Genomic DNA, 62084 nt, shown 5'->3' with positions numbered 1-62084 from the left:
TTGTTTTTAGTTTTTTGGTTTTTTTTTAGAAGGAGACTTGCTCTGTCATCCAGACCTGAGTGTTACCAGTGGTAACTGACAGTCTAGCACCTTTTAAAGTTCTGACAGAAAACATTTGTCATCTTTTGTCTCTAAGGGCAGCCACTATGAGACTTCAAAACAACCTTGGTCTCCACAATATTTATTTTATTTTATTTATTTTATTTTATTTTGAGACGGAGCCTCGTTTTGTCACCCAGGCTCCAGTACAGTGGACCTCCGCTCACTGCAACCTCTGCCTCCTGGGTTTGAAAGATTCTCCTGCCTCAGCCTCCCGAGTAGCTGGGATTACAGGCGCGTCACAGCGCCTGGCTGATTTTTATATTTTTAGTAGAGACGGGGTTTCACCATGTTGGTCAGGCTGGTCTCGAACTCCTGACTTCAGGTGATCCACCCGCCTCGGCCTCCCAAAGTGCTGGGATTACAGGCGTGAGCCACTACGCCCGGCCACAATCTTTTATCTTAACCTCAACATTTTCCTTCTATTGATCCCAGGCCTTTAGACAAACTAAACCAACTATCAAGCAGAAAATGTTTAAATTTACCTAGAGCCTGGAAGCCCCCTGACGTCGAATTGTCCTGCCTTTCTGGATCAAACCAATGTATTTCTCAAATGTATTTGATTGATGTCTCATGCCTCTTAAATTTATGTAAAACCAAGCTGCACCCCAACCACCTTGGGTACATGTTCTCAGGGCCTCCTGAAGGCTGTCATGGGCCTTGCTTACTCATATTTGACTCAGAATAAATCTATTCAAATATTTTACAGAGTTTGACTCTTTTCGTTGACAGATAGACAGACAGACAGATATTGGCATAGGAATAGACAAGCAAATCTAAGACTTTTAATCTTTCTCTCTCCCTTTTTTTTTTTTTTTGAGATAGAATCTCACTGTGTCACCCAGGCTGGAGTTCAGTGGCGCGACCTCGGCTCACTGCAACCTCTGCCTACCGGGTTCAAGTGATTCTCCTGTCTCAGCCTCCCGAGTAGCTGGGATTACATGCACTCGCCACCATGCCCAGCTAATTTTTGTATTTTTAGTAGAAACGGGGTTTCACCATGTTGGTCAGGCTGGTCTCGAACTCCTGACTTCAGGTGATCCACCTACCTCGGCCTCCCACAGTGCTGGGATTACAGACGTGAGCCATTATGCTTGGCCTTGATCTCTTAATTAAAAAATAAATTTACGGCCGGGCGTGGTGGCTCAAGCCTGTAATCCCAGCACTTTGGGAGGCCGAGGCGGGTGGATCACGAGGTCAGGAGATCGAGACTATCCTGGCTAACATGGTGAAACCCCGTCTCTACTAAAAATACAAAAAAACTAGCCGGGCGTGGTGGCGGGCGCCTGTAGTCTCAGCTACTTGGGAGGCTGAGGCGGGAGAATGGCGTGAACCTGGGTGGCGGAGCTTGCAGTGAGCCGAGATCACGCCACTGCACTCCAGCCTGGGAGACACAGCGAGACTCCGTCTCAAAAAAATAAAAATAAAAAAAAAATAAATTTACTGGAATAACAGACTTTTATTTTTCTTTTATCATGCAGGACGGAGATGAGTAAAGTCTCAATGATCCTCTTCAGGGTTGACACAGCCCCCTTTTTAAGTATTTAAGTGCTTAAGGAATATACAAAGATGTTGGTTACAACATTATTACCAGGAAATATAACTATCAATTAGAACTGTAGGCTTCTTCTCAAAGGTTAAGATTATTTTCATACTGAGGTAGTTCAGCAGGGCTGGTTTCACAGGATACAGATCACAAGGACCGCCTGATAAAACAGGATGCGGTAAAGAGGCCGGGGCCAAACTTGTCAAATCCTCTGATCATCCTCACCGCTCATTATGTGCTAATTATAATTAATTCTCGTGCAAAAAGGCTACCGCTACCACCAGTGCCTTGACAGTTTTACAAATGCCATGGCAACATCTGTACCTTACCCTATATGGTCTGAAATGGGAAAGAGTCCTCAGTTCGGGGAATCCCCCCCCCACTACCCAGAAAATTCATTAGTAATTGAATGAATAACTGTTGATAACCTCCGATTCACATTTAACTGTAAGCAGGCTTCCAAAGTAATCCGCCTTGGGAGCGGTAACCCAGCCTATGCTACAACAATCATAAGATGTTTGTTACTTATTTTCCTCTCTGTTCTTTTCTTCCTCTACGTGCGGTCATTTAAGTAGAGGTTGTTCACCAATTCACTAATTGATTAACTTCACATTCTGCCCCCTGGAGGCTGCCCGCAAGATTAATGAACTTGTTTTACTTCTAAAGAACGAAGATCCTGAGGTCATGCGACCTCCTTGGCGATGTCCAGAAGTTTGACTGGCAAAGGGATGCAAGCAGCTTTGATCATGGGGGACTCTCACCTCCCACCCTACCCACCTTACAAAGGCAGGTCAGATTCCAGAGTTTGGCTCTCCCATCCTCAGGCTGTGGCCAAACTGAATAAACCTTTCTCTGCTCCTAAGCTCCCATGTGTCAGTGTTTGACTTACAGCGTGTCAGGCACTCAAACCTACCCTTTGGGGTTCTGCAACAGTCTTTTGACGCGATGGTGACATTCCGTCTCCAACTAAAGAATCTTATAAATTTCTCAAATGACTGATGTACTGATTAGTGTGTAACCTGCAGACACTAAATAGAACACTAATTTCTTTTAAGGTGAGCTGAAGTCTGAAGTTCGACTGACTGTCTTGTGTGTAGACATTCTTAGCCTGTATGATGTCATCTGTACCCCATGAGGGTAACCTCTGTATTGTACCCTCTAAGGAAAGGACTCCCCCGTGTTGTTTTTTGTTGCAGTTGTTTTGTTTTTTTGAGATGTATTTTTGTTCGTGACACACCCAGGCTGTGGTACAGTGGCACAATCTCTGCTCACTGCAACCTCCACCTCCTGGGTTCAAGCGATTCTCCTGCCTCAGCCTCCCAAGTAGCTGGGATTACAAGCAGGCACCACCGTGCCTGGCTAATTTTTTTTGTATTTTTAGTATGGACGGGGTTTCATCATGTCGGTCAGGCTGGTCTTGAATTCCTGACCTCAGGTGATCCACCCACCTCGGCCTCCCAAATTGTTGGGATTACAGGCGTGAGCCATTGCGCCCAGCTCCTCCTCCCTTCTTTTAAACTTTCCTTAAAAAACCTTGTGACAGACTCTGAAATACCCCCAACCCTACTGATGTGTCTTCCTGGGTCGATCCTCACATTTGGCTTCCAACAAACCTTTATCAAATTATTTCTGCCTCAACAGCCTTAATTTTGGTGGACACGCTGGACTGCTTAATAAATGGTGCTGACACAACTGGCTATCCATTTGGAAGAAAATTGAGTCCTTTTTCATACCATATGCAAAAATAAATTCCAGATGGCTCAAAGCTTCAATGTAAAAAATTAAAATCTTAGAAGAAAATCCAGAAGACATGTACAAAACAGAAATTAGGAAAATCCTTGTAATTAAAAGAGAGAATCCAGAGACATTCAACAAAAATATAGATCTATTTGATTACATAAAATCTAAAATGTTTGTATGGGAAAAGATATAAATAGACCAACTAGGCCAGGCATGGTGGCTCACACCTGTAATCTCAACACTTTAGGAAGCCAAAGCAGCTGGATCACTTGAGGTCAGGAGTTCGAGACCAGCCTAGCCAACATGGCGATACCCCATCTCTACTAAAAATACAAAAATGAGCTGGGTGTGGTGGCGTGTGCCTGTAATCGCAGCTACTCAGGAGGCTGACGCAGGAGAATCGCTTGAACCCAGGAGGCCGAGGTTGCAATGAGCCGAGATTACCCCACTGCACTCCAGCTTGGGTAACTCTGTCTCAAAAAAAAAAAAAAAATCTGCATGTGACTTTTTTTTTTTTTAAATAGAGTCTCACTATGTTGTCCAGGCTGGTCTTGAACTCCTGGGCTCAAGCAATCCTCCTGCCTCGGCCTCCCAGAGATGTGGGATTACATGCATAAGCCACCATGCCTGGCCTTTTTTCTTTTCTTTCTTTCTTTTTTTGAGAAGGAATTTTGCTCTTGTTGCCCAGGCTGAAGTGCAATGGTGTGATCTCTGCTCACCACAACCTCTGCCTCCTGGGTTCAAGCGATTCTCCTGCCTCAGCCTCCTGAGTATCTGGGATTACAGGCATGGGCCACCAAGCCCGGCTAATTTTTGTATTTTTAGTAGAGATGGGATTTCTCCATGTTGGTCAGGCTGGTCTCAAACTCCTCACCTCAGGTGGTCCACCCGCCTCAACCTCCCAAAGTGCTGGGATTACAGGCGTAAACCACTGCACCTGGCTCTTTCTTTCTTTCTTTCTTTTTTTTAATGGGAGAAGGAGCCAATGCAATGGCTAGTCTTTATTGGAAAGAAGAAACTTTGCAGCACATTTTGAGTAACTTGGTGCAGGCACACGTGTCGGTGGGGCACCAGCTTGTCACGGATTCCATAGCTGGGGCATCGCTAGGTCTTGCCTTTGTGCAACCCAAAGCAGGTGATGGTACTGTTGTCCTCTACACAGATGCAGCCCACTATTCTCTTGTTGGTGATGGAGAGGACTAAATTAGGGTCTTCTCTGGTGTCTGAAGCTGCCTTTGGGAGTAGTATATTGTATGAGTTCAGTCCCTTCTTTGCAGCCATGATGACCTCCCTCTCCAACGCAGTTGCCTGCTTGTCATCAGTAGGAACACCACCTTCAGATGCCATGGAGCACACCGTAACCGTGCCACTGGGACTGGGAGCCCTCAGGACCTGCACCGCCAGCGCTCCAGCTCTGCGGAGTAACCTTGAAGCCATCACATCCATAGGCCTTTTTCTTTCTTTTTTTTTTTTTGCAACAGAATCTCGCTCTGTTTCCTAGGCTGGAGTGCAGTGGGGTAATCTCAGCTCCCACCTTGGCCTCCCGGAGTTCAAGCGATTCTCCTACCTCAGCCTCCTGAGTAGCTGGGACTGTAGGCATACGTCAGCATGCCCAGCTAATTTTTGTATTTTTAGTAGAGACAGGGTTTCACTATGTTAGCCAGGCTGGTCTTGAACTCCTGACCTCGTGATCTGCCCGCCTCAGCCTCCCAAAGTGCTGGGATTACAGGCGTGAGCCACCGCACCTGGCCTCCTTTTTACTTTGTTTTGTTTTGAAATGGAGTCTCCCTCTGCCACCCAGGCTGGAGTGCAGTGGTGAGATCTTGGCTCACTGCAACCTCTTCCTCCCAGGTTCAAACTATTCTCCTGCCTCAGCCTCCTGAGTAGCTGGGATTACAGGCACCCACCACCACACCCGGGTAATTTCTGTATTTTTAGTAGAGATGTGGGTTCACCATGTTGGTCAGGCTGATCTCGAACTCCTGACCTCAGGTGATCTGCCCTCCTCAGCCTCTCCAAGTGCTGGGATTACAGGTTTGAGCCACCGCACGCGGCCTCCTTTTTACTTTCTATAGAGATGTGTATATAACTTTTGACTCTCCCCAAACTCAACTACTAATAGTCTACTGTTGACCGGAAGCTTTCCTGATACCATAAACAGTGGATGAACATATATTTCGTATGCTATATGTATTATATCGTGTATTCTTACAATAAAGTAAGCTAGAGGAAAGAAAATGTTATTAAGAAAATCATAAGGAAGAGAAAACACATTTACTATTCATTAAGTGGAAGCGGATCATCATAAAGGTCTTCAGCTTCATCATCTTCAGGTTGAGTAGGATGAGGAGGAGGAGGGAGAGGAGGGGTGGGTTTTGGCTGTCTCAGGGGTGGCGGAGGCAGGAGGGGAAGCAGGAGAACCTGGCACACTTGGTGTAACTTTTATGCAAAAGAATAGCTGGGCACGGTGGCTCACGCCTGTAATCCCAACACTTTGGGAGGCTGAAGTGGACAGATCACTTGAGGTCAGGATTTTGAGACCAGGCTGGCCAACATGGTGAAACCCTGTCTCCATTAAAAATACAACAATTAGTTGGGTGTGGTGGCAGGCAACTGTAATCCCAGCTACTCAGGAGGCTGGGGCAGGAGACTCACTTGAACCCTGGAGGCGGAGGTTGCAGTGAGCTGAGATCGCGCCACTGCACTCTAGTGTGGGTGAAAGGGCGAAATTCAATCTCAAAAAAAGGAAATCTGTGTAAGCAGACCCGCTCAGTTCAAACCCAAGTTATGGAACTGGTAACTATAATGATAATGCATTGCTGGCAAGCGTGCAGGGAAAAGGAAACTTCCAGAATTCTGCTGATGTACATTGTTATGAACTTTTTTGGAAAGGAATTAGAAATATCTATTAAAGTCAAAATTATAGATGTCCTTTGACCCAGCAATCCCACTACTGAAGGAATCTGGTTCACAGGCGTAAGCACTAGTACTAAGGATATATCTACAAAGAGGCTGTTGAAATGCTGTTTGCAGGGTAAATAAATTGGAAATAAAGTGAATTCCCACTGGTGGATGAATGTGTAATTTATGGTACATTCACACCATTGACTAGTATACAGCCAAAATTTCTACAAGAAATTATTGAGAAAAGAGACAGAATGATGTGTATAATCATGTGTGATGGTTAATACCAAGTGTCAACTTGATTGGATTGAAGGATGTAAAGTACCGATCCTGGGCATGTCTGAGAGGGTGCTGCCAAAGGAAATTAACATTTAAGTCAAGGGCTGGGAAAGGCAGACCCACCTTTAATCTGGGTGGGCACCATCTAATCAGCTGCCAGCGCGGCCAGAATATAAAACAGGCGGAAAAAGTGAAAAGGCCAGACTGGCTCAGCCTCCCAGCCTACATCTTTCTCCCGTGCTGGATGCTGCCTGCCTTCCAACGTCGGACTCCAAGTCCTTCAGCTTTGGGACTTGGACTGGCTTCCTTGCTCTTCAGCTTGCAGGTGGCCTATTGTAGGACCTTGTGATCGTGTGAGTTAATGTTCCTTAATAAACCCCCCTTTAGATAGATAGATAGATAGGTAAGTAGATAGATAGATAGATAGATAGATAGATAGATAGATAGATAGATAGATAGATAGATAGATCCTATTAGTTCTGGCCCTCTAGAGAATCCTAATGCATCATGTGATCTTGTTTTTATAACACAGTGAAAAAACCTACTTATGCTCATGCATAAGTACCTATGTTCCTTTGTAATTCTATGAGCATGGAGAATATTTCTGAAGGTTGTACTCCAAATCATTTACATGAGTTACCTGAAGAGCAGTGTGAAGTGAGAGAGAAGAAACAAGGGATGGGGGAAGCAGGGAGCAGTAAACCAAAAAGAAGGCTGGGCAAGGTGGCTCACGCCTGTAATCCCAGCACTTTGGGAGGCTGAGGCGGGTGGATCACAAAGTCAGGAGTTTGAGACTAGCCTGACCAACATGGTGAAACCCCAGCTCTACTAAAATACAAAAATTAGCCGGGTGTGGTGATGCATGCCTGTAATCCCAGCTACTTAGGAGGCTGAGGCAGGAGAATCGCTTGAACCCAGGAGGTGGAGGTTGCAGTGAGCCGAGATGGTGCCGCTGCACTCCAGCCTGGGCGACAGAGCGAGACTCCGTCTGAAAACACAAAAAGAAAGAAAGAAAGAAAAGAAAAGCCAAAAGGAAATAAACTGCATTCAAAAAAAGAAATTATACACAATATATTTTCATTTGTTCATTTAAGTGAGAGAGAGAGAGAGAATGGTCAGTAAAACAACAACATATTTAGGTAGGACGATGTAAAAAGTCAAGTCAGAGGTATATTTATATACTTAGAAATGCTTTTCTGCTCTGCCACCAAAAATAATAATAACTAAGAAGAAGAATCAATTTTAGGCTGGGCACAGTGGCTCGCGCCTGTAATCCCAGCACTTTGGGAGGTAGACGTTGGAGGATCACTTGAGGCCAGGAGTGTGAGACCAGCCTGGGCAACATGGAGAGACCGTAGCTCTATTTTGTAAAAATTAAAAATAAATAAATAAATATACAGAATAAATTTTAGGGGCCCTCTAGTGGCTGCACATCATTTTCCTCCACTCTGACAGGTACCCCAATAGCACTTCTATAACAAAGAGAAACTTAGTCCCGGATGCCACAAATAAACATTGTTATCATGATTTAAAGAGACTCAGCCTAATGACGAAAGGTCTCCATTTAAGTCTCCTTGGTTTGTGCATCTCTGTAAAGAATCAATCGTTAGATTGCTCAGATCCCGCCAGCCATCTCGATCAGTCTGAAATACTGTATTTGTGTGTGTCTGGCCTGCTAGTTAAGACGTCTGGTGTGTTCAAAAGAATCAGTCTAGATTTACAATACTAGATTTATAATTAATCAAATTAATAATGTTTACATGCTTAAGGAAAATTGATTTTCAGAGTTATATTACTTGAATAAATTGGGTAATAAAGTACCAATGTTAATGAGTGTTACTCTCCATACACAAAAATATCTTGAATAAAGCAACTATTTAACAATCTATTTTATTACTTAAAATTAAGATTGCCTGCAAGTAACTAAAGCCTCAAAGCCAGAGGCCGAAACCAGACAGAAGCAGGCCCTCCGAGGATGGCCAGGCATTTGTTCACCTTATAACCCCAGGTGAACCGGACATGCACAGTGTCGGCTGGATGATCAGGCAGACAGGGAAAAAGCGAGCCCCCAAATGGGCAGATGAGAGGCATAGGCTCTTCCTCTCCCGCAAGGTGCTCTCCCTCCAGCAACGCAGGGACAATGGCCTGCACTCCTGCTGGCCTGACTACCCTGGCCTGGCCATGAACCTGGAACCTGGCCCTCCTTCTCCAGAGGAGACTTCCCGCATCCCCCCAGCCACGTGGCTTCCTTGAAAGATTCCTGCCTCCTGTCTGTGGTGGGCAGGGGCCCAAATCCCACCACACCCTCCCAAAGTCAGAATGGACCCAGTGAGGCCAGGCGAGGTGGCTCATACCTGTAATCCCAGCACTTTGGGAGGCTGAAGCGAGCAGATCGCTTGAGCTCAGGAGTTCGAGACCAGACTGGGCAACATGGTGAAACCGCATCTCTACCAAAAATACAAAAAAATAGCCAGCGTGGTGGTGCAGCCTGTAGTCCTAGCTACTTGGGAGACTGAGGTGGGAAGATCACCTGAGCCCAGGAGGTCAAGGCCGTAGTGAGCAAAAAAGGTGCCAACCAGAGTAATATTCTGCCTCAATAAATAAATAAATAAATAAATAAATAAATAAATAAATAAAATAATAAGAACGGACCCAGTGAGGTGAGAAAGCACCGAACAAGCTGAGGAGCACCGGGAGGAAGGAGGCAGGGGGTGCAGGGACAGGCGGGGCAGGGACAGGCGGGGCTCAGACCCCCATCGGATTCCATCCAAAAGGCAGGGCCCAAAGGTGCAGTCAAGAGGAGGACTGGGAGGTCCTGGGGGTCCCGGGGTCGGGCAGCTTCTTCCCCACTTTCCCATGGGATTTATTTTCAGAACAGTTGGGCTCTGTGGAGAGCAGGGAAGGCGGCACCTGCCCCATCCTAGGCCAGCCAGGCTGCCTCACTCCCCAGCTCCACCTTCCTGGGGTGCTGCTCTTCCTTTCCCTCTCGCTCTCAGGGCACCCGGCCCTTTGGGCCTGCATCCTCTGTGCTTCCTCCCTCTAAGGACAGTGGAAGAGGCGTCCGCCTTCCCCTGCCCCCAGCGCCGCCGTCCCCTCCTCCCCTCCCCTCCCGCACCCCGTGCCTTCATTCCTTCCTCTTTCCTTCTGCAGCTTTTCCCTCTCGCCCCCTCCCCTCCCCTCCAGCTTCACAGGAACTTTCCCGGGCCTGCTTTCCTTCATATGCTGTATGGCTTTTCCTTCCAGGAGGCATCCAGAACCGAACGGTGAAGCGGCAGGGGGTGGGGAAGTGGGGGGAGGGGCGGGAGAGGGGGCGGTGAAGCGAGGGGGCGCGGTGGGGCGTGAAGCGGGGCGCTGACAGGCAATCTCCAGGCAAGGAGCCCTCCCAGGGCACCGGCCAGAAGCCACGCCTTCCAGGAATGGACCACCGACGGCCTCAGGTGGCTGGCTGTGGCCACCTGCCCAGGCAGAGCTACAGGGAAGAAGGCTGTGGCTCCCAAATGTGTCCCCAGCCTTTTCAGGGCCTGCAAGGTCCAAGGTTCTCATCATTATGTTTAAGATGTTGTTTGTCTTCCCACTCTCATGTTCTCACAATGAAGAGCGGAATTTTCCAGAGGCTGCATGCCATGCAATATTGCAACAGGTTTAACGCAGGAGATATGAGAATCCACCTTCCTATTAAGCCAAACAAAAAAGAGGCAACAGGGGGTTGGCGGGGGGACACGGCGGGGGAGTAAAGCAACACCAACTCTCCTCACTGAATCTTTTTGTTTTGGAAAATATATTTGTCATAAAATACGTTACTTATGTTAATAGGTAATGGCTTCAGGCCCAGTGCGGTGGCTCACCATCTGTAATCCCAGCACTTTGGGAGGCTCAGGTGGATCACCTGAGGTCGGGAGTTTGAGACCAGCCTGGCCAACATGGTGAAACACCATCTCTACTAAAAACACAAAAATTAGCTGGGTGTGGTGGCATACACCTGTATTCCCAGCTATTCGGGAGGCTGAGGCAGGAGAATGGCTTGAACCCAGGAGGCAGAGGTTGCAGTAAGCCGAGATCATGCCACTGCACTCCAGCCTGGGCAACAGAGCAAGGCTGTCTCCAAAAAAAAAAAAAAAAAAAAAAAAAAAAAAAAAAAAAATTCATATATATATATATATGAAATAAAAACTGAGAAATTTAAAAATATCTAATTCATTAAAAAATAATGAAGCCATTACCTTTTTTTTTTTTTTTTTTTCTGAGAGAGAATCTCGATCTTGTTGCCCAGGCTGGAGTACAGTGGCGCCATCTCAGCTCACTGCAACCTCCACCTCCTCGGTTCAAGTGAATCTCCTGGCTCAGCCTCCCAAGTAGCTGGGATTACAGGTGCCTGCCACCATGCCCGGCTAATTTTTGTATTTAAAAATTGGTCAGGCTGGTCTCGAACTCTTGACCTCAGGTGATCCACCTGCCTCAGCCTCCCAAAGTGATGGGATTACAGGCATGAGCCACCGCACCTGGCCTCTAATATGATAAATATTGATAGCTATAACCCACATACACAAAAGCTCTCTGGGGTTCTTAATAGTTTTTAAGAATGTAAATGGACTCAGCAACCAAAAAGTTTGAGAACTGCTGTAGAAAGATTAGTCGTGAGGTGTCTGGTGCCAGATACAGGTTCAAATCCCTGCTCTGCTACATCCTAGCCATGTAGCCTTGAAAAACTAACCACAGCCTCTCTAACCACTTGTCTCCAGTGACAGAAACAGATGCAACAATAGTACCTACCTCAGAGTCATCGTCAGCATGCAGGTAACATACACGAGAGCTATACTGAGCACTCGGACCAGGGCAATTCTGGGACTTTTCTTGTTTTTCTTTTTTTCCTTTGAGACATGATCTCACTCTGTTGCTCAGGCTGGAGTCCAATGGCATGATCATAGCTCACTACAGTCTTGACCTCCTGGACTCAAGCAAACCTCCTGTTTCAGCCTCCAGTGTAGCTGGGACTACAGGTGCCACCACACCCAGCTAATTTTTTCTATTTTTCATAGATACGGGGTCTCGCTATGTTGCCCAGGCTGCTTTCCAACTCCAGGCCTTAAGTGATCCACCCGCCTTGGCCTCCCAAAACACTGGGATTACAGGCTTGAGCCACCACACCCAGCCATGACATGTTCTTGGGGATTCAGAATTTGGGTTATTTGGGTTAAGGCTTAAAGCTAAAGACAAAGCATGCTGAGTGTCCCACTATTTTATTTTATTTTTTATTTTATTTTATAGACGGAGTCTCGTTCTGTCACCCAGGTTGGGGTACAGTGTCAAAATCTCGGCTCACTGCAGGATCCACCTCACAGGCTCAAGTGATTCTCCTGTCTCAGCCTCCTGAGAAGCTGGGACTACAGGCGCATGCCACCACGCCCAGATAATTTTTATGCTTTTAGTAAAGATGGGGTTTCCCCAAGTTGGCCAGGCTGGTCTCAAACTCCTGACCACAGGTGATCCACCCGCCTCAGCCTCCCAAAGTGCTGGGATTACATTACAGGCATGAGTCACTGCGCCCAGCCCTGAGTGCTCCACTTCCTAAAGGAAATCACCAAGGAGTTGCCAGCAAGCGACTAGAGCCAGACTCTACCCTCAGTGCAGGAAACTAGGAGGAGGCAGAATCAGCCCTAGTGTTACTACCTGTGAGCATACACACGCGCGTGCGCACGAGTGTGCTATAGGAAAACAGCAAGAGTGACACCACCTTGAAGTGTAACCGCCGTGAGGACCGGTGTCTAACCCTGCATACCAATGTGTCCTGCAGCAAGGTCTTTAAACAATACCCATCACGTAGATGACCCCTCGTAAAGATGCTTACCCAATCTCCCCAGTGCTCATGAGTCTTGAAAACAAAGTCTGAAGACATGACCAGCTGCACGTTTCACCCTAAAAGCTTGCTATATAAAGAATACTTTCTGGAGGGCGGCTACAGGGATCTGCCATCTCTCAGCTGCCAGCGACACGGCCTCTGTTCCTAAGTCCCCACTAAATGTTTCTTTCTCAGAAATTGGATTTGTCAACCTCTGTCTTTGGTCTCTTGGCTCCCTTGGTCTTGGGGGCAGGCATGCATAGATCTGCCCACCACCAAACATGGACACATCACCTTCTTCCTCCTCTGACCCTTCCCCCACCCCTGCGGCTTTATCTACCACTATGTGCCCAGGCCCCAGCCTCTGCATCCCAGCAAGTGTGGGGTAGCACTGAGGATGGTGGAGTCTGGGTGAGTGGTGCATAAGGGTCTTTATATTGCTGTCTCTACATTTGCATGTTTGGATTTTTTCATAATAACAAGTTTAGGCCAGGCGCGGTGGCTCACGCCTATAACCCTAGCACTTTGGGAGGCCGAGGCAGGTGGATCACGAGGTCAGGAGTTCAAGACCAGTCTGGCCAAGATGGTGAAACCCTCTCTCTACTAAAAATACGAATATTAGCTGGGCTTGGTGGCATGCGCCTGTAATCTCAGCTACTTGGGAGGCTCAGGCAGAGAACTGCTTGAACCTGGGAGGCAGAGGTTGCAGTGAGCCAAGATCATGTCACCGTACTCCAGCCTGGGCAACAGAGCAAGACTCTGTCTCAAAAAAAAAAAAAAAAAAAAAAAAAGGGGCATGCGCAGTGGCTCATGCCTATTAGCACTTTGGGAGGCCGAGGCAGGTGGATCACAAGGTCAGGAGATTGAGACCATGTTGACTAACATGGTGAAACCCCGTCTCTACTAAAAAAAATATAAAAAATTAGCCAGGCATGGTGGCAGGCACCTGTAGTCCCAGCTACTCGGGAGGCTGAGGCAGAATGGCATGAACCCAGGAGACAGAGTTGCAGTGAGCCAAGATTGCACCACTGCACTCCAGTCTGGGCGACAGAGCGAGACTTCGTCTCAAAAAGAAAAAAAAAAAAAGTTTAAAAAATAAGAATTCTACCAAATGTGTTTTTCTCCTCTAAGCTTCAGAACTGTTTGTGAACTGCTTGTGGGACCACTCTACCTGAACACCTGTATCATGGACTGAATGTTTGTGTGTGTGTCCACCGTCCCACTCCCCACTGCAAATTCTCCGTTGAAGCCTTAGGCCCCAGTGTGATGGTATTTGGAGGTGGGGCCTTTGAGAGGTCTTTAGATTTATTTGAGGCCATGAGGGTGGAGCCCCCATGATGGGATTAGCATCTTTAGAAAAAAAGAAAGAGACACCAAAGCATCCTCTCTCTGCCAGGTAAAGACACAGTGAGAAGGTGGCCCTCGCCAAACACTGTATCTGCCGGCATCCTGGTCTTGGACTTCCCGGCCCCCAGAACTGTGAGAAATGAATGTCTGTGTTCTGGTGTATGGCACTGTGTTACAGCCGCCTGTACTGCCAACCTACACACACTCTGAACTCGGTGAAACCAGCCTGGCCACTCCTTCCTCTGCCAGGTGTTTCCACTTGCTCAGCTCTTGCCCTGCCATTCTCATCTCTGCCTTTAGCCATGGCCAGGGTCCTGTCTTCACTTTCTGCCTGGTGGGGTAATCTGGATGCCGGGTGGGAGCGCCTTGGCCTCTGCATGGACACAGCTGAGAAGTGTAGGAAGTCAACACCCCAGAGCAGCTTCAGCAATGGGATGGGGAGGATGGGAGGGGGCTATATGTTTCTATCCCCAGCTGGACAGATGATTTCGGGAGGTGTTTCAAACTCTTCCCCGAAAGTCCAGGTGGAATCGAGCTCCCGTTCCCATAGCACCTACCTCAATAATGTGCCCTTACCCAGGTTTTCCCTCCTCCCTGGCCCTGTCTCAACTCTTGCTTCCTAGAACCACCCCCAAATAAACTACCTGCACCCAAGTCCCGGCCTTAGACTCTGTTCTCATGGACGCTGCGTCAGCTTGCTGTGGCTGCTGTAATAAGCTCCCACAGACTAGGAGGCTTAAACAACAGAAATGTATCCTCTCACAGTTAGGAGGCTGAAGTCCAGGATCAAGGGTCAGCAGGATTGGTTCCTTCTGAGCTTGGAAAGAAGGCTCTGATTAGGCCTCTCTTCCTGGCTTATGGATGGCGTCTTCTCTGTCTTCACACAGTCATCTCACAGCATGCGTCCGTGTCCAAATCACCCCCCTACCTTTTTTTTTTTTTTTTTCCAAGATGTAGTCTCCAGGCTGGAGTGCAGTGGCGATCTTGGCTCAGCTGCAACCTCCACCTCCCGGGTTCAAGAGATTCTCCTGCCTCAGCCTCCGGAGTAGCTGGGATTATAGGTGCCCACCACCACGCCCAGCTAATTTTTGTATTTTTAGTAGAGATGGGGTTTCACCATATAGGTCAGGCTGGTCTCCAACTCCTGACCTCAGGTGATCCGCTCACCTCAGCCTCCCAAAGTGCTGGGATTACAGGTGTGAGCCACTGCCCCAGGCCTCTGGCATATTCTTGATTCCTCCCTTGCATCAAATCAGTGGCCATATCTTGACACTTCCACCACCTAAATCTATCCCCAGTCTATCTGTTTCTCTCTTTCACTGACACGTCCACAGTTGCGGCCACCATCCCCCTCCACCTGCACGGCTGCAACAGTCTCTTAACTCTTCTCCCCACAATCAGCCCTGCCTGCTCCGGCCCAGCCTCCGTCCTGCAGCCCGTGATGCACTGAAATGCGGACGTGCTCCCAGGACTTGCCCTTGGCTCTGACCACCTGTCTCAACGTTCAGACGTGTGTGCTAAGCCTGGCCGAACACATAGTAGGTGAGCGTTAGCCTCACGACAGTTGTGCGATCCAGAACCTGCAGTTGCAGAGACCTGGGATGCTCACCACTCCAAGGTTCTGGAACAGAGGACTCGGGGGGAAGCAGATAAAAGGTGCCAGAAGCACTTCCAGGCCTCTGATGACACACTACGGGCCACGGCGATGGCCTTGCCCAGAGACACTCCACAGTTTCCTCTTCCCGTCACCTCAGTGAATTCTCTGTCCATCTGGGGGGCTCAGCGAAGGGAAAGACTTGTCCGAGATCATGGTCAGTGACCAGCAGACCTGGGACCTAAACCCCAGGCGTCGCCAGGGACTGGAGCTCTTTCCTCAGCACAGTGGGGACACCACTGTCAGGCCTCTGAGCTGAAGCTCAGCCCTTGTAACCCCTGTGACCTGCACGTATACGTCCAGATGGCCTGCAGGAGCCAAGAAGTCTGGGGCAGCCCAAAAGCACAAAAGAAGTGAAACAGCCAGCTCCTGTCTTAACTGATTGACCAACCTTACGACATTCCATTATTGCTTGCTCCTGCCCTGCCCCAACTGATGGATCAATCAATCGACCTGGTGACATTCTTCTTCTGGACAATGAATATTATGATCTCCCCACCAGGCATCTTGTGACCCCCTCCACTGCTGACAATAGATAACCACCTTTCACTGTAACTTTCCACTGCTTACCCCAGTCCTACAATACTGCCCACCCCGTCTCCCTTGGCTGACTCTCTTTTCAGACTCAGCCCACTTGCACCCAAGTGAAATAAACAGCCTTGTTGCTCACACAAAGCCTGTTGGTGGACAGATGCGCTTGACAACCACCAGAAGGAATGACCAGATGCCCAGGAACTTTCTTTTTTTTAATCATCTTTAATGTATTTTTAATAATTTTTTTTGCCTCATTTACCAGATAAATCATCTAAATAAATAGATGCTATACAGTCTCTTACCAATGTCAGTACAAAAATAAAACCGCGCTCTACATCCACTCTGATCTCCCAGCGCACACACACTCAGCAAAGGCATGTGTTTGGAGCCAGCTCGTGCCCCCGACCCCTCCCAGATACATTCATTTAGTCTGAACAAAGCTCGAAGCTCATTCTGTGCAAAGGAAGCGCTCTTGTGCTGAGACCTGGTGGCCGCGGCTGGCCACTTATGAAGCAAAAGCTAAACCACCTCACAGAAGCACAGCGCCTGCCCCCAGAACAAGGGGAGAGGAGGAGCTTGGCAACGAGGTCATCACCCTAACAGCAGTGATAGTCCTGCATTCCAGGCGGCCGTGCCAGGGGTAGGGGTACATCCTCCACACCCCCCACCACAAAAGGAAAAGTGCCCGCAGGTCTCTACATTCAAAGCGGGTGCGGGCTGGGGGAAAGAAAGGCAGGTGAGCAAATGCTTTCTAAACCCTCCCCCCACCCCCAAGAGTACTGGCCTTTTAAGGGGGCTGCGGGGGTGGAGGTCACTGTCTGCCTTACTCTACTGGGCCACTCTGGGCTGGAAGGAGGCCTGCCCGGCCACAGCCATAGGGTGACCTCATAGAGGTCACCTGTCCTGGAGGATGGTCCTAATGGTCCACAGCCTTTTCCCCAGGGAGCTGGCTCACTGCAGCCCCTGAGCCATGTGGCTGCCCTGAGCTGGGCACCTCAGGCACCACCTGTCCCAGGTCACGCCCCTGGAGTTCAGCTCTCCCTGAGCCACAGAGTTCCCCATGGGCCATAAAGGGCTGAGTAAGAGGAAAGACGTGTCTTGCTGCTGCAGACAAAAGCAACTGCAGCGCCCACACAGAAAGCCCCGTGAATCCACAGACCCAAAGATTGCGCAAATAGTTCTTTGAAAGTGACCAGGAAGCAGGAAAAAGGCCCCATGTCCCCTGGGGGATGGGGAGCGTGACTTCTGCTGGAAGCTGCCAGCCATGTTCCAAAGCCATGGGCCAAAACATTCAACCAGAGACCCCCCCACACCCCTCTATCACCTTCACCTCCGCTGGGCACCCCTCTCCTGGAAGAGTTCCCTCTGAACCCCAAGCTTCCCCTTCCCCTCCACAGGGCCCACAGCTGGAGATGGGTGGTGATTCCTGCCACCCCTTGTCCAGACCCACCCCACGTATTCCTCTAGATTCCATTCCCTGGGCTGGAGGTGAATCAGGTCACCCCGGAGGGGACTGTCCCCCAATGGAAGCACTGAATTGACCGTGGACAACTAAAGATCGAGAAGGAAGGAAAGAGAGACTCAGGGATCTGGGAAGCCTGTCAACAGAGCACCCCAAGCAGAAAGGGCTGCAGGCTGTCTTTGGTTTGGGAACTAGGGAAGAAGGGATCTGGGGAAAGAATCACCCTCTCCTCGCCTCCGTAGACTCTGTGACTTCCTGAGGACCCAGAGCAGAGCTGCGGGGAGGGCAGGCGGGTTTCAAACTCGCCGACCACACTCCACTCTTGGTGTGTGTCACCCTGACTCTGACAGCCAAGGAAAACCAGGGAAGCCAGCCTTTTCCACGCCTCCCTCGGGCCCCCCAATCTGGCTTTTTCTCCCCTACAGAACTGGAAGAGAGGGAGAAGTCACTCCTCACTGGCAGGGAAGCCACTGGCCCCCAGGACACCTTGTACAAGCCACAAAACAAGTGCACCTTGCCAGGGGGTGGGCTGGGGCAAAGCCTGCCCATCACACAGCGCAGCCTGACCTCAGAGAGGCGGGGCAGAGGTCCCTCCACAGAAACACAGCTCAGCCCCAGCTGTGGCATTTAGGTTGGATGGGGAGGGGATGCAGAATGGAAGGAGGAAGGGGCTTAGGAGCCAAGGGCTGCCCTGAGAACGTGGTGGGACACCCCCTCCCTCCCTGACTGCCCACACCTGGACTGGCTGAGTTGGAGGGGAGGGCAGAGAAAGAGGGGAATTGGAAGGGCTGAAAAGTCACCTGAGTCAGAAAGAACAAGAACCCTTCGGGGGAGGAAGGACAGGGTCCAGATGTCTCAAAGCCTGTGCTGATACATCATACAACTTAGCAGACGCCTGCACACCCGCAGCCTGAGAAACCACATCTGCATGCCTGGAGCATGGGGTGCCATCGCACCTGTGCCAGACCCCTGCCCTCCGCTGAAAGCTGCAAGCACGTAGCAAGGTGCATGCAAGGTGGGGTAAGTGCAGGCATGGTGGTGAGTTCTTTTGTGCTGTGAACCACCCCACGTTCGCCTGGCCAGGGTTTCTAAACCAGGTTCGCAAGGCCCATGTGGACACATCTGTAGACACACATGCGTTCACGGGGCACATGGGAACGTACACGCGAAGGGTAACGCGTGCACACCTGTGCAGCCGGGTGTACGTGAGCGTTTCTGCACAGGCCAGGTGATGGGGGGAGGGCAGAGCTCTCAGCAGAAGGGTCTCAGCGGCGCCTCCTCCCTGGGAAGGGTAGAAGCCTCTCTGAAGGGGAAGGGACTCGCCCCAGCAACCTCAACCCTTCCTCCTGCCCCTTGCTCCCGCCTCACTCACTTTTGGTCAAAACCAGCCTCCACAGCCCACTGCAAAGCCAGAGAGGAAAGTTCAAGGTAAAGACCCAATCGAAATAAAAAGAAAAGAGGAAAACCAGCCAACCAGGCTGCGGTGGGCCGCTCAAGGGAGAGGGTTTGGGGCTTCCAATGCTCCGTTAACCCCCAGAACCAGCTGCTGCGTCACTAGAGGAGAATGATAACGGTGGTGTCCTGGGCAGGTGACCCTGTCTCCCTCCTGCCCTGGGGGTGGTGCCCCAACTCCCAGAGCAACTCTCTCCATCCCCAGCCTGAGGCCTCGTGGTAAACGTCCCTCAGAGAAAGGGCAGGTGGTGGGAGAGTAGTGGGATCTTCTCCCCTTTTGCTGCTCGGTATTTTTTTAAATAAAATAATTACCCCGCCCCCAACCCATCCTTATCTCTGGAAGTCCCACCCCAAGCCCAAAAGAAAACAGTTTAAGAAGAGTAAAAATGGTGACTCAGAACTTCCCGCTGCGGTCTCGGAAGAAGCCCTCAGCCGCCTGGGCCTCACGGAAGGTGACGGTGATGGAGTTGGCGGTGATGTCGGTCACGGTCACCTCACTTGAGGGGAGCGCAGGTGTCCAGGGAGGGGGCCCCTCAGCCAGGTCGGCATCTGCTGCAGCGTGAGACACACAGACAGACGGGGGCAGCGTTGACAAGGTTGGAAGCTACGCAGACCACCCAACCCCATCCCAATTGCAGCTCTTCCTTTCTGCGTCTTCAGTCAGCTCAGGGCCTCACACAGGGCTGGACACCTGGGAGGAGGCAACGAGGTGCATCTTCCCCACCTGGACAAGAGCTCGGCCAGAGCGGGACGACAGGAGGAGCCCTGGGCTAGTGCTGGACCCTGAGCCCAGACCCGACTATCCCCACAAAGCACTACGGGCCCTCTTTCGACATTGAATCAGTTGGACCTGATGACCCACAGGGCCCTTTCCAGCTCTGAGGGTCTCTGGGCCGGGGCCGCCTTACCCTCTTCTTCGGGGGGCTGCGCAGCAGGCTCCCACTCGCCGGCCGCCTGCAGGACGTCTGGGGCCGGTGGCTCCTGCAGGAAGAGCTCCCGTCGATGGCTGTGGCTCTCCAGGTTGGGCCCGCGGGGCGGGAACTTCTTGCGTGAGAGCCGCAGGTACTTGTGGGCCTTTCGGGGCTTGCGGAGCGGGAAGGGCAGGGTGGGCACCAAGGGGCCCTTGTCCACCAGCTCAGGTGCCCCCGCCTTGACCACCCCCTCGGGGCTCCCGCTGCCGAGTGGGCACGTCAGGGAGAAGCAGAGCTTCTCCTTGCCCTTGGCCTTGTGGGAGCTCCGCAGGTCCATGCTGTACAGCCGCTGCGGGGGCAAGCCAGGGCAGCGCGGGTCAGCCCCACCCTCCCGCCCGCCATACCTCTGCTCATGCTGCTCCTCCCACCCAGAGTGCCCTTCCCACATCTGCCCACCCAACTCCTCCCCATGCCATGGCCGGCCATCACCCCACCGCACCCCACCCCAGCCCAGAGAGTGGGCCCCAACAAGCCCCAGGCTCTGCCAGCTCGGCCTCGCCTCTGGGCCCCACAGAGCACTCTCACCTCCCCAGGGTTTACTTCTTTGATACCCAGCAGAGAAGCATACAAGAAGGACACATTGAAAACTGACCAAGAGAAACAAATCTGGATGCATTCAAGAGTTAGCCTTCGTTTTAGGAAAGGTATCTTTGCGTGCCAGAGCACCTCCAAAACCGACACTGCCAGCTCGCCCAGGAGACCGTGGAGGCAGAGGGCAAAGGTGTGCTCTTGGAGTTGCTTGGGGCAAAGCCAGGCAAGCAGCACACACAGCACCGGATGCCCATGCCACCTAGCCTAAGGGACAGGGCTCCACCCGGCCTGCAGATGCACCCCGACCCCTCCAGGGAGCTCCTGGGCTCTGCGAGCTGCCTCCTGCAGCTCCCCCTGCTGACTGCCTGCGACACCTCTGGAGCTGGAGGGCAAGTTCCTCCACCCCTGGAGTTTATAATTTCGGGATTTTTCTTATTTATTTGGGGAGAATTTACATGCATCTACAAAAGATCCATGGTGCCAAGATGTTGGGAGACTCCGGATCACTGGGACAGTACCTTCTCCTGCCACCTGCCACCAGAGGCCAAGAGCTCCCAGGAGAATGCAGCCATCAGATGGGACCTGTGAGGTCAAACACCTCCAAGCTGAGGGAAGAGATGACACACGCAGGCCCTGCTCACAGTCATGCCTGCCAACGGCATCACATGTCCTGAGGTGCGGGCTGCCGCAGTGATGGGAGGAGGGCTGAACTGGGAGGGGACTGGGAAAATACTGCCGTGGCTGGGAGGCACGTCCTATAGGCAGCTGACTCAAAACCCACTCCTCCCAGTGGCCTCACAGGCCATCAGAAGCCCAGTACGGGCCGGGCGCGGTGGCTCACACCTGTAATCCCAACACTTTGGGAGGCCGAGGCGGCTGGATCACCTGAGATCAGGAGCTCAAGACCAGCCTGGCCAACATGGTGAAATCCCGTCTCTACTAAAAATACAAAAATTAGCTGGGTGTGGTGGTGGGCACCTGTAATCGCAGCTACTTGGGAGGCTAAGGCAGGAGAATCATTTGAACCCAGGAGGCGGAGGTTGCAGTGAGCCGAGATCACATCACTGCACTCCAGCCTGGGAGACAGAGCGAGACTCTGAAAAAAAAAAAAAAAAGAAAAAAGAATCCCAGCCGGGCGCGGTGGCTCAAGCCTGTAATCCCAGCACTTTGGGAGGCTGAGACGGGCGGATCACAAGGTCAGGAGATCGAGACCATCCTGGCTAACACGGTGAAACCCCGTCTCTACTAAAAAATACAAAAAGCTAGCCGAGCGAGGTGGCGGGCGCCTGTAGTCCCAGCTACTCGGGAGGCTGAGGCAGGAGAATGGCGTGAACCCGGGAGGCGGAGCTTGCAGTGAGCTGAGATCCGGCCACTGCACTCCAGCCCGGGTGACAGAGCGAGACTCCGTCTCAAAAAAAAAAAAAAAGAAAAAGAATCCCAGTACATTCCACCATTCTGCGAGGCAGGTTTTTCTTCGTCCTTGGCAACCTCATCACGAAAGAACTACAGCGACTAGGGTCCCAACAGTCAGTCCTGGGGAAGCTACCAGCCTCCCTGGGCCTCAGTTTCTTTCTCAGCAAAACAGTGAAGAGACTGTAGGAGCCAGCCTCCGAGGAAGGCCCCAACCACACCCGCCTCCTGGCATTCACACCTACGCGCAGTCCATTCCCACCCCCAGTGCTGTGGTGTGTGACTTCCCAGGCCAGAACATAAGACACTGTGGCTTCTTCCCTGCTTTCTCTCTCGGGCCACCCACTCTGGGAAGCTGGTGGCTGCACTGTAAGGGCACTCAAGCAGCCCTCTGGAGATGTCCACACGGTGAGAAACAGTCCCTGTCAACGCCCAGCCCTGACTCCCCGACACGCGAGCTGCCCCCTCGGAGGCAGATCCCGCAGCCCTGGTCAAGCTTGCAGATGACTGCAGCCCAGACTAGAACCACTGAAGAACCAGCTAGCACATTCCCAAATTCCTGACCCCCAGAAGCCATGAGAAATAATCAGTGTGTATTGCTTTGAGTTGCCACGTTAGAGGGGAAGAGATAACGAACACACCTGCCCTGTAGGCTTAGTATGTGGATGGAGTGTGTTCATCTGTGAGGCACGCCAGGCACAGAGCCTGGCACACGGACGTCCGGGAGATGTTACTTTCCTTCCTAGGCTCAATTCATGCCAAACCCAATGGAACATGCCCACTGCATGAAGGGAGGCCCACCCGCTCTGGGGAAAGCCTCCGTGGGCTATAATCAGGAGTGGCCAGGACGCTTGATGTAGACCCCATGCAAATGAACCAAGAATCCTGACTTTCTGGCTTCCAATATCCTGCCTGGTGGCTCTTATTACATTAAGGAGGGTGGGTATTCTCTTCATCCACAACCACATACAGGCAGAGTATTCCTTGTCCAAAATGCTTGGAACCAGAAGTGTTTCAGACTTCAAACTTTTTTAGGATTTTGGAATATTTGCATTACATTTACTGGCTGGGCATCCCTAATCCAAAAATCTGAAATTTAGAATGCTCCAATGAGCACTTCTTTTGAACATCATGTTGGTGCTCAAAACGTTTTGGATTCTGGAGCATTTCAGATTTTGTGGGTTTTTTTTGGTGGGGAGGGACAGAGTTTCACTCTTGTTACCCAGGCTGGAGTGCAATGGTATGATCTTGGCTCCCTGCAACCTCTACCTCCTGGGTTCAAGTGACTCTCCTGTCTCAGCCCCCTGAGTAGCTGGGATTACAAGCATCCGCCACCATCCCCAGCTAATTTTTGTATTTTTAGTAGAGATGGGGTTTCACCATGTTGGCCAGGCTGGTTTTGAACTCCTGACCTCAGGTGATCTACCCGCCTCAGCCTCCCAAAGTGTTGGGATAACAGGCATGAGACACCGCACCTGGCTGCATTTTGGATTTTGGATCAGGGAGACTCAACCTGTGACTGCACTGCTCCAAGATCCACTCGCCTGTCACTGCAAAGCACTGAGGTCAGCAAAGGCCCCCAAGACCTATGAAGCAGGTACTCCGGCATGCTGCAGAGACTTGGGTCCCCACCTGACTGAAGGCTGGAAGAGGAGACCCTGTAAGTTTCTTCCCACTCAAAAATGACACACTTTTAAGAGTCTGACATTCCAAGGCTGTAGTTCTACAATTCTAAGATTCTGTTTCTGGGCGGGCACGGTGGCTCCCGCCAGTAATCCCAGTACTTTGGGAGGCCGAGGTGGGCGGACCATGAGGTCAGGAGATCAAGACCATCCTGGCTAACATGGTGAAACCCCGTCTCTACTAAAAATACAAAATTAGCCACGCGTGGTGGTGGGCACCTGTAGTCCCAGCTACTGGGGAGGCTGAGGAAAGAGAATGGCGTGAACCTGGGAGGTGGAGTTTGCAGTGAGCCAAGACTGCACCACTGCACTCCAGCCTGGGCAACACAGCGAGACTCTGTCTCACAAAAAAAAAAGATTCTGTTTCTTGGATTCTGAAATTCCAGCCTCTCATGTTTCCTCAATTCTAACATTTATGTTTCTGAGGTTCTCAATGATAATTTTGTTCAGGGATTCTGAGCATCGAAAGGCTCAAAGCTTTCAAGCCTTCCTTACAGCAAGATTCTAAGCTTTGAGAATTCTAGGAGTCCACTGGCCATATGCCTACCCTCCCTCCCATGTGGCACCTCTCACCCAGGCTGTCTTCCCTGGGCACCAGCCCCACAGGCAGGCTTTTCCCAACTCCTCCCATCAAAACTTACCCAAGTGCCCCACCCCACAGTGCCCTGGGTGGTACAGAGGAGGGGACGCAGATCAGTTCAACCAGCCAGTGCAAATGCACCAAGGGGCAGAGGGGACTTGCAGTTGGGCAGGGGAGAAAGGAGGCACAAAGGCAGGCTGGTTACCTGCAGCAGAAGCCGCTTGGGTTTCGGACCTCTCTTCCTATACCCCGATGCTCGGTCTCTCTCCTCCCTGGGGCGTGAAGCAGGTGGCAAAAGAAAAGGAAATACTGGTGACATCTAAGGGAAGGTAAGGCGTCGCTTCGCCCACCCTCTGCTGCCTGTCAGGGAGGGGACACTCCCCACAGGCCTGCCCACCAATCCTCCCCATTGCCTGGCTGGGGCCATAACAATGGGGTCAGATGTTCAACTCCCAGGGCCAAGGTCTTCCCATCTGACAAATGGGGAGGGTAACTGCTGAGGGAGGACTCGCAGCATCTCCAAAAACAGTGGGTCCTTATGGGGCTCCAGGGCCATGTGAGGGCTCTGCTCTACATGCTCCTAAGGAGCCCCTAAACACGTGGCTCAGTTTTTCCTGCTAGGGGAATGATACAGAAGCCTGTCAATCCAATCTGCCTTGAATGTCCCAGGAGAGCTGAAGGGAATGGCGAGTCCCTCCGTAAGTAAAGCTCCGCACAGACTGCCCCGCACTTGGGATCTCTGTGAACCCAGGAGAGCGGACCAGCTCCTACCCTGTCTGTCCCATCTTGTCCAGGGACAGGATGAAAACCAGTCTGTTCTGAGTGCCCAGCGGATGCCTTCCCATGTATCAAACACACACACAAAGCACAACTTAGGCCGGGTGCGGTGGCTCACGCCTGTAATCCCAGCACTTTGGGAGGCTGAGGTGGGCGGATCACTTGAGCTCAAGAGTTTGAGACCAGCCTGGGCAACACGGCAAAACCCCGTCTACCAAAAATACAAAAATTAGCCGGGCGCAGTGGCACACACCTGTGGCCCCAACTATTCAGGAGGCTGAGGAGAACTGCTTGACCTGGGAGGCAGAGGTTGCAGTGAGCCAAGATTGCGCCACGGCCTGGGTGACAGAGTGAGACCCCGTCTCGAAAAAAAAAGCACGACTTCACAGTGCCACGAAGCTACACATGACACACAAGACAACACAATCAGAGACTCCACACAACTGCCGAAAGTAGTGGGGAGATTCAAAGTCATTTCATCCTGCCTCCCACTTCAGTTCTCTCCATCCACACTCTCTGCGGCCCCCAGTACAGAGGCCACGTGGACAGCAGAAAGAACGTGGAGGCCAGGAGCTCATCCCTTCTCCCCTTCCTGGTCGTGTGACCTTGGGCCAGGCTCTTACTCTGAGCTCAGCACACACCAGGAACCCCACGGCATCTATTGCAAATGTCTGACCATCCACTGAGCATCCATCCCCAGCAGGACACCCATGGGCCAAAGGGAAAGGGCCTCTGGCGGACGACTGGAATCCAGGCCTTTGATACCTGCCCACTGCTCTCCTTACCACGCTCCACAGGATTCCCAAGTGTTGCACCCTGTTGGACCAAGGCCCCACCACACACCTGGGAGACAGAAAGAAACCCTGCGACAGGAACACCCTGATTTTAAAAGGAAAGAACAATAAAATGTGTCCTTTGAATCCCTGGCAGGAAACCTCCTGGAGGAGGAACCACGAGAATCCAGCAACGAGGGGCAACAGAAAAGCCCCCACCCGGAGGCAGCAGCCCTGGCCAGGTCCTTGCTCTGAGGCTCTAGGTAGCAGCCTTGGTTTCCTTCTCTGACAAACAAAACCCTCACTCCTGCCTCAGCAGGTTGCCATAGGGACCAAATACAAATGATTTTGTGAAATGGCGCCACGCCGCACAAGGCAGGCGGGCTGGGAGTGGCAGGGGACCTGGGCTGCCTGCTGGTGGGGAGGGTGGCCAGAGAGGGCACACAGAACAGTCGGGTGTGCTCAGAATCCCTGAGAGGCACTGGCAGAGGTGGCAGACTGACTTTGCCCGGGCCACTTGGACAGGAGGTGGCAGGGGAACAGGCCACAACTCAGAAATCCCAGTCCCAAAGCCCATGCTCCTGCCCCGACTTCCATGAGCTTCATCAGACGCTCCTTGTAGCCCTAAGAGGTCCTCTAGAGACACTGTCTCTGATCTGTCACCCCCGCACAAGTGGCAGTGCCGCCCCCTGGCACACAGGGCATCTTTGTGAAGCATTTTAACATTCTTCACTGGAACAGAAACCTCTTACAGCCCCTCTGAGGTTTCACCCTGGGAAATCGGGGTGTTCTTCAGGATGGCCCATTTTACAGCAGAGAGACTGAGGCCCGGGTGGGTAAGGGATTTTGGTCACCAAAATCGCCCAACAACAGGAAAGGGACCCAGGGTCCTCAGCTGCCCTGGGACTCAGTGCCCACCACTTCCACCCAGCTGTAGGCTGGGCTGCCCTGTCCCATCAGACACCCCCGCCCTGCCCCAAAAACCCCTGCCAAGCCAGCAGCAGGCTCCTGAGGAGCCTCTGAGCTGGCCCTAAGCCCCACCCGGCGGCGCCAAGGACACCGTACTTCTCCTCGTAGGCCATGACGAGGCGGGGGTCCAAAATGTGCTCTTCGGGCTCCCACGTGCTGTACCTGGGGAGAGGAACAAAAGGTCAGAGTCAGCACTGGGCGCGGTGGCTCACGCCTGTAATCTCAGCACTTTGGGAGGCCGAGGTGGGCGGATCACCTGAGGTCAGGAGTTCAAGACCAGGCTGGCCAACATGGCAAAACCCCGTCTCCACTAAAAATACAAAAATTAGCCATGCGTGATGGTGCATACCTGTAATCCCAGCTACTCAGGAGGCTGAGACAGGAGAGTCACTCGAACCCAAGAGGCGGAGGTTGCAGTGAGCCAAGATCGCGCCACTGCACTCCAGCCTGGGTAACAAAGGGAGACTCTGTCTCAAAAAAAAAAAAAAAAAAAGAAAGGTCAGAGCCATCGCTTCTACTGGGCAGGTACACCAGCAGAGGCCACCACTGCTGACCCAGGGCCCACTGCAAGTGTGCCTTCACCCTGTCCTGGTGTCATTGTCACCTACTTCAAGGACAGACCCAGTCTGGGCCTCCTGAGGGTTCCAGCGACACCAGAGCTGCCCTCGTTCACATCACACTACAATGTGACTGGGTCCAACTCCTTGTTAGACTCCACAATCACCGGAGACCCTCAGCTGCCAGGAGGAGAGAGGGCCCCTGTAAGCCCCAGGACACCCTTCCCACACCAGGCAAGAGAGGGTGAAAAGGAGCCAGAGCTCCAGGGACATGCTCGCAGCCTGGGTTCAAGTCCAGCTCTGCCCTTAGCTAGCTGTGTGACCTTGAGCAACTTCCTGAACAGCTCTGTACCTCAATGTCCCCATCTGTAAAGGACTCTTGTGCTGATGAGATGCGTCATCCAAGTGTTTAGAGGGTGTTACAAGACTAACAGCAGGCCTGATGTGTTGTCCGTGCACTGTGTTTGCTGCTGTGGCTGTTTCTCCCCGCCCTCCAAGCCCAGAATGGTCTCCCTCCTCAGTGCACTCCACCCAGAACACAGCCAGGTCTGAAGTTCCTTTGTTTCTGGGCCTGGCACACAGCAGGTGTTTGGTAAATGTCTACTGGCTGAATGGTTCAGCAGGCCTAGCACAGGCCCCCTTGGTAATGCTACAGGGGATCTTCTACCCTCGCCACCCAGCCAGGGAGCACCCTCCTGCTGGTTCAGACCCTGTGATGTCAGCACAGCGGCTCCAGAGCTCACCTATCTGTAGAACCACCGTGGTGACACCCGCCACGCCCTCGTTCCACTAGCACTCCTGTTTACTTTGTATCTGCCTTTAGAGCAGCTTTTTTGGTTTAAATTATTTTAAAAGCAAACTATGCCTTCCATAAATGGAAAAACCAGTATCACTCACCATCGATGCAAACATAAAAACTTTTCCATTAAAAACAATATATGTACAGTCATGTGCCAAATAACAACGTTTCTGTCCATGACGGCCTGCACATGTGATGGTGGACCCGTAAAATTACAAAGGAGCTGAAAAATTCCTATCATCTAGTGACGTCTTGATGATCCTGACCCTGCGCAGGCCTAGGCCAACGTGTGTGTTTGTGTCTTAGGTTTTAAAAACAGAGCTTTAAGGACAGTGTCTTAGGTTTTAAAAATAAAGTTTTAAGGCTGGGCACAGTGGCTCACGCCTGTAATTCCAGCACTTTGGGTGGCCAGATCACTTGAGGTCAGGAGTTTGAGACCAGCCTGGCCAACATGGAGAAATCCCATCTCTACTAAAAATACAAAAATTAGCCAGACATGCGGGCACCTGCAATCCCAGCTACTCGGGAGGCTGAGGCAGGAGAATCACTTGAACCCAGGAGGCAGAGGTTGCAGTGAGCCGAGATTGTGCCATTGCACTCCAGCCTGGGTGGCAGAGCAAGACTCTATCTCAAAAACAATGAAAATAGAAATAAAAATATTTTTAAAAAAATTTTTAAAAACTGTAAAAGTAAAAGAAATTGAATTTTTGTTTAAATAGAAGACAGCTTTTAAATACAAAGCAAGGCTGGGCGCAGTGGCTCACGCCTGTAATGCCAGCATTTTGGGAGGCCGAGGCGGGCGGATCATGAGGTCAGGATCAAGACTATCCTGGCTAACACGGTGAAACCCCTCGCTACTAAAAATACAAAAAATTAGCCGGGTGTGGTGGCGGGTGCCTGTAGTCCCAGCTACTAGGGAGGCTGAGGCAGGAGAATGGTGTGAACCTGGGAGGTGGAGCTTGCAGTGAGCTGAGACTGCACCACTGCACTCCAGCCTGGGCAACAGAGCGAGACTCTGTCTCAAAAAAAAAAAAAAAAAAGAAAAGAATATAAAGCAAGTATTTTGTACAGCCATACATGTTTATGTTTTAAGCTAAGTGTTACTACGAAATGAGACAAAAAGTTTTAAAAAATTAAGCTTATAAAGAAAGTTACTATAAGCTCAGGTTAACTTATTATCGAAAAAACCATTTCTGTATAAATTAGTGTAGCGTAAGTGTACAATGTGAAAAATATTTCCTCACAAGTTAGTATGGCCTAAGTGTACAATGTGAAAATATTTCTGCATAAGTTAGTGTAGCATAAGTGTACAATGTTTACAATAGACCAGGTCTTCACATTCCACTAGCTGACACTGAGTGACATGTGTCCGGGTGACAGAGTAACTTCCAGCCCCGTAAGCTCTGTGCCTGGGAAGTGCTCTAGAAGGTGTCCCAAGTTTTATCTTTTACACTGTATTCTTACTGCACCTTTTCTGCCTTTGGATGTATTCAATACAGTCACATGCTGTGCATGCTTGAAGCCTAGGAGCACAGTCCAAGTGTGCAGTGGGTTATACCATCTAGGCGTGGCTAAGCTCACTCTGATGTTCGTACAATGAAATCACCTAACAACGCATTTCTCAAAACGTATCCCTGTCATTAACCGACGTGTGACTGTGTATAAAATACATACAGACAAAAGCAAAGCAATGCCCTATGGTCCTGGCCAGAGGCTCTGCTAGGTAAGACGGAAAGCAATGGGCGATAGCGAGGGGTTAAAAGGCAGAAAGCGCCTGGGAGACCCCCCGCCCTGCCGCCTCCCTAGAGCTGTGGCCTCTACCTTACGCTATCCTGGGAACTACCTAACGCTAGTTCACAGTCCCAAAATGCTCCCCAAGGACAGAATGCTTGCCTCCTTGCTTCCTCTAACACTCTGGCACACCCACTTAGTGTCAGGCCTCTGTGGGCTCGCTGTGAAGCCCTGAGCCTGGGCTGCCCCTTCCCATGTGCCCCCTGCCAGCCGGCCCTCCCTCCCCTTTGGGTGCCCCATCCCTACAGTCAACTCCTAGCTGACCCTTAAGAGTCAGGTATTTGTAGCCTTCCCTGACATCCCTCCCAGGCTGCCCCACTGCCAGCAGGACGAGCCTGCCCCTCCTCCACCCTCCTTACAGCTATACCTGGCCCTGGCCATAATCACTAATGGACCAGGAAACACCCTGGCCGGCAGAGCCCCGCAGAGTGGCCCGCTCAGGGCTCTGGGAAGGGCTGGGGAGCCCCTGCAGAACGCCGAAAGCGAAACTACAGCAGAAACCACCACAGGCTGGCAGACACTCTAACCCTTCCTCCCCCCGGAAAAGGCTGAATCTCCTCAGCTCTAACTGGTAGGAAGGGGAATTTTGTGCTCCTCTCTCTACAGCGTGCTCCTCCGCACCGCCCTGCCCATTGCTTGCTGATGTCCCTGCTGTGTAGATCCTGGCAAGTCCCTACCCTTCTCTGAACTTCAGTTTCCTCATCTCAAGAATAATGACCACTACGGTAACAGCAGGTGTGCCACCAGGACCACCAGGACCGCACCCATCCTCAAAAGAAGCTGGTGAGGTAGGTGCTTAGTTCTTACCCCCATTTTACAGGTGGAGAAACTGAGACACGGAGGTTGGGCAGCCAGCCCAGCGTCACTGAGCCAGTCAGTGGCTGGCCCGTGTTGGCCCTCAGCCACACTCCACCTTCAGGCTCCTCACAGGCCACCGCGTCTGGGACCCCCGACTGTGCTGACCGCGGGAGGGGGCGTCGCCCGCCCCCGGTCCTCAGCGTCCGACCGCTGGGCGCGGCGCACAGCGGGCGCCCCGAAAGGCTCCGCTGGATGAAGAAGGGGTGGTTGCCGGCCCGGGCAGCCGGGTCTGAGATAACAGGGTCACGCTTGGCGGCCAAATGCAGCCTCAAGCTGGGGGCAGGGGCGGCACCAGCGTCTTAACCGCTTGGACCCAGCCGTTAAGGGGGACGCCGCGCCGCACCGCGCCCTCCGCAGTGCAGGAGCCCAGAGGCGCCTAGGGGAATGCGCTTCCGAAGAGCTGGGCGCTGGCAACCCAGGAGCGCGCCACCAGCGTGGGCGCCGCGGATCAATGGGCTTAGATCCCATGATCACCGGAGACCCTCGAGTGCCTGGAGGAAAGCGGGCTCCCGTAAGCCCCAGGACACCCTTCCCACACCAGGGGAGGAACGGTGGAAAGGAGCCAGGGCTCTGGGGACACGCTCGTTGCCTGCGCTGCGCGGACCGCGGCGTGTACGCTGGGGAACTGCAGGGGTCTGCATTAGGCTTGCGGCGCCCGCTGGGCGGGAACCCATCACCCCGTGGGAGGGGGCGGAGCGCTTAGGCCCCGCCCCCGCAGCCGGCGGTCACGCGCACGCACGGGGAGGGGCGCGCGCCGGGATTACCGGCAAACCGAGGGGGCGGGGGCGGGGACAGAGACGGCGCGCGCCGGCTCCGAGATAAACACGGCCACGTGACCTCCCCGCCCCGCCCCACGGCCCGGTAAACAAGCCCTGGCGGCCCAGCCTGAGCTCCGCCGCGCAGGGCTCGCCCTACTGCGGTGAGGGCACGGAGTGGGAAGGGGCGCAGCGGATGCAGGACCCCCGCCCCCCGCCGACCTTTCCCGGGGGATAGGGGGAAGCGGGGTTTGGGGGCGCTGCTGAGCTGTGACGCAGGCAGCCTTGGGGCAGGTGGAACCACCCGGATCCCCGCAGAGCCAGGCCAACCCCCAAGTCCCAGTCCCCACTCCGATTTAAAGCTGCTCCACAGGAGAAATAGCATGGGCTCTGGTCCAGACTGCGGGGTGCGGCCTCGTTCAGGAGACGCCACCGCTCTGGGGCCTCATCCTAAAGTGGGCCCACCAGTAACCCCAGTCGTATAGGGCTGTTGTGAAGATTAGATGTGTTAAGCCACGGAAAGCATTTCGATCAGTGTGGTACACAGCGAAGGCAAATCAGCCTGGTTAAATCAATGAAAAGCCCAGGGAGCGTAAAAGTCTGCGGCTCCTAACTCCAGTCTCCTCAGCCTGGATGGAGACATTAGCTCCCACTCTGCCCCTGGCAGGGTGTTAATGAATCTTATCTTGTCTCAGGCAATCTTCAGCAGGGCCCAGGGAGGTTAGGCACAGAGAGGTTGAGGGCTTTGCCCTGGGTCACGCAGCTGTAAATCTCCACAACTAGAGTTCAGAGGCGCAAAGCCTCAGCACTTCCCACTGAACTGGCCCAAAGGCCAGCAGCCAAGAGTCCTAGTCACCTCTAGTGAAGCTGCCTGTGTTATCAGGCAGCCTGTAGTTCACATCTTCCCAGCTCTATGACCCTCGGCAAGGCCTCTTTGCTGTAGGCTTCTGTCTCTCCATCTGTAAAATGGGTTGCTATGAGTGGTTCAACGAGTCAATGCCTGATTCATAATAGGGGCTTATTAATTGACAGCCTGGCCATGGCTGTGACCACTGATATCATTCCTAAAACTCCATAGAGCCACTCCCTCCAAAACGATGCAGAACCATTCACAAGTTGGGAAGAAAGGAAGGCATTCTGGAAGGGGGAACAGCAGGGCCCCGGACAGGCTGAAATGTTATCTGGAGGCCTCAGGCACAGCTGGTATCTGTACCTAACAATGTCACATTCCCTGCCCGGGGCCCCGAGCCCCTCCCTGTGCCATTTGCTGTGCTTTCCAGAAGCAAGAGAGCCCCTCTACCACACTTGTTTGCTGGGGAGATAAATCAGGCAAGGCATGTAGTGGCTTAGCATGGGCCTGGCACAGAGCGTCCACTTTTTTGGGGGGCGGGGTGGAGGGACGGAGTCTCACTGTGTTGCCCAGGCTGGAGTGCAGTGACACGATCTCGGCCCACTGCAAACTCCACCTCCCAGGTTCAAGTGATTCTCCTGTCTGAGCCTCCCAAGTAGTTGGGATTACAGGCGCAAACCACCATGCCTGGCTAATTTATTATGCTTTGGTAGAGACGGGGTTTTTGCCATGTTGGCCAGGCTGGTCTCAAACTCCTGACCTCAAGTGATCTGCCCACCTCAATCTCCCAAAGTGCTGGAATTGTAGGCTTGAGCCACCATGCCCATCCCAGAGTGTCCACTTAAATGATGGTTCCTGTTACTGCGAATGTAAGTCTCCCCACCCAGAGGGCAGATGCTGAGCAGGAGATTGACTACCCCCACCCAGGCTGGCACTGCCCTGCCAAGGCTCCCAGGCCTCGGGGACACAGCCTGCCTAACTCCCCACCCCCCACCCTCTTTCTCAGCTTTTTCTCCAAGCAAGGCCCCCTGAGGAGGGGAAGACAGAGCTGGCTCCCCTGCTTCTCCCCAGAGTGAACCTGTTTCCCCCAAGTGAGGTGGGGATGGTTAACAGCCATACCTGCCTCACACCCAGACCGCGGTGGCACTGTGGATGGCATGAAGTGGGCACCACAGTGCATGGGGTTGGCAGTTATATTTTGTAAGGACCAACCCTCTCTGGGCCTCAGTTTCCCCATCTGAAAAATGACGGGACTGGCCTAAAAGATTTCTAAGGATACTTTGAGCTCCTGAGAAGAATGGAATCCCCTAGGTCCCTTTCCTGCCTGGGGAAAACAAAAAGAACAGCTAGGCTATCTGTCTATCTAATTTAGTCTTAAAACCAAATGTTTACTAAAGCACTTGGACTGGGCTGAACACACATTCACTAACTTACATCCACCCTCTCACCCTCACAGCAGCCTGCAAAGGAGGCTTCACTATCTCAACTGAAAGATAAGGAAGCAGAGACCCAGCCATGGTGGACCCCTGCCCCAGGGCTCATGGCTGTCAGGTGGGCAGCCAGGCCTAGAACCCAGGACCAAAGTGGAGGGGGGTGAGAAGAGGCAGCCACGAGGGCCCATCTGGTGGCCTTGGCATGTTAAGAAACAAATGGGTGCCCGGGCCAGGGGCACAGCACAACAGAGGCATTGAGGGCCTCTGCTCTGGGAGCCTCGTTCCTTCCCTCCTGACGAGCTGCAGTGGGCAGATGGATTCACATCCAGGATCAAAGTGGGAGAAGGAACTTTTCCTTCATAACGGCCTCTGTTTACAGAAGAGAATCTTCCAAATAGTGGAGTCTCCAGAGGAGGAAAAATAGCCAATAGTGTCCTGAAGGCTAACAGCTGGTGGCCACAGCTTCCCAGTGCGAAGCGAGAGAGGCAGGGGTGTGCGCACCCAGGAAGGCGATGCTCCTGCTGCCCACTCTGGGCATTGTCACTCCCTTTACTGCCCCCTTCACTCAGGCCGGAAGCCCACCTTCTAGCAGCCCAATGCAGGGGCAGGGGGTAGGGATTCTCTTTCAGCCCTCAGAATATCTGGGAAGGGAGAACAGGACTGGGGGTTGGAGTGAGGGGTGGAGTGTATTCTCTGCCTGCCAGTTCCCAACCCCTATCATCAGGATAGCCGCAGGTCACCCAGAACATGCGCCCAGGCCTTTCATCCTACAGGGCCACCAAGCCTGTGAGATGAGTGCATGGCCTGGGTTTCTGAACCCATTTTGCAGAGAGGGAAGCTGAGGCACTGTGGGCTGTCTTCCTCTCCGCTGTCTCTCCCCACCATCACCCCAGAATGCCCACAGGACCCAATACCAGGTCAGCCCCCACCAGTACAGCAGAAAGTCCCTGCCCAACAGCAGCAGCTCTGGGCAGAGGGGGTTTCCAGGAGTCAGTCTCTGCCAGGCGGAGCAGGGGGTGGGGCACCCACAGACCAATGGGGAGGCTCCACGACTAGCTCATTCGCTCCCCCTCCCAACAACTCCCTGCTGGAGGGCATTGGTGGGTCCTGATAGGGCCTCAGCAGGAGAGGTGGAGCTGCTGGGAGGTCTTAGATGCAGCTCCCTGCCTCCCAACTCTGAGATGGGAGGCTGGGAAGGCACAGAGGCGGCTCCTGAAAAGGAGAAGGCCTAGTTCAAGTCCCAACTCTGCCTCCACTTGCTGTGTGACCTAAGGCAAGCTGCTTACCCTCTCTGAGCCTGTTTCATCACCTTGAGAGAACCTGATCACACCTACCTTCCAAATCTGTATGGGAACCTGCTCTGTAGACTGGAAAGTGCCGTCCAGAGGCGAAGGAGATTCAGGCTCTGCCCCTGGCCACACAGCACTGAGGATTCATGCAGCACTGTGCTTAAAGCGGCTGGGGGCCCCTCCTCCTGTCCAGCAGCCATCTCCAGTAGCTCAGATGCTGGGCCTTCACCTCCCAGTTGCCAAGAAAAGCCAGAGGGAGGGGAGGAGGGAGAGGAAAAGCTCCAACCAGCAGAGGAGCTCAACACTTAGGAGGGCAGGGTGAGAAGAGAAGCTGGAGACACACCTTGACCCTCCTGTGGTCCAAGGGGAAACTGAGGCCCAGAGAAGATGATGATTAAATCAAGGTCAGCTGTCCAGTTACAAGAGTAGCTGGAGCTAAAAGCTAGGCAGGGGAGGGGGCAAAAGGCAGGTGGAGGAATGCACCGGTCGGTAGGCAGACAGACAGACACACACACACGAAGGAGCTTACTTTGGGGGCCATCCTTTCCACTTCACCAGATACTCGACTTTACCCTGAGAAGAGAGAGAAGCAGACACAGTGAGTCTCATGGTTGCCCCTCCAGCCACTCGGAAGGACAGTTAAGGCCCAAAGGATCCCAGCTCCAAATCCCCTCTGCAGACACGTGTCTCCCCAACACACAAACACAATCCAGGAACTGTCCACCAGATCCTCACCAACCTGTATAACCCTGGCTGCTACATGATCACCCCATACTGCCCTCCCTAGGACAGCACATGAGTGCCTCTGGCTCCAGACACCTCTGAGGCTCCTGAGGCTCCTGAGGCCCAAGCCTCAGGGGAACTGAGACTGCATGGAGAACTGAGACTGCATGGAGGTGTGCATGCGTGGCCAAAGACCCACAGTGTCTAGAGCCCCAGTGCACAGGTCGGAATGCTTACTTTCTTTTTTAGATTGGAAGTCTCCAAATTCAAGAACATTCCTCTCTGGGGTAGTGCTCACGCTCCTCCCCCATCTGCCGAGTCTCCTCTCAGTCTCTGAGGAGCTGCCACTGGCTCCCAGGTAATGGGCCAGTGACTTGAGGACTCTCAACTCAAAAGACCCTGGCAGGACCCCATGGAAGACTGGCAAACTCTCCACCTTCAGAAGGGGTGGTCAGCCCTGCAGTTGTTAGAGCCAGGCCCCTCCCTTCCTCACAGGCTTTAAAAGTTTACAGTTACGGTGGCTCATGCCTGTCATCCCAACACTTTGGAAGGCTGACGCTGGAAGATGGCTTGAGCCCAGGAAGGAGTTTGAGACCAGCCTGGGCAACACGGTGAGACTCCCGTCTCTGAAGAAAGGAAATTAGTCGGGCATGGTGGCAGTTGTCTGTGGTCCCAGCTACACAGGAGGCTGAGGCAGGAGGATCGTTTGAGCCGGGGAGGTTGAGGCTGCAGTGAGCCATGTTCATGCCACTGCACTGCAGCCTGGGTGACAAGAGTGAGGTCTTGGTGCCAAAAACAAAAAAGTTTACAGTCCAACCCCATTCAGTGAGTGAAGCCCCTCCACTCCAGAACTTTACAACCAAAATATGATACCTCCTCATAGAGGCTTTCCCTGATGACCCTCTCCCATGCTGTCTCCACTGGCACCTTGCAGTTCCATTTCTGCAGAGCAAACAGCTCCATCTGAGGGCATCTGTCTGTATCTCCTCACTCACTGTGTGCCACCTCTGCAGAATGCCAGCTCCCTGAGGGAAGGGATGGATCCCTGGGGCTTAGACTGGTGCCTGGTACCTGACAGATCCTCAATAAATATTTTGAGTGACTGGCTGAAGGAATGATGGTCTCGCGCTCTTGTGCTACTCTGCGAGCTCCATCGTAGAGGGGGTTAGTGCTGTGCCTGCTTCAGGCTACACAGCACGAAAAGCACTGAGCTTTGTGGAATAAATTATCTTTTAAGTGGAGGAAACCCTAGGAAAAAGGAGAAGAAGGTGGAACAGCTGCCTCAATCAGAAGAGTAAAACCCCAAGTACAGCTAGAGGAAGAAAAGATGCTCTGACCACCTTGACCTTCACCCTTGGCCCAAGATGACAGGACTGAGTTTCCTCTATGGAGAAAGAAGATGGGCTGGCAATCAGCCCAGGTGAGCTCCTGCTCTACCTCTCTCTCTAACTCACTGGGTGACCTTGAGCAGGTCACTTCCTCTGCCTGGGCCTCAGTTTTTGTCTCTGTTAAATGGGAGTAGGTGACCCCCCTAAGGCCCCTCCCAGTCGGCCTGGAGCCTCCCAAAGGGCTGCAGGGAGGAGGAGACAAAGGGAGGACAGTAGTGAATACCAGGAGAGGAACTTCTCCCCAAGGATTTCCCCAGCCTTAGGCGGGGAAACAAGTGCACGGGAGGTGTAGACACCAGGCCGGGACAAAGTCCAGCCCCAAAGTGTGGGGTTCTGAAACCAGCAGAACAGACACCTCCTTAAATTGCAGGGTGTATGTTTTGAAGGAGAAGGCAGATGGGGTAGGAGACTAGGGGATGCCCTAGCGCAGGGGGCGGGCTTCAGAGCCCTGGACTGGGCTAGGAGTTGAGGTGGGGGTGGGGGCGGGAAAGAGGGATGTGCTTGGGTAGGGGTAGAGGGGGCGGGATCGGAAAAGGCCAAAGTCCAGCAGGAAAACTTCACAGGCTGGAGACTTTTCCAAAGCTGCACTTACAACTTGAAAGGACTTGGTGCCAAGCGTCCAGAGTCCCGAGTTCAAGACCCAGCTCTGACGCTAACGCGCTAGGCAAGTCCTTTCAACTTGGACCTCAGTCTCCCCATATTTATAATAAAAGGGGAGTGAGGCGGGATGGAGCTCAGGATCCCTATGTCCGATCCTAATCTCCAGCTCAGGCAGGCTCGGCCGGCACTAGCATCCCAGAGCGACAACTTTGATTCTACTCGCCCTACACGGTGGCAGGGAAACTGAGGCACGGGCTGGGGAGACGGGCCCAGCAGCGCAGGGCTGCCGGGGCCCCCGCGCCCCGCTTTCCCCTTCAGCCCCAGCGTGGAGGGAGCGGTGCTGGGAACGGGAGGGACCCCACCGGGGTCCTGGGAGCCGCCCCCGGGCAGCCTCACCTTCCGCACGCGCTTCTTCCGGATGCTCTCCACGGCGAACACCTGCTCGCCGATGGCTGACAGCTCCATGCGGGGCGGCGGGCGAGCGGGCCCGGGGCCGGGCCGGGCCGGGGGCGGAGCTGCGGGGCCGCGGCTGCGGCGCGCGATGCTAGGGCTGGCGGGGTCCCCGTCACCCTCGTCCGGGCGCGCACGCGCACGCGCACGCGCGCACACCCCCTCGCGCTCCCTCACGCCGCCGACGTTCCATTTTTGAACCTGCGCAACGTTTTCCTCGGCGCCAGCGAGCGAGCGCGCGCAAGGAGGGGGCGGGGCGGGAGCGCGCGGCCCGGCCGCGGGGCTCAGCTCGCGCCCTGCGGGTCAGCCCCGCCCCCAAGCCCCGCCCCCGCCTGAGCCCCACCCCCGAGATCCGCCCCCTCCGGGTTGCGATTGGGCCGCGAGCCGCGAGCGCGGCCGCGGGACTTATTTGGCTGGGGTCCCGGCTGGGGCGGGGCGGAGGCTCGCGAGCACCCTCTCGCTGTGGCGCCGCGGCGGACGTGATCCTTAATACCCAGGCGGGCGCCTCACAGCCTCCCGGCGACTGCCAGGGGCCAAAGTGGCAGGGCCCAGTGGAGCCGACGACAAAGTCGAGGCTCAGAGCGGGGAGGCCATTTGCCCATCTCTCGCAGCGGAGGAGACCGGGCCGAGGCGCAGCCCCTCGAGTTGCAGGAGACGCAGGACCCAAAAGGCTTCCCACCGTGTCCGGACGTCGCGGGGCCGAAGTCTCCCTCATCCGGCCTTGGCCGCGGCGCAGTTTGCCTGGTGTCCCCACGTCCGTCCACCGAGCCCTCCATCCGCCTTCCATTTGTCCATCCCCCCGACCCTCGATGGTCGGTACCGAGACGCGCGGGTCAGACGCGGGCGCTGCCTCGGGAGCTCCCGGGCCGGGCCCTCGTTCGCGGCAGGAGCGGCCGCCGTGGAGCTGAGGTCCCCAGGGGACGGATTTTGCCGCCGCGCTGCCCCAGCCTTCCCCAGCCCCGCGTGCACTGGGCGATCGGTGCGTAGTGGGGGCTCAGCCATTTGTGGCATGAGGTCCGAGACGAACTCTTGATTCCTCACCCCCCTTCCTTTTTCGCTAACGCGTCTCCATTCCTCGCTGGGAGCCCGGAGTCGTCCCTGCTCCTTCCTGCACTGACCCCAACTCCTGTCGCTCCAGCCTCCCCTCGGGGACTCGGGTCTGCCTGCCCTCACTGCACCCACCGCCCGAGTTCGCCCCGTCTTTTCTCTGGACCACAGCAGAGACCTCGCGGAGCTGCCGTCTCTCCGATCTTAGTGCCAGAGTGTGCTTCTCCAATGCAGATCTGACGGGGTCACCCTGTGCTTAAAAATTTTCCTCCTATTCCCCTCAGAATAAAATCCAACACCTCTTTCTGGCACACAGAAAAAGAGAGTAATAGATTCACACCTGACTTCATCAAGAGCAACGGAAGCCAGAGATATGCCATCATCTTAGAATTACATTTTCAGTGAAATTATCTTTCAAGAATTATGTAGCCAGTATGAGGTACATGTATCCAGAACGTAGATGAAATCATAACACGAATACAAAAACTTAAGAGTTTGCCACTGGCACACCCTCCGGAGGGAGATTCCAAAGCGGGAACTTCAGGCAGGAGAACGATGATCCCAGACAGAGTTCTGATGCAACAGGGAATAAAGAAAAATGAATGACATTGATAGTGTGAAACAATAACAATGTCTTCTGGATAAAAACAGATGTAAAATACGTAACAGTGATGGCATATACTTGGGTGAGTGGAGTTAAAGTGTTCTAAGATCCTTATATTCTTCAGGAGGAGGGTGAAGATAGATACCAAATACACTTTGACGAATTTAAGAATCCAGATTGTCATTACTGGAATAAACACTGTAGGACTGGAAATGCAGTGTATAGTTATCCAAATTATTGGAGGAGGAAAAAGAATGATCAAATCAACCCGAACAACCGTAAAGCAGGCAAGAATGGAGAGAGAAATAAATACAAGACGGGGCAGGGAGGGGACAAATAGACGATAGCTATAAATTCTAATATTCTGTGATTCAGTAAATGTAACTAAATATTGCAGTTAAGATACAAAGATTATCAGAATGCATAAATTGCTAGATGCAGTTTACAAGAGAAACCCACAAGAGACACTTCCAAAACATAAAGCTAGTGAAGGTCAAAAGTAAACACATGGGGTAAAAATACCATGCAAATGCTAACAAAAAGAAGGCTGGTGCAGTTATTCTAACATCTAGGGAAAAACATCACTAGAGATAAGGTCATTTCACAATGAAAAGTGTCCAATTCACCAGAAAAATAGAACAATTTCACATTTGTATGCAAATACCAGTCTTAAAATATAAGAAACATGAAGAAGAGAACTAGATGGAGAGACAGACAAATCCGCAATTATAGTGGGAGATTTTAACACTCATCCCTCCATAATTGGTAGGAGAAGAAAAATATTCAATAGTATATAGGAGATAGGCAACTCGAACATGATTAATAAACTTAACTAATAGACTTATAGCACACTGTTATCTACAATGGTAAAATACTCCCCTTTTCAAGACATATGGAATACTTACAAAAACAGTTAATTTCAATAAATTTCAAAAGTCAGAAATAACAATACATTCTCTGACCACAACACATATAAGCTAGAGATGAATAACAAAAAGTTCGCTTCAAAAGCCCCATGTTTGGAAAGTAAGAAGTATGGGTTTGTTGTTGTTGTTGTTTTCGTTGTATTTATTTATTTATTTTGAGACGGAGTTTTGCTCTTTCACCTAGGCTGGAGTGAAGCGGCGTGATCTCAGCTCACTACAACCTCTGCCTCCGGGGTTCAAGCGATTCTCCTGCCTCAGCCTCCCAAGTAGCTGGGATTACAGATACCCGCCACCACCCCCGGCTAATTTTTGTCTTTTTAGTAGAGATGGGGAAGGGGAAGGGGAAGGGGAAGGGGGAAAATAATGAAATGGGATCAGCAAAGCCAAACATTATTTCTGTGAAAAGACTAATGGTATGGACAACCCCTGTTGAAATTGATCAAGAAGAGAGCAGACACAATTAACTAATATCAGTAATTAAAAGTTAAAGAACCTGTAGACATTTTAAAAAGGAAAGTAAAAGAGGATATTATGAATAATCTCATTACAATAGCTTAAAAATTTAAATGAAAGGGGCAAGTTCCTAGGAAAATATACCTTACCAAAATGGACGCAAGATAAAGAGAAAGCCCGAATGAGTAGCATCCCTAGTCATAGTACCAAATTATGAAATACTTTCATAGCCAGTTACTGACCATTTAAAACACTTTCCAGCCTGCACACGAAGCAGGATCCAGAAGGCTATCCACGCACTAATTCCATGATTTATGTATCATCAAAAGGTCTGGGGGATCTGGGGCATCCCTGGAAGAGTCATTGTACTTAGGAGGTTGATCGTAGCAGCTACATGCCAATTGGTATGAAATTATTTTGGAACTTGAGCAGTCTGAAATCCTATAGCACCAGCTGGACATCAGACCTCCCCATAATGATTAAAGGAACTGAATCAGTAATGCTTCCACAAAGAAAGCTCAGACTCAGAAGACGTCACCTATAAGCTATTGAAATAAACTCATTTCAGTGCTACCCCCAACTTTTCACATAATAGAAAGAGAGAGACTGCTTCCCAATCCTTCATGTGACAGGTACAGCACAAGAGAAAATTACAGGACAATGTCGCTTATGAATATAGATAACAACATCCTAAACACAACATCAGCAAATCAAATTGGGCAGTATGTAAAAATGATACTACATCATGGTAAAATTGAGTCTAATCCAGAAATGCAAGGTTGGTTTAACATTTGAAAACCAATCAATATAATTTGCCTCATTAAAAAAATTAAAGGAGAATGAGCTAGGCATGGTGGTGGGTACCTGTAATCCCAGCTACTCCAGAGGCTGAGGCAGGAGAATCACTTGAACCTGGGAGGCAGATGTTGCAGTGAACTGAGGTCATGTCATTGTACTCCAGCCTGGGCAACAAGAGCAAATGCCATCTCAAAAAATAAATAAATACATGAATAAAATTAAAAAATAAAGGAGGGAGACATGTGATCATCTCAGTATATGCAGGAACAGTTCAACATTTGTTTGTTTTAAAACTTGTAGCAAACTATCAACACAAGGGAATGTCTTTATCCTGGTAAAGGTCTCTACAAAAAACCTACAGCAAATATCTTAATTAATGATGAAATGTGGAAAACATTCCCTTGAGATCGGTTATAAGGCAAGATTGGATGAATCCCCATTTCCATTAAACATCACACTGGATATCCTGAATCTTTATTGGCCACATGTGACTGTCAGTCATTTGAAGTGTGACTAGTTCAAACTCAGACATAAGAATAAAATTAGATACATGCCAGATTTCAAAGCTTTAGTACCCAAAACCTGTAAAATGTCTCATTAATAAGTTGATATTTATTTCATATAGAAATGATAATATTTTGATACATTGGGTTAAGTAAAATGTTACAATTTTTTTTTTTTTTTTTGAGATGGAGTTTCGCTCTTGTTGCCCAGGCTGGAGTGCAATGGCACGATCTCAGCTCACTGCAACATCCGCCTCCCGGGTTCAAGCGATTCTCCTGCCTCAGCCTCCCGAGTAGCTGGGATTATAGGCATGCGCCACCATGCCTGGCTAATTTTGTATTTTTAGAAGAGATGGGGTTTCTCCATGTTGGCCAGGGTGGTCTCGACCTCAGGTGATCCACCCGCCTCGGCCTCCCAAAGTGCTGGAATTACAGGCGTGAGCCACCACTCCAAGCCTACAAACTAATTCTTTTTTTTTTTTTTTTTTTTTTTTGAGACGGAGTCTCGCTCTGTCGCCCAGGCTGGAGCGCAATGGCCGGATCTCAGCTCACTGCAAGCTCCGCCTCCCGGGTTCACGGCCATTCTCCTGCCTCAGCCTCCCGAGTAGCTGGGACTACAGGCGCCCGCCACCTCGCCCGGCTAGGTTTTTGTATTTTTTAGTAGAGACGGGGTTTCACCACGTTAGCCAGGATGGTCTTGATCTTGTGACCTTGTGATCCGCCCGTCTCAGCCTCCCAAAGTGCTGGGATTACAGGCTTGAGCCACCGCGCCCGGCCCTACAAACTAATTCTTAATGAGGATTTTAGAAAATTTTAAATTACAGTTGATCCTTGAGCAACACAGGTATGAACCATATGGGTCCACTTATTCATGAGTCTTCTTCCACCTCTGCCACCTGGGAGACGGCAAGACCCACCCCTCCTCTTCCTCCTCCTCAGCCTACAAAGCATGAAGACGAAGCGATGAAGACCTTTATGATGATCTGCTTCCACTTAATGAAGAATAAATGTATTTTCTCTTCCTTATGGTTTTCTTAATAACATTTTCTTTTCTCTGGCTTACTTTATCGTAAGAACACAGTATATAATACACATAGCATACAAAATATGCGTTCTTTGACTGTTTATGTTATCAGTAAGGCTTCCAATCAACAGCAGGTTATTAGTAGTTAAGTTTTGGGAGAGTCAAAAGTTATATGAGGCCAGGCGGAGTGGCTCACTCCTGTAATCCCAGCACTTTGAGAGGCCAAGGTGGGTGGATCACCTTAGGTCAGGAACTCAAGGCCACCCTGGTCAACATGGTGAAACCCCGTCTCTACTGAAAAAACAAAAATTAGCCAGGTGTGGTGGCAGTTGCCTGTAGTCCCAGCTACTTGGGAAGCTGAGGCAGGGGAATTGCTTGAACCTGGGAGGCAGAGGTTGCAGTGAGCTGAGATGGCACCACTACACTCCAGCATGAGCTACAGAGCAAGACTCCGTCAAAAAAGAAAGAAAGCGAGAGAGAGAGGGAGGGAATCATTATTTTCAGATTCATGTAGAATATTTTTAAAATATTCAGAATTTTTATTATAATTAATAAGAAAATTGAGCAAAATTGTTGGATAAAATATTAACAGACAAAAACCTATGGTGTTTTGTGTTTCCATATGCCAGTAGTAATTAGAAAATGAAGTAAAACATTATTTATATTATAATAAAAATATGTAAGATATCTAATGAAAATGTGCAAGGTCCTTATGGAATAAAATCATAAAATTACATTGCAAGACATTAAAGAAGATCTAAATTTATTTTTTTGGCCAGGCACAGTGGCTCACGCCTATGATTCCAGCACTTTAGGAGGCCAAGGCAGGAGGATCACTTGAGGTCAGGAGTTCGAGACCAGTCTGGCCAACATGGGAAAACCCCATCTTTGCTAAAAATACAAAATTTACTTAGGCATGGTGGCATGTGCCTATCTATGATCCCAGCTCTTCTTGAGGCTAAGGTAGGAGGATCGCTTGAGCCCGGGAGGTCCAGGCTGCAGTAAGCCACGATTGCAACACTGCACTCCAGCCTGGGTGACAGAGTGAGACTCTGTCTCAAAAAAAAAAATCAAGACATAAAGCTGAAGCAAATAAGACGATGTCCTATTGTTGCAAGAATAGACAAACAGAAAAAAAAGGAATAACAATGACAGCCTAGAAAAAGAGAGGAGCGAGAGAGACTAAAATTGCAGTCACTGAGTAAAGAATAAACTTTTTCATAATGTTGGTAGTTATTCATACAGGAAAAATATGAAATTAGACCATTAGACCTCCTGCCTGGCAAAAATTGACTCCATCCGACTTCAAAACCTACATGTAAAAGACAAAAACTTTTAGAAGATGATATTTTAAAATATCTTTATGATCATGAAGTAGGGAATCGTTTTTTAAACAAGAAACCAGGAACGTAAGTCATATAGGAAACAATTGATAACTTGAGCTTTCTTTATAAAAACACGTATAAAGTCAGCCAGCGACTTGAAAAGCTGAGGCAAGAGAACTGCTTGAACCTGGCGGGTGGAGGTTGCAGTAAGCCAAGATCACGCCACTGCACTCCAGCCTGGGCAACAAGAGTTAAACTCTGTTTCCAAACAAACAAACAAAAAGAGCCGGGCGCAGTGGCTCACGCCTGTAATCCCAGCACTTTGGGAGGCCGAATGGATGGATCACCTGAGGTCAGGAGTTCAAACCAGCCTGGCCAACATGGCAAAACCCCATCTCTACTTACAAATACAAAAATTAGCCGGGCGTGGCGGCAGGTGCCTGTAATTCTAGCTACATGGGAGGCTGAGGCAGGGAGAATTGCTTGAACCCAGGAGGTAGAGATTGTAGTGAGCTGAGGTAGCACCACTGTACTCCAGCCTGGGCAACAGAGTGAGACTCCGTCTCAAAAAAAAAAAAAAAAAGAAAAAAGAAAAAAAGAAAAAGAAAAAAAATGTATATAAAGTGAACAGAAAAGAAAAATATTTAAAACACTCATAAATGGACAAAGGAGGTGATGTAAAGAGTCCCTGTCAATCAAGTGGGAAGATGGACAATCAGCTGTAGTAAAATACAAGAGTGCAGAATGTGGCAAAGACTCGGACAGGCAAAGAGAGGAATCACCAGTGGCCAACAGTTGTGAAAAGTTGTTCAAGCTCAGGAGTAACGCACATAAAATCCCACAATGAGCTACAACTGATTAGCAACACTTTTAAAGTCCGATTTAAAAATTATTGCAAGCAGGCTAGGCGTGGTGGCTCACACCTGTAAACCCAATGCTCTGGGAGGCTGAAGTGGGAGGACTGCTTGAGCCCAGGAGTTCGAGATCAGCTTGTGCAACATAGCAAGACCCTTGTCTCTACAAAAAAAAATCAGAAATTAGCCAGGTATGGTGGTGTATGCGTGTACTCCCAGCTACTCAGGAGGCTGAGATGGGAGGATCACTTGAGCCCAGGAGTTCAAGGCTGCAGTGAGCTATGATCATGTCACTGCACTCCAGCCTGGGTGACAGCGAGAGACCCTGTCTCAGGAAAAAAAAAAAAAAAAATCTTGCAAGCACGGGCAAGAATGTGCACCAAGTCTTCTTCTTCTTCTTCTTCTTCTTCTTCTTCTGTTTTTTTTTTAGACGGAGTCTTGCTCTGTTACCCAGGCTGGAGTGCAGTAGTGTGATCCCGGCTTACTGCAGCCTCCACTTCCCGGGTTCAAGTGATACTCCTGTCCCAGCCTCCTGAGTAGCTGGGATTACAGGTGCCTGCCACCACACCTGGTTAATTTTTTTGTATTTTTAGTAGAGATGAGGTTTTACCATGTGGGCCAGGCTGGTCTGGAACTCCTGACCTCAGGTGATCCACCCACCTCGGCCTCCCAAAGTACTAGGATTACAGGTGTGAGCCACCGCACCCGGCCTAATTTTTGTATTTTTAGTAGAGACAGGGTTTCACTATGTTGGTTAGGCTGGTCTCAAATTCCTGACCTTGTGATCGATCCACCTCAGCCTCTCAAAGTGCTGGGATTACAGGCGTGAGCCACTGTGCCTGGCCTATGTATGGTAACCATTTTTTTTTTTTTTTTTTCCTTTTGGGACGGACTCTTGCTCTTGTTGCCCAGGCTGCAGTGCAGTGGCGTGATCTTGGCTCACTGCAACCTCTGCCTCCCCGGTTCAAGCAATTCTCCTGCCTCAGCCTCCGAGTAACTGGGATTACAGGCATGCACCACCATGCCCAGCTAATTTTTGTATTTTTAGTAGAGGCAGAGTTTCTCCATGTTGGTCAGGCTGGTCTCGAACCCCTGACCTCAGGTGATCCACCCACGTCAGCCTCCCAAAGTGCTGGGATTACAGGCGTGAGCCACCGTGCCTGGCCTTTTTCTTTCCTTTTTTTTTTTTTTTTTTTTTTTGAGACGGGGTTTTTATCTTGTTGCTCAGGCTGGAGTGCAATGGCGTGATCTTGGCTCACCAAAACCTCTGCCTCCTGGGTTCAAGCAATTCTCCTGCCTCAGCCTCCCGAGTAGTTGGGATTACAGGCATGTACCACCATACCAGCTAATTTTATAGTTTTAGTAGAGATGGTGTTTCTTCATGTTGGTCAGGCTGGTCTCGAACTCCTGACCTCAGGTGATCTGCCTGCTTCGGACTCCCAAAGTGCTGGGATTTCAGGTGTAAGCCATGGCACCTGGCCATGTATGGTAACTTTTAAAGAAAATTCCAAACTGTTTTCTAATGTAGCTGTGCTATTTTGCATTTCCACCAACACTATTTGAGAGTTCCAGTTGCTCCACATCCTCACCAACACTTGATATTGTCAGTCTTCAATTTTAGCTATTTATTGCCCATATACTGACTGAATGTAGAGAATTTGCATTTCTCTAATGGCTAATTATGTTGAGGACCCTGTCAAGGGCTTATTTGCCATTCATATATCCTCTTTGGTGAAATGTGTTTTCAAATATTTTGCCCATTTTAAAAATCAAGTCATCTTCTTAGTCTTGAGTTACAAGAATTCTTGGCCAGGCATGGTGGCTCACACCTGTAATCCCAGCACTTTGGGAGGCCGAGGCAGGCAGATACTTGAGGTCAGGAGTTTGAGACCAGCCTGACCAACATGGTGAGACCCCTGTCTCAACTAAAAATACAAAAATTAACTGGGCATGGTGGTGTGTGCCTGTAATCCCAGCTACTTGAGAGGCTGAGACAGGAGAATCACTTGAGCCCAGGAGGTGCAGGTTGCAGTGAGCTAAAATGGCACCACTGCACTCCAGCCTGGGCAAATGGACGGAGACTCCATCTCAAAAAAAAAAAAAAAAAAAAAAAAGAATTCTTTATACAAATATTTTCACCAAGACTGGTTTGCCTTTTAATTTCTTTCTTTCTTCCTTTCTTTTTCCTTTTTCTTTCTTTTTTTTTTTTTTTTTTTTTTGAGATAGGGCCTTGCTCTGTCACCCATGCTGGAGTGCAATGGCATGATCATGGCTCACTGCACCCTTGACCTCCCAGGCTCAAGTAATTCTCCCACCTCAGTCTCCTAAGTAGCTGGGACTATAGGTGCACACCACCATGCCCAGCTAATTTTTGCATTTTTTGTAGAGATAGGGTTTGGCCCTATTGCCCAGGCTGGTCTCGAACTCTTGAACTCAAGCAATCCACCTGCCTTGGCGTCTCACAGTGCTGGGATTATAGGCATAAGCCGCTGCATCTGGCCACCTTTTAATTTTTTAAATGATGTCTTTCAAAGAACAAAAGCTCTTACATTGAAGAATATGATCCATTTTGAGTTAATTTTGTATATGATGTGGGGTGAGGATCAAGAATCATTTTTTTCCATATGGTTAATCAATTGTTCCAGCACCTTTTGTTGGAAAGACTGTACTTTTCCTCACTGAATTGCCTTAACACATTTGTCAAGTCAATTGCTCTTATGTGCATGGATTAAATTCTGACCTCTCAAGTCTGTTCCTTGATCACCTGGGCTCAAGTGATCCTTCCCCCTCAGCCTCCTGAGTAGCGGGGACCACAGGTGTGTGTCACAATGCCTGACTAATTAAAAAAAAAATGTAGAGATGGGGTCTCACTATGTTGCTCAGGCTGGTCTCCAACTACCAGCCTCAAACGATCCTCTCACCTTGGCCTCCTAAAGTGTTGGGATTACAGGCATCAGTCACCATGCCCAGCCCTATAATAAGTCTTAAAATCAGGTAGTCTAAGTTCTCTAACTTTATTCTTTTTTTTTTTTTTTTTTGGCTTTTCTAGGTCCTTTGCCCTTTCATATAAAGGGCAAAGGACACATTGTCAATTTCTACCAAAAAGATAAAAGACTATTGATATTTTTATTGGGATTATTTTGCATCTATAGATCAATTTGGAAATAATTTACATCATAACAGTATTGAATTTTCCAACCCATGAAAACATTCTATCTCTTCATTATTTAGGTTCTGCTTAGTTTCTATAAGCTATGTTCTACAGTTTGGGGGTACAGTTGCAGTTTTACATCTTTACCAGGTTATCCCTAAGTGTTTCATTGCCATTGTAAGTGGTGTTTCTAATTTTCAATTTTAATTGTTCATGACTAGTTTATACAACTGAATTGTATTTCTTTATATTGGCCTTGTATTTGACAACATTGCAAAACTCGCTTGTTAGTTCCACTAGCTTTTTTGTAAATTCCATTCACTTTTCTTTTCTTTTCTTTTCTTTTCTTTTCTTTTTTGTTGAGATGAAGGCTTGCTCTGTCGCCCAGGCTGGAGTGCAGTGGCGCCATCTCGGCTCACTGCAACCTCTGCCTCCTGGGCTCAAGGTATTCTCTTGCCTCAGCCTCCCTAGTAGCTGGAATTACAGGTGTGCACAACCATGCCCACCTGATTTTTGATATTTTTAGTAGAGACGGGGTTTCACCAAGTTGGCCAGACTGGTCTTGAACTCCTGACCTCAGGTGATCTGCCTCCCTCAGTCTCCCAAAGTGCTGGGATTACTGATATGAGTCAGGGTGCCTGGCCCAGTTTTCTTTTTTCTTTTTTTTTTTTTTTGAGATGAAGTTTTTTGCTCTTGTCACCCAGGCTGGAGTGCAATGGCACAATCTTGACTCACTGCAACCTCCACCTCCTGGATTCAAGTGATTCTTCTGCCTCAGCCTCCCGAGTAGCTGGGATTATAGGCATCAGGCACCACACCCAGCTAATTTTTGTATTTTTAGTACAGACAGGGTTTCACCATGTTGGCCAGGCTAGCCTCGAACTACTGACCTCAAGTGATCTGCCTATCTCAGCCTCCCAAAGTGCTGGGATTACTGGTATGAGCCATGGTGCCTGTCCCAGTTTTTTATATAGATGATAATGTCTGTGAATAACGACAGCTTTAATTTATTTCTAATCCGTATGCCTTTCTTTTTCTTGCCTTTTTATTGCAGTGGCTAAGACCTTCAGTACAATGTTGAGTAGAAATATTGATAGTAAATATACTTGCTTTCTTCCTGATCTTAGGGAGATAGCAGTCAGATTTTTACCAGTATTTATGATGTCAGCTATAGATTTGTGTAGACACCCTTTATTGGATTGAGAAAGCGCAGTGGCTCACACCTGTAATCCCAGCACTTTGGGAGGCTGAGGTGAGCAGATCACGAGGTCAGGAGTTCGAGACCATCCTGACCAACATAGTGAAACCCTGTCTCTACTAAAAATACAAAAATTAGCCCGGCATGGTGGCACACACCTGTAGTCCCAGCTACTCAGGAGGCTGAGGCAGGAGAATCACTTGAACCCAGGAGGTGGAGGTTGCAGTGAGCCGAGATCACGTCACTGTACTCCAGCCTGGGTGACAATGCGAGATTCTGTCTCAAAAATAAATAAATAAATAAATAAATAAATAAATAACCAATGGGTCATATACAAAAATGATGACCCAGAATGGCTTCAGACTGCTCAGAGACAGTAGAAGTAGGAGGACGATAGAGGAATCCCGTCACATTCCTGAAAAAGCATCATTTCAACTTAGGATTCTATACCTAACCAAACTACCAATGAAGTATGAGGAGGGACACAGAAACATTTCAGACACACAAAGTCTCCAAAATTTTATTGCCCATGCACTCTTTCTCAGGAAGGTACTGCAGGATTTTTGCCACCAAAAAGATGGAGTAGAACAAATAAGAAGTCATGGGAGGCTGGGTGCAGTGGCTCACAACTATTATCCCAGCACCCTGGGAGGCCGAGGTGGGCAGATCACCTGAGGTCAGGAGTTCGAGACCAGCTTGGCCAACATGGCAAAACCCTGTCTCTACTAAAAATACAAATATTAGTCAGGCGTGGTGGTGGGCGCTTGTAATTTCAGCTACTCAGGAGGCTGAGGCAAGAGAATTGATTCAACCCAGGAGGTGAAGGTTGCAGTGAGCCAAGATCACGCCACTGCACTCCAGCCTGGGTGACAGAGCGAGCCTCTGTCTCAAAAAAACAAAGCAACAACAACAAAAAGAAGTTATGAGAGCCAGGGGAAAATGAGAGAACTGAAGGAGATTTCCAGAACAACAGGTATAGCCTAGGTGCAGAGGAGAGTCTGTTCAGATGACAGCAAGTTAGGAGGCACTGGGAGAGCTGCCTTCAGGAAGATGAAATTGATGGAATAGCTGATGGGCCCAAAAGCATTGAGATGGTTCAGGTAACTGGCAGGATGTCTGGAATCAAACTAGTAATAAGCACATTTTTAAAAATGAAGCAGTCCGGGTCCAGTGACTCATGCCTGTAATCCCAGCACTTTGGGAAGCTGAGGCAGGAGGAACACCTGCATACAGGAGTTCAAGACCAGCCTGGGCAACACAGTGAGACCCAGTCTCTACAAAATATCACAGATTAGCTGGGTGTGGTGGCATGCACCTGTAGTCCCAGTTACTCAGAAGGCTGAGGCGGGAGGATGGCTTGAGCTCACGGGGTTGAGGGTGCAGCGAGCTGTGATTGATCACACTACTGCACTCCAGCCTTGGTAACAGAGTGAGACCCTGTCTCAAAATAAATAAAACAAAATAAAATAAAGTGAAGCAAAATAAAAGACAAATAGAAAGTCCAGAAAAAGTGCAGTTGATTTTGAGAAAGTGAAAGTAGTCATAGCACACCATGTGGCTCAGCTATGACGCACACTGACATGATCTTAATGATATCATACTGGATATTGCTGTAACCAAAAGGACAATGTCATTATGCTGGGAGAATGGAGGGAAAGGAGGAGCAGAGGAGAGCCATACCCACCCACTCTATAGTGGCCATCAATAGGTAATGTCAAACACCGAAAGATCCAGAAGTGGCACATCGCAAGCAGGTTTCATGGTTTACACAAAAGAACCAGCGAAAGGAACTGAAATGGTTGTCTCTGGAAAGAGGTAAAGCAGGGTGGGGAATATCATTTTTCTCAATGAACCTTGCAGAGGGCCAGGAGCAGTGGCTTATGCCTGTAATCCCAGCACTTTGGGAGGCTAAGGCGGGCAAATCACAAGGTCAGGAGTTTGAGACCAGCCTGACCAACATGGTGAAACCCCGCCTCTACTAAAAACTAGCCAGGGTGGGTGGCATGCACCTGTAATCCCAGCTACTCAGGAGGCTGAGGCAGGTGAATCACTTGAACCCAGGAGGTGGAGGTTGCAGTGAGCCAGGATCGCACCACTGCACTCCAGCCTGGGCGACAGAACAAGACTCTGTCTCAAAAAAAAAAAAAAAAAAAGAACCTTGCAGAACTATATGATATGTGTGTATATATACACACTATAAATACAAATTATATGCATGTATAATAATGTGTGTATCCATATAATAAGAAAATATATATACATTACACAGGTATAGTTTTGATGTGTAAATACCAAAAAAAGGGGCCCTGAATATAATCTCTAAGGGAAGGCAGTCAGGGGGCCTCTGCAACTGCCTATGGTGGACCTTAGCTGGAGGGAAACAGGATTGAGGCTACTCAGGAAGCCTCTGCATGGCCCAGCAAAGGCAAGAGCATGGCCCAGACTATGGCCCTGCAGCAGAATGGAGACAGGTAACCAGATTAGAGACAGAGAGAGAAGATGGGGTGAATTAACTGGGGTACCGGGCAGGTGGAAGGTCAGTTTGGATGCCCCAGTCTGGGAAAGCGTAGTGCCCTCCACTGAGCTGAGCCTTCTCCTTTCAGAGGGGGAAACAGATGTCATCAGAGGAGAAGCCCCTCACCTTCCTGCCTCAAACCCCTGCCCCAGAGGGACCACCTTCATGGGCAGGTGGTCCATCAGTCACACAGGGCTTCCCTCCTCAAAGGGGCAGGCATGCGGCTTAATGCTCTGCTGTCTTGAAATTCATAACAATTGTTGAACAAAGGTCCCCGTGTTTTCATTCTGCATGGGACTCCACAAGTTATGCAGCCACCCCCAGTATGTCTATACCCACATCTGGCTTGCCTTACCTGCTCAGGCATCAAAATTACCTGTAGAGCTTGTAAAAACCCAAACTCTCAGACCCACCTCCACCTCTATTGGGTTCCTGATCTCAAGAACAATGGCCACCATCCTCTAAGTGTCTTAGGTCTTCTGTCCTCAAAGTGTGGTCTGAGACCTGCAGCATCAACCTCACTTGGGAGCTTGTCAGAAATGCAGATTCCCAGGCTCCGCACCACACCCACCGAGTCAGAACCTGCAGTGTAGCAGGACCCCCAGGGGACTCACGCGCACGTTCATTTGTGAGAAGCACTGTCTTAGGCTATATCAAGGGAACATTCTAGACTTTTCCTCCCTAATTCACAGGTCACCAGGTACTGTGAGTTCTTCCCTAGTTACATCACACGTCCCGCTGCAACTGCCCCCAGGATGGCTCCTCTTGGAAGCCCCATGATCTTTCAGACTGAACATACCCAGACCTGAGCACCCTGACCTCTTCTTCCCCCAGGTCACCTCTTCCTCCCACACCCCCTTCTCCTCCCTTTTTCCAGTACCTGTCCAGGTGAACTGAGCCAGCCAAGCCAGGTACCCAAGGAGTGTTTCAGGTCCTTCTCTGGCTCACCTCGCTCTGCCTCTCACTATCCCCTTCTCCCAGTCTCTATAGCCATGACCCCCGACCCTCCAAGACGTAGCCACCAGCACCTCTCACTTCAGCCACCTCCACCATCTCGCACTGGCAGTGGACTGATCACGTCACTCCCTAGAACAACCCCTCGGTGGCTCTCAGCTCGGGGCCATTCTGCACTGGCACACCTCCCCACCTGCTCTCTGCTTACTAAACGCTTCCACTATCACTATTGCTTCCAGCTTTCAAATCGAAGCCCGATCAGCTCCTCCTCCACAGCCTCCCCTGGCTACCCTTCTGCCTGCCCCCACCAAAACTTCTGGGCTCCCCTCAGCCCCAGCCCTGGTCCTGCTGTGGTCTGTGTGTCTCCCCCAGCAGCCTGGGAGCTCCTCTGGGAGGGACAGGGAACTGCCTGATTCAATCACCATCCTGATGCTCTGCCTGGGGCCACGCACACAACAGGGGTCCTGTGTTTGAGTAGATAAAGGCCCAGTGAGCAAGCCACAGGGAGAGGGCAGAAGATGGGATTACACAGCGGGAGTGGGGAAAGCTGTTACAAAGGTGCCCTTGTAGACCCAGCTACAGGTGGGAGGATTGCTTGAGCCTAGTTCAAGACCAGACAGGGCAACATAGCAAGACTCCATCCCTTAAAAAAATTACATTTAAAATTTATTTTATTTTATTTATTTTTAGACGGCGTTTCACCCTGTTGCCCAGGCTGGAGCGCAGTGACGTGATCTCGGCTCACTGCAACTTCTGCCTCCCAGATTCAAGCGATTCTCCTGCCTCAGCCTCCCTAGTAGCTGGGATTAGTGCGCACTACCATGCCTGGCTAATTTTTGTGTTTTTAGTAGAGACGGGGTTTCACCTTGTTGGTCAGGCTGGTCTCAAATTCCTGACATCAGGTGATCCACCCGCCTCGGCCTCCCAAAGTGCTGGGATTACAGGCGTGAGCCACCACGCCTGGCCAAAAAATTAAATTTAAAATCTTAAAAAGGTCGGCCCCAGTTGAATAAAAAGCAGAGAGGGATGGCTGCAGGATGCCTGGTGCCCAGTTCTCGTCCAGAGCACTGGAGGACAGCAGGACTCTTTCTGCCCACCAGGTGGCGCCAGGACTCCGGCGTCCGGCTGCCCAGCGCTCGGTCCCCGCTTCCCCGAGTGTTGGGTGGATGGGGCACCAGGGAAGCAAGAGGCAAAGCCTGCAGGACCCACAGCAGGTCCTAGAGGGGACATTCCCCATCTGCTTTCCTTGCCTGAGCGTCCACCATCAGCACCCTCTACAGTACAGGGAGAAGGGCTGTGGATGATGGCTGTGTCACGGGAAAATGGAAGAGAACGCTGAGCATCTCGCAAAGCCACTCAGCAGCTATCGGGTGATGGAGCCAGACATTTGCACACCTGCAGGCTGGGTCACATCCTGTTTTTTGAAGACGCTCACCATGAGGCCTGTCTGCGCGGCCACCGGAGCCAGGATCGAGCCCAGACAGTCCAGTCCCAAACAGACCCACACTCTTAAGCACTGGGCTTCCCTGGGGCCCCTCCCTGGGGTCAGATCTCCTCCTGTTACAGATGAGGAAACTGAGGCCCAGAGAGGGGAATCGCTTGCTGAGGATCCCACTCCTCGTGTGGAGCAGAACCAAAATGAGGGTCCCTGCCTGGTGGCTCCGAGGCCAGCACCCCTTCCTCCGCCATCGTGGAGACCCCTTATCCCTTCCTGTCCAAGGAGCCCCGGCTCCCCTCCCGTGGGCTTTTCCCAGGAGCCTCCCTGTTCTGCCCAGCTCCCCGCTCCTCCCTTGCTCCAGACCCAAGCCACCCACAGACTACAACCCTTCCTACATCCCCTTTCAACAGCCCCCGAGAGGATTTCCACCAGGGATTGGAAGAGGTCCTCATCCCTCCCACCCCCGGGCCGGATAGGGGCCGGAGGGGCAGGTGCGCGAGCGGCGCCGGATGGAGGATAGAAGGGCAGGAGGAGGTGTGGGCAGGCATGTCTTTTCCGGGTCCCACCTGAGGCTCCAGGTGCAGCCCCCTCGCACCATCCCCCGTCTGCTTGTGTTTGGGACTCCGAGCTGCGGCCGAGATCCATTTCCTCCCAGCCCCTGACCACCTGCTCCTGCCTCTCAGCATGTCTGCTTCTCCCCTCATCCCCTTACCAAGCCCTGGCCTCTGCTCCTTTCCTGCAAGCGCCCCACGGTTATCCTGCCTCTTCTCAGGGCACCCTTCCCTTCCTCCCCGTCTCAGTCTTGTCTTCCCCCAGCTGGGCCCAGGGCAACCCCTTCCCTGAGCACTCCTCCACCAGCTCTCAGTCCACAGCTGGGAAAACTGAGGCCTCTAATCTGGGGCCTACTCAGGCACATGGTTGGAGCTTGGTTATCTGTGTGTCCCCAAGGCCTTGCACAGAGCCCAGCACTGGGGTAGACTCTGCAGTGGGAGATGGTGGGTGGGTTCAGCTAAGCTGGAATCTGGCTCCACCACAGCATGCTGTGCAGCCTGGAGCAGGTCCCTTAACCTCTCTGAACCTCCATTTTCTCATTTGTAAAACCAGGAAGAATGAGGCCGATTTCTTAGGGTTGTAGTGAGAACTGACAAGACAATGTATGCAAAATAAATATCACAGTATAAGGTGGTTGCTATTCATTCATTCTATAAATATTGATTGAACACTTTTTTTTTTTCAGATGGAGTTTCACTCTTGTTGCCCAGGCTGGAGTGCACTGGTGTGACCTCAGCTCACTGCAAAGTCCGCCTTCTAGGTCCAAGCAATTCTCTTGCCTCAGCCTCCCAAATAGCTGGGATTACAGACGTACGCCACCATACCTGGCTAATTTTGCACTTTTTTTTTTTTTTTTTTTTTACTAGAGACGGGATTTCACCATCTTGGTCAGGCTGGTCTCGAACTCCTGACCTCAGGTGATCTGCCTGCTTCAGCCTCCCAAAGTGCTGAGATTACAAGTGTGAGCCACTGCGCCCAGCCTGATTGAACATCTATTATGTCTCATTATTATTAAGTTCAAAAGAAAAGAAGCCAATCCAGCAGACCGCAGATTCCCTGACCTCCCATCCTATGCTGTTTCCTGGTGCATCCTCCGCTCCTAATCCACACAGAGGCATCACCCTAAATTAGCTGGCTGCACATATCACTACCCTGGTCAAAAGCCCCCAACAGTTCCCCGTTGCCTAAGGCGTCAGCTCCTGACTGCTGGCAGTGACACTCAAGACTCTCTGAGATCTGGCTCCAACCTCTTTTCCATGGGATCTCTTTATTTTGTGACACCGACTTCGACTACAGGTACGTGGATCTGGGTCCCATGGCCAGAACACCTTGGGCTTTCTCACTGCCACACCTGTGCTCCTGCTATGCCCTTGAGTGGAACAGCTACCATCTTTGTCCTTACCCAACAAAGTCCCATCCGCATTTTCTGGCCCATTTCCCCCACGTGGCCTCTCTGACCACCTGGAGCCAGGCTCTGAACCTCAGTCAGCCTCCTCGCCTAAGCATCCCGTCCCCCACTCCTCAGCCGGGCCCTGCAAGGCTTGCTCTATCACCAACCATTTGCAGGAACCACTGGGCCAACAGGAGGTGCTGGACCGCTATATGGCAGGGGATGGCCTGACTTGCCCGTGTGGTCAGAGTCCAGCTCTGCCACTGTCCCATGGGGATCATTCTTACCCATCACATTCCTAAATGGACTAGAATGGTGGCCTCCTCTGCCCCAGGGCCCTACTCTCTCCAGGCAATGGAGAAAGAGCCAGGGGTCCCACCACCACCAATGGCCCCTCTGACACTGTAGGATATGTTCCCACAGTCACGGTGCAGGCATCAACCAGATACCAGACTAAATGGGATTATCCAGACGGGACCACTGGGCCAGAGCCTTCTGCTGGAGGGAGGGAGCTTTGCTCCTCCCCTACACCCTCCCTGTTCCAGGGCTCAGTCCCTTCTACAAGGTCCCACCAAGCCGTCACAAGCCTGCCCCATCTAGCGACGGGGATCCCCATACCCACTGGGGCATCTTGTCCATCTCTGATGGTTAGTTCAGAGCTGACCTAGCTGCCTCCACGGAATTTCTGCCCCATTCATTCATCCTCCATGAGTTCCTTCTGCACACATTGAGCACCTACTGGGTGCTGCACACATTGAGCACCTACTGGGTGCTAGTTGATGTGCCAGCTCACCTGAGGTTTGCAACACCTCTATGAGGTGTGAAGGCGGATACTGATAACGGTGATGGTTGCAAAACCAATGAGGAAAGTCAGGTGCAAGAGAGATCGCCACTGCACAGAATCTCACGATCAGGCAGCGGCTGGGCCAGGAGTAGATTTTCCATCTGGGTGACCCAGGAGCCCGTTCTCTTTCTTCCACTGAACTGAATATGTCCCCTAGCAGGACTTGGGAGGTGTAATACTTGGGAAGGTGGGGGCAGGACTAGCCCATCCAGTCCCCCAAAGCCTTCAGTAGAGGGCACAGAGCTGGACCTGGGTTGGGGTTACCAAGGGTAGCCAAGAGTAGCTTTGGAGGCCTCAGCAGAGGAGCTGCTGCAGCCGCTGCTCACCCCCAGGAGCCTCCTTCTGAGAAGGAAGTATTATTGAGCCTACATTGTGCCGGGAGGGAAAACGTGGGGTCCTTGGAGCCCTGCCAACCCCTTGCCTTCAGGCTGTTTGGCTTTGTTTGTTTTTTTGGTCTTTTTTTTTTTTCCTTTTTCTTTGGGCTGATTGTTCTCATTAAATCTTTTTGTCCTGTTTTGTTTTTTATGGGGCTGACAATGCTGCTCAGTGCTTAGCGCGGCTTCCTGTGTTTCTGCCCCAGCGCAGGCCTCCATGGGGCCGTGCTTCCTGTTGTGAGCCGTCGCCATGGCAACTGGAGGCCCGGTGGGCTCCATGAGGGTGTGGGGAGGGGTGACATCAGTGACGTCAGCGGGTGAGAAGGCAAGGGGCAGGGGTCCGAGGGGGTTGCATGGGGGAGGGGCAGCCAGCAGCCAGCCCGCGCATTGCTGAGAGCTGACTCACGGCCCGGGAAGGGGAAGAATGCCCTCACATTCCTTTGGGAGGTAAACAAGGTCAGGGAATGCGGCTGGGATCCTGTTTACCTGACCCTGGCCCCCCGGGGGACCCGAAGCCCTACAGGACAACACAGTGGAACAGAACCAGCCAGAATTGGGGGGCTAGGGAAGCAGGGGAGAAGGGAGGGACCGTCAGGGGCCCCCCGGGTGGGGGCCAGAGACAGAAAGACCAGGATTCCAATCACAGCTCCACTAGGTGACAGCTCTATGACTTTGAGCAAGCCACATGGCCTCCCGTGCCTCAGTTTCCCCTATTTCTAAATGAGGAGAACTTCTCGTGTAGATGGTCCCTTAGTCTCCAATCACTTTGGGCTGGTTTCAGGGGTGGCGAGGGTGGCAGCACAGCCCATGCCTCTGCATTTTCTCCGTTCTCTACCTGCCAAGGGCCTGATCCAAGGCTGGGTCTACATGTCTCTGGCTGCACCTGACCCCACTAGGGTAATGCCCCAGACCTGTAGCAAAACCAAAGGGCCGAGGCGGGCTGGCCTCGAAGGGAGGTGATGGGCGTGCAGCCCAGGGCAGGGTGCAGCACCTCTAGGATCCCAGGGCTGGAGTCAGTGCAGCTAGCCCCGCTGGCTTCCCACACCTGTGTCCCCCCTTCAGCTCTCTCAGAGCCCCACCTCTTATCCCTGGACCCCCAGAGTAACCGCCTCCCCTGCTCGTCAGGGAGGGTCCAGAGGAGCCCCTCCTGGTGCCAATGGTCTGTATCCTAATCAAACTCTGGGATTCCATGGTGCTGAGATCTGCAAGAACAGCCCTGCATCTCTACGACAAACCTTTGCCACCTTTGAAACGGACCAGCTGGGAATAACATGCCCTTCCCCCACAGGTGCCATGTGAGGGTGCAGGCCATGCCCCCATGGCCACAGTTGAGTTGGGGCCGCCTGGCCTATGCTGAGAGTCTGGGTATCAGAGTCAGACTGGCTTTCCCGCTTGCTAGCTGGGGCCTTCGGGCAAGCTCCTTAGCCTCTGCAAGCCTCAGTTTCCTGATCTGCAAAGCAGAAGCTCCCAGGGTTGATGTGAGACTGAGTGAGTTAATTCACATGAAGCCCTTAGCACATAGTAGGCCCTCAAGTGTGCTGAACCCACACAGAGCCAGCCCTACAGACTCCGGCATCCTCCGCAGCAGCACCCGATGCCCCCGTCTCTGAGGTCTCCCCTGTGTTGAACACCCGTCCCAGTGCAGGAACAGTGTCCACCAGGTGCCCCATGGTTTTCCCATAAAGGGACCGGACTTGGGTTTCCCTGGACAGGGAATATCCTGTTCTGGGCTGGCGGTGGGGGGAGGAAGAGGAGCGGGAAGGACACGGCCGCTCCGCATTCCTGGCATTCTTGGCGGCTGCCCTGTCCAGCTGCCTCGCCGCTGCCGGGGGCCCTGGCCTATTGCCAGCCTGCTTGGCAATAGGCCCCTGCTTGGGGCGCCCCTTGGACTTGGGGTGATAGGGGACCCATCCTGTGCCAGTCCCACCCAGCCCAGACTATCGCAGAAGTAAATGAACCCCAATCCTGGAAGCAGAGATTCCAGGGCTCTGGGAGGAGTCAGTTAACAGAGGAGGGGTTTCTGCTCTCAGTTCTATCTTATGGAGCTCCCTAGCCCACCTACCGTCCCCAGGGAAGCTCTGGGGGTCAGGGCCTGAAGAGGGGAGAGGTAGAAGGCTCCTGGGTTCTAGTCTCCAGTGCCTGGACGGCCACGTCCCCTCTCTGGGACTCAGTATCTCTATCTGCAAGATGGGAGGTTTTGATCCCTTCCTTGGGCAACCCCTGTATCGCTGCCCTTGTCATGCTCTGTGACATCATCACTGCCTCTCTGCAGATCCTGTGCCTCTGACCAAGGGCAGGAGCCAATCCCTTCTCTGCACTGGGCCAGGCCTGGTGGGTTACAGCGGCTCCCACCGCCACACAGCCATGGTCTGCAGGATTCGAACATTCAGAGGGGAGGGCCTGGGCATGGTCAGGCTCTGGAGCCCTCGCCCTGGGAGTGCCTTTGGGGTCCTAGGAGGAAGGGGGTCGTTGTCCAAGATCCCACAGCTAGCTCGGTCAAGCTGACCTGGGAATCCAGGGACTTGCTGTTCCGCAAAACCACCAAAACTAGGGTAATTCTTTTCCATGTTTTTCTGCAAACGCCCCCTAGTTTCAGGCCCAGAGCAGTCTGGGGAGAAGCTGGGAGCTGGCGGCTTCAGAGACCTCCCCTCCGCAGGAGACCAAGCCTGCTCCCCGTGCTGCCCTCTGCCCTTGGAGAGCCTGGAGGGATCTTCCAGGGGCCCGGACGGGACAAGCAGGAGGGGCTGCAGTGGGGTGGATGCATGTAGGCTGCCAGTCTCTGGCCTCCCACCCTCTCCCTCCCCTCTCTTGCTGGCTCGAGGACCACCCCAAGCCCCTGCCCAGTCCTGGGAACTCCAACTCCATCTGCACTGCAGGCCCCGTTTCCCACTTCAACAGCTCACAGTGGCTCTGGGGACAGAGACCAGAGCAACCTGGTCCAGGCCACAGCGAGAGGCAGGAGCAGCTCTTCGCTGGAGTCAGGAGCCCTGAGAAGTCCCTGGGCCTCTGTACCTCCACTTGACCATCACAGGGTTAGAGGATGTGGTCTCCGGGGCCAGCCCCATCAGTCTTCTGTGGTCCCAGGATTCTGAAATTCAACTTTATGGTTCTGAGACCATCAGTTACCACCTTCTGCATGCCCTTAGGAGGATTAAGCAGAGGGAACTCCTCCCTGTTACTTGCCCTTCTCTAGAGCTCACCCCACAGAGCTCAGCTCCCCTCCAGGCCAGGACCCTGCTCCCAACGACCCCATCTCCCCTGCCACTTGACCCCCCACAAAAGGCCAAACACCCCCAACGCTATTGTCTCCACCTTCCCCTGGTGCCTCCCGCCTGCCTGTCCCACCCGCCTGTCCTGTCTGCCTGTCTGGCTGGCTGGCCATCTGTCTGTCTCTCTGTCTGTCTGAGGGACAGTAGGAGGAAAAGGCTGGAACCCCACCCTGCTGGGTCCACATGTCCAGGGCATTGTTCAGCCTCCCCTGGGAAATCACCTCAATTGTGAGGCTTGGGGGCCACTGCGGCTCGGCCGGGTGTGTTTACAGACACGGGGGCGGGCAGGGGTTGTGTCTGTGGAGGAGGATGGGCACAGGGGGTGTCATGATCATCTGTGTGTGGCACGCTTGATTAAATAATGATAAAATGACGAAATGGAATATTATGCAGCCATCAAATACGATGCCTTTGAAGAACGGTGAGGACATAAGAAAGTGTCACAATTTAAGGTTTACTAAAAGGGAAAACGCACAATGAGAAGAAGTCAAAGTGACTCGAATGCTAATCACAGTGATCTTTGTTGCCAAATCATGAGGAATTTCCTATTTCCTGTGTATTTACAGTGTATTTTCAATGTTTTTGGCAATGAGCACGTAGCTTTATAATCAGAGAAAGGAGAATAAGTGTTGTAAAAATCAAATTAAAGATGAACTAGAAAACAAATGAACATGATTAAAATAAAATAAACTCACTGGGCATGGTGGCTCACACCTGTAATCCCAGTTCCTCAGCAGGCTGAGGCAGGAGGATCTCTTAAGCCTGAGAGTTTGAGACCAGCCTGGGCAACATAGTGAGACCCTGTCCCAAAAACAAAACAAAACAA

The 62084-nt window shown here is 51.4% G+C and overlaps 1 protein-coding gene and 3 long non-coding RNA genes across 9 annotated transcripts; 2 read left to right on the top strand and 2 right to left on the bottom strand.

Annotated features, from left to right (window-relative positions):
• Positions 1–2197: 2197 nt before the first annotated feature.
• Positions 2198–7863, bottom strand: LOC144331718 (uncharacterized). Its single transcript, XR_013399087.1, has 3 exons — positions 7824–7863; positions 7527–7769; positions 2198–2923 (listed from the first exon to the last, which is right to left on the bottom strand). It is a non-coding gene; the product is annotated as an uncharacterized LOC144331718 (long non-coding RNA).
• Positions 7864–14680: 6817 nt separating this feature from the next.
• Positions 14681–28538, top strand: LOC144331733 (uncharacterized). The gene is made up of 2 exons (XR_013399103.1): positions 14681–14796; positions 26916–28538. It is a non-coding gene; the product is annotated as an uncharacterized LOC144331733 (long non-coding RNA).
• CBX7 (chromobox 7) lies at positions 16142–38188 on the bottom strand. 6 transcript variants are annotated; one of them, XM_028827268.2, is made up of 6 exons: positions 37986–38188; positions 35408–35451; positions 26619–26708; positions 24233–24299; positions 19762–20113; positions 16142–19405 (listed from the first exon to the last, which is right to left on the bottom strand). In XM_028827268.2, exons 1-6 carry the CDS (start codon positions 38052–38054, stop codon positions 19248–19250), a joined length of 780 nt encoding a protein of 259 aa, XP_028683101.1. In that variant the 5' UTR covers positions 38055–38188; the 3' UTR covers positions 16142–19247.
• Positions 30240–61617, top strand: LOC144331700 (uncharacterized). Its single transcript, XR_013399069.1, has 3 exons — positions 30240–30481; positions 54082–54761; positions 56067–61617. It is a non-coding gene; the product is annotated as an uncharacterized LOC144331700 (long non-coding RNA).
• Positions 61618–62084: the final 467 nt, after the last annotated feature.

This window comes from Macaca mulatta, chromosome 10, assembly GCF_049350105.2.
Source record: "Macaca mulatta isolate MMU2019108-1 chromosome 10, T2T-MMU8v2.0, whole genome shotgun sequence".
Taxonomy (NCBI): domain Eukaryota; kingdom Metazoa; phylum Chordata; class Mammalia; order Primates; family Cercopithecidae; genus Macaca; species Macaca mulatta.
This window is presented reverse-complemented; position numbering and strand designations above follow the sequence as displayed.

Bases quoted from the DNA above. Each gene is read 5' to 3' on its own strand.
- CBX7 (XM_028827268.2), bottom strand. From the start codon at position 38,054: ATGGAGCTGTCAGCCATCGGCGAGCAGGTGTTCGCCGTGGAGAGCATC. The intron at 24,300-26,618 runs GTGGGGCTTAGG...TTCACGCCCCAG, and splicing joins GGTGTCCTTGGCGCCGCCGG to GGAGGAGAGAGACCGAGCAT. The intron at 19,406-19,761 runs GTAAGGCGGCCC...CTCACGCTGCAG, and splicing joins GCAGCCCCCCGAAGAAGAGG to CAGATGCCGACCTGGCTGAG.